Source organism: Martes martes, assembly GCF_963455335.1.
Source record: "Martes martes genome assembly, chromosome: 4".
Lineage (NCBI taxonomy): Eukaryota > Metazoa > Chordata > Mammalia > Carnivora > Mustelidae > Martes > Martes martes.
The window spans coordinates 34,495,828-34,567,916 of record NC_137891.1 but is presented as its reverse complement, the minus strand read 5'-3'; the positions used below and the strand labels follow the sequence as shown (position 1 = coordinate 34,567,916).

At 43.0% G+C, this 72,089-nt stretch overlaps 1 protein-coding gene across 4 annotated transcripts; it reads right to left on the bottom strand.

Annotated features, from left to right (window-relative positions):
* Nucleotides 1-27,663: 27,663 nt before the first annotated feature.
* AZIN1 (antizyme inhibitor 1) lies at nt 27,664-59,694 on the bottom strand. Of its 4 annotated transcripts, none has more exons than XM_080800643.1 (13): nt 59,342-59,694; nt 54,401-54,538; nt 47,107-47,273; nt 41,375-41,573; nt 38,919-39,092; nt 38,272-38,444; nt 36,243-36,377; nt 34,930-35,011; nt 34,398-34,472; nt 33,337-33,499; nt 30,742-30,857; nt 30,224-30,438; nt 27,664-30,008 (listed from the first exon to the last, which is right to left on the bottom strand). In XM_080800643.1, the coding sequence occupies exons 4-13, from the start codon at nt 41,474-41,476 to the stop codon at nt 29,897-29,899; spliced, it is 1,347 nt and encodes a 448-aa protein (XP_080656769.1). In that variant the 5' UTR covers nt 41,477-41,573; nt 47,107-47,273; nt 54,401-54,538; nt 59,342-59,694; the 3' UTR covers nt 27,664-29,896. The 4 variants fall into 4 exon arrangements, with proteins under 4 accessions (XP_080656769.1, XP_080656768.1, XP_080656770.1 ...); XM_080800642.1 differs by having other exon boundaries at nt 47,107-47,252; XM_080800644.1 differs by having other exon boundaries at nt 30,742-30,854; nt 47,107-47,252.
* Between the last annotated feature and the right edge of the window lie 12,395 nt (nt 59,695-72,089).

The following is a 72,089-nucleotide window of genomic DNA, read 5'->3' as shown; positions in this document are numbered from 1 at the left end:
CTGGGGACAATTCCCTGTGTGCTGTGACCACCACAGCCTAGCCCTGAGCACCCATTGGGCTCTGTGGGAGGACGGCCGAGAGCCCAGGAGATGGAGTTCCTGGTGTGTGCACAGAAGCACAGCTGTTTCCTTTTAGCATTATTTTCTAGTGCAAATTTCAATTACAGCCAAGTGTTGGAGGTCACAGGGCAGGCAGAAAGCTGCACGAGCAGAGTAACAGAGTTGCTGGTAGGTATTTCCTCCTGAGCTAGAATTTTCTTGGGCAGCAAAGTGGACTAGGATGGGCCCAGGTTTTAGAGCCAGAGTGGTCTGGGTAGGATTTCTGACCCCACCACTTATTAATTGTGTGACCTAGGGAAAGTTCCATAACCTTTCCTGGCCTGCTTCATCTTCTGTAAAAATGGGATTAGCACCCAGAACATCAGAGAGATGTTCTGCTCCTAGGCTGTCCTTCCTTCCTTTCTTGGCCCTCCAGTGAATGTTCTGGTCCAACATACAAACTGAAACTTCCCAGGGCAGGCCTGGCCCTGCTCCCTCCCTCTCCCGCCCTGTTCACTGGGAAAGGACACAAGAGCAGCTCCCACACAGCCCTGGGAGAAAGGCCCTGAGGAGGGCCTGCGCTTCATCCCAGCTAGCCTAGCAGGGGGGCTGGGAGGGGGTGGGCTGCGGCTCTCAGGCTGGAGAGCCCCACTGGCCTCCGGAAGAGACTTCTGGATTCTCACCCAGTGGTTTCTCCAGGGCCCTTAGGCACAGGTGCCCACACTTCCCCTTCCCAGGCTACCTTTGGGCAGTACACAAATAACTCACCCGGCTAATGCCCCGGATTGGCACTCCAACCTTGCAGGAAAGGCCTGGGGAGATTCAGTGACCTCAGCCCCAGAGAATGTGGGGGAATTCAGCATGAGGCAGGGCCGACACAGCCAGACCTGAAGGGGAGGTCCTGGCAGGCTAGGGAGTTTACAGGGTCAGCTGAGGCGTGGGGCCCTGTTTCTATACCCCTAGGAGTCAGGGTGACCCCTCAAGTCCATGGGAGACAAACCAGCCTGCTGCACTTACATGTTACCCATTGCCACCCTGAGCCCGTCTTCTCCTCCATTGGCAGCTGCCCAGAGAAGCCCGAATTGCTTTCAGGTTGACTTCAAGGCTTCCTTCTGCAGCTGCTGGGCCCTGCCTCTTCCCTCTAGGGACACAGAGCTCCGAGAAGAGGCCCAGAGTTTTTTCCCAGCACCCCCCTGCCCCCCGCCCACTGTGGCCGCCCTAGAGCCAGACGCCTGGCCTCCCCAGAGTCCCCATGACCTGGCCTAGTCTTACCAGCCTCCCTTCCAGAACTACCCCCCTCTCTCTTCCCCTTGGAGGCCTACCCAAGGTTGCCAGATGGAGCAAATAAAAATATACAATGAATAGTTAAATCTGAATTTCAGAGAAACAAGAATATTTATTGTAGTATAGATATGTACTATCCAATATTTGGAACATATCTCTCCTAACAAAATATTTGTTGTTGTAGCTGGCTTCTGATTTAATAGGTCATCTTGTATTTTATCTTGTAACCCTGGCCCTACCTCATTCTTTAAATTCTAAAAATGTCCTTTTTCTCTGTACTTTATCTTTGGGGAGACAACTGGACAGTAGGGTACGTGCAAGGCATTAGTGTTTTTCATGTTATTACAGATACTAATCTGTTCTTAAAACTCTGGAACTCTACTGATTTTTGCTAACACTTCTTAAACTGAACTTTTTATTAACTACATATTTTGTAGTCACTTAATAAAATAAAAATTTCCAGTGGATAATTTTTTCCTTTGTTTTTCTTATTTTTGTTACCCATATGTGTTTTGGAAATGCCCTGCTAGTACATAGGAAACCATATTATTCTTACCTTAATATCAATGCTTTTAAAGGAAAATACTATTTTACCTTTCTTCTGTTCTTTTATTTTTTTTTTTTAGATTTATTTATTTATTTGAGAGAGAGAGAGAAAGGGCAGGGGGATGTGCACAGAGGGAGAGGGAGAGAGAAACCCAAGCAGACTCTACACTGAGCACAGAGCCCGACGCAGAGGGCTCTATCTCATGAACCTGAGACCACAACCAGAGCCAAGACCAAAAGTCGGGCGCTTAACCCACTGTGCCAGCCAGGCACCCCTCTTCAGTTCTTTTTAAGAAAAGCCCAGCCACCATGTGCCCTGTTTCCCTTTGGAAGGGGAAGCTACCAGGTGGGTCCAGGCTTTCTCAAAGGGGTGCTCACTGGTGAATGGCAAACACTCCTGGTATATGCACATTCTTGAAATTGTGCTCTGGACTCGAAGTATGTTAGACCCAAGGCCCAATCCAAATGGCCAGGGCCACAGAGGAGTCTCCCGTTGGGCATGCTTGGGGATAGAAGAATGTCTCCCTTCTAGGTTTGCTGCCTTCTGCAAAAAGGTAACTGAAATAGCAATGTTCCAACGTCCAGGCTCACAGGAGTAGGGAGTGGCAAGGGCTCCTCCAGGACAGGCACAGAGCTCCATGGTCTCAGCCTCTGGGCACGTGGCGGCTACCTGAGCCACATTCACCACGTCTGAGGTGTTCTAGTGACACTCAGCTTGGAGGGTCTGACCTGGCAGCCACCATGCCCCTCCGAGGCCCAACTCTAGGTCACTGGGGAAGAATTCTTGGAAATACGCTGGCCCTCTCCGGGCAGTACCCTGGCAGGGGACCAGCTTGGTCCCTCCCTATCCTGGCAGGGGAGCCAGGCTTCCAGCTGCCCGGCCCCGCCGAGTCTAGAAGCTAGCAGGCAGCCCTGGGATGCAGGCCTTCCTAGCCACACCAGGCAGGGCCTCCGAGGTTGAACCCGCAGGGCTCCAGCTGCAGGTTCCCTCCTCCTCCCCCCCTCCCTCCCCTTCCCACGCCTCCCTCCCAGGATTCCCGAGGACTTTGTCAGTGTGCCTCACGCCAACATCACACCCACCCTGACTCAGAGCGCGTGAGACAATATACATGCCTCTCAGAGCTCACGGCACGTACCCGCCTTCCCGGAGCACTGGCTGGGGAGGCCTTTCTCCTACCTCTCATCTCCTTCCACCTGGTAGGAAGCACCATGGTTAAGCACTCAGTCACAGATTAAAATTGCTGGGTTCAAATCCTGGCTTTCCCACTTTCTAGGTTAGGTCACTTAACCTCTCTGTGCCTCAGTTTCCTCATCTGCGAAAGGTGGCTAATCATGATCCCTACCTCATAAAGCTGTCGTAAGGATTAAATGAGGCAATGCATAAAAAGAGCTTAGAGAAATGCCTGGCACGTCGTGAACGTTGGCTAAATATTACTTACTGGGCATTATCGAGACTTGGCAGGTGTCCTCCGTAGTCATCAGCATGGTGAGCGGCGAGCACACAACGCTAGGCCCTGAAGGGAAGGCATACGGAAGGAAAGCTGTGGTCTCCATTCTCGGCTCTGGTGTCCCCTTGGAGAAAACCTGAGAGCACCTGCCTGGTAGATTTCTGTCGTGCTTTGTGACCACCTTTATACAAATCCTTCGAATGTTCTACCTGTGTTTGGGGAAAATCCCACAGTTGAGGTCCATGCCCCTCTCAAGGCAGAAGCCAGAAACTCGATCTCCCAGCATCCCTTGCAGGGGAGAACAGGCTCCACCAATCAGATGCGTTCACGTGAGACCTTGCGGAAGCAGGAGACCTTGGGCCCCTCAAGGGCAGACAACTCTCCTCCATGCTTTCCTCTGCTTTTCTGTAGGGGTTGTTATAAACTGAATGGTGTCCACCGCCCAAAGATACGTTAGAATTCTAAACCCTCGGTACCTCAGAATGTGAGCTTTTTGGGAGATGGAATCTTTTCCGAGATAATCAAGTTAATGAGGTCATTAGGGTGAGCTCTAATCCAATATGACTGATGTCCTTATGAAAAGGGGGGAATTTGGACCCAGAATCATGCACGCAGGGAGAAGGCCGTAGGAAGCTGAACGCAGAGACGGGCTGCTGCCTCTCTAGGCCAAGGAAGGCCAAAGACGGCCAGCGGCCGTCCAGCAGCTGGGGAGAGGCATGGAGGCACGGAAGCCACCAGGAGGAACCACGCTGCCAAGACCTTGATCACAGATTTCTAGCTTCCAGAACTGTGGGGAGATACATTTCTGTTGTTTAAGCCTCCCAGTTTGTGATGATTTGGGATAGCAGCCCTAGAAAATGAATACAGAGGGGAAGTTCCAATGCTTCTGTGTCAGATGGAAACTCCTAAGAGCAGGCAATTTCATTTGTTTTACTTACTAGCACATAGAGGGCCCCGAAGAAATGCACGTTCAGTAAATGAGTGTCTTCTTCACCGTTCACAGCACAGGGCCTACAGGACAGAGAAAGGTCCGACAGTCACAGGGGGTGCTCTTATCTATTACCATCCAGCTCAGCTGTGGTCCGGGAGGGAACGTACCTGCCAGATGTCCGAAGAGCCCCCTGATGCAATGGGGTCTCCAGCCCTGTGTGGGCAGGTTCTGGTGGGCGGCCACAGGGCCTTGCAGCTTCACTGAAGAGACCTTAGAAATACTATTTGGGGGCGCCTGGGTGGCTCAGTGGGTTAAGGCCTCTGCCTTCGGCTCAGGTCATGATCTCAGGGTCCTGGGATCGAGCCCCGCATCGGTCAGCGGGGAGCCTGCTTCCTCCTCTCTCTCTCTCTCTCTCTGCCTGCCTCTTTGCCTGCTTGTGATCTGTCAAATAAATAAATAAAATCTTAAAAAAAAAAAAAGGAAATACTATTTGAACTCTCTCATTTTAAAACCCACAAGGCCCATGGAGGCTCTAAGTGACTTCCCGACCTATGTCTTTCCATGTCATGGCACCGCAACTCAGGTAATCCCCAAGGTCAGCCAGAATACACATCATCGTGGACCCTTTCAATCAATCTGTCTTCCATGCTATTTTGCTTTCCCTGAAGTTTCCTTCCTTCCTCCCTCCCTTCCTTCCTTTCTTCTTTCTTTGCTTTGTTTTTCTTTTTTTCATGCATAGCAGGGTCATAATGAGAAGGCACTTCGTGGCAGGGAGAGACTCTGAGTTCCGGAGGAAAATGATAATCTTGCCTGCGGCCAGTACAGTGCTTCCTGCTGCATATTTCCTAGTCTGATTTCTTCTGATTTCTCTGGACCTAAGCTAATACCTCTGTGGCAATGGCTTGAGGATGGGGGCAAAGATCTGCACAGCATAGCGGACTAGTCTCAGTATGACTGGAGACCTTCTCTCGTTTGGACTGAGTGTATGAGTGAGTGCATAGGAGTGTATCTGTATGAGAAAGAGTTGGGAGGGGGAGATGGGCCTAGGAAGGCCCTTTCCCAGAGGCTGTCCCATGTCCTGTGACGCCAAGCTGCCTGGCCAGGCCTCTCTCCATCTTCATTCGAGAACCAGATCATAATGAGGACTAAAGTCACCCAGATGGGTCACAGGGAGTCCACAGGGCCCTGCCCAGGAGGGTTCAGCCTCTGGGCCACACCCGGGCCTGTCTGGGAATGGGCCTCCCTGTGGTAAGAAACGTGAGCCTCCCCACTGTGACTGTGACTGCATAGGGGCTGGGCCTGTCCCTCACAGAGAGCCCTTTGTGCCTGAGAGAGGACTGGCAGACTTCCAGGCACTGCCCACCTGCAGGCACCGCGCCCCGCCCCGGAGCTCTCCACCTTTCCTCTCCAGCTAGGCCTCCCTTCCTCACAGAGTGCAGCCGCCACCTTACTGAGGGCAGAACACTGGGGAGGAGGCCTGGGCTTTTCCAGAAGCGTGACCCTGGGAGCCCCTGGCTGGAAGCCAGGGCGACTCCAAGGACTGCTGCCCTCATGCTGCAGCAGGCAGATGGAACAGGGGCTGATGACAGGCTCACCTGGGGATTCAGGGGCAAGAGAGCCAGCCATGGGGTGGAGGAGAGAGCTGAGGCAGAAAAGCCCTTCCTGCTCGTCCTGCCCGGATAAGGGTGAGATACAGCATCATCTGGTTTGCTGCTGGGGAGACACCATCACTGAAGGTCCATGATTACAATGGCAACTGTTCATGTTCCTTTAAAAAATTAAATAAAAAAAAAACCCACAAGAAATCTCATGGGCTTGTCAGAGCCTTCCTCCCCCGCTGTCGGCTCCCATTATGAATCCGCGGCATCTTCCACAGAGAGTTAATTACATGTTGTGTGAAAGATACAGGGCTTCCTTTTACATTTTTTTTTTCCTCCTTGATGGGTCCTAACCCTTTCAGCTGCCTGCCTCTGCCTCCTCCCTGTGCTGCAGGGAGGAAGGGCACGCAGGGAAGAGGAGGAGCAGGCATGCCATCCAGGAGGCCCAGCCGGGGTGCCCTCCTGCATCCCTTGGCGCCTGGCTCCCAGCCACAGATGGCTCAGGGACAGCCCTACCCATCTAGGTGTCATGCTCCTCGATAGGGAGATCCTGAGCGCCCTCGATCATGAGGGAGTGTAGATGGAAGGTGTTAATTTAGGGACCCAGCCCTGGGGGGTGGGCCTCCCCTCCGAGGTCTCTCTCCTTTTCCTCCCCTTCCCTCACCAACAGGGCGCAGGTGAGAACGGCATCCCGAAGTCTGAGGGAAGACATGGAAAGGGAACAGGACCCCTTCCAGGAGGCTTGATGCAGAGTTTCACAGCCGCTGTTCTTGGTTCCTTTTACTGATTGTTCCCACCTGTGGCCCGATAGTTCATTCCTGAGATGGCTCATCTTTTCTCTTAAGAGGCGATGACCAACTCCAGAAGCAACAAGTGTGGACTAATACCTTGAATTACTGCCTCTTTGAGGTGTTGAATTTCACCTCCTGATGAGAAGGCTCCCGGCACAGCTGTGGGGCCCTCTCCAGGCAAGCTACAGCTCCCCTGGGCTTGACAAGTCACAGCACCGAAGGGCCAGGGCCCTCTTAGCCAACCCCTGCCCCAAGCCAAGACACACCTTAAAGTGGAGAACCTTCTACCATCCTCCAATATCGCTCCAGTAAACCAGCAATAAAGGAAGCCTCAGGGTTGTGAGTTAAAAGTAATCAGGTCTATAATTACGATTCTCAACTAACTGCACACAGATTAACCGCTTTTTAATGGGGCAAACCTTTCATTGTAGGCCGCTGTTCTCCTGCAACTATACCCTTCCTAATTCCAAATCAGGGCAGAGTCTGGGAATGTTAATTCATTTTAATTATTAGCCTAGCCTACTTTAAGAAACACTCTGCTGCTCCTGGATTCCAAAATAAAATACAAATGCGAATTTTTCTATTCTTTTGGATATCGTGTTTTACAGTTGCCCATCTTAGGGACAACCAAGAGTGGACTCAAAATAAATAAATAAACAGATAAATAAATAAATAACTCCTCTGTGTATTCAGCTTGATTCTTCAAAGCACAGTGTAGGCCCAGAGGGCATAACTGACTGGTGTGACAAACCACACTGGATTACTGACGAGCCGGTTGTCCATGGCCTCTAAGGCAGTTGGGGGTGGGGGGGGGGTGCAGGGAATTCAGCTCAAATGTGAAGAGCCTGTGAGAACGCTAATTCCCAGGCCCTGCGCCCAGACATCCTGATTTAATAGGTCTGGGGTGGGGCCTAGAATTCTTCGTTTTTTTAAAGATTTATTTATTTGTTTGTTTATTTGACAAAGACACAGGAGAGGCAGGCAGAGAGACAGGCCCAACCCACTGAGCCACCCAGGCGCCCCTAGAATTCTGCATTTTTACCTAAGCATCATGAGTAATTCTGATGCAAGTAGCCCCCCAACTTCACGTTGAAAAATTCCAGAGGGGTTATAGCTGAGGCTTATAAGTGTAACAATCAGCCAGACAGCCGGCAGCTGCTGTTCCTCTCCCAGCCAGAACTTTCCCGGAACGTATATTCCAGGAAACTATTTATATATCTATTTTTTAAATAACATCGTTTTTTCACCTTGATTATAAAGGTATTGATTATAAAGGTATTGCAGAGGGGTGCCTGGGTGGCTCAGGAGGTTAGGGCTCTGCCTTCAGCTCAAGTCATGATCCCAAGGGTTCTGGGATCGAGCCCCACGTCCTGCTCCCTGCTCCTCAGGGAGTCTGCTTCTCCCTCCCCCTCCTGCTCATGCTCACTCTCTCTTTCTCAAATAAATAAATAAAATCTCAAATAAATAAAGCTATTGCAGAGAACTTATACATATAACAATATGTATACAATTGTCACTCATTGTCAAACAATAAGTCACTCATAATCCCTCCATAAGGGGTGGCACTATTAACATTATGTTGTGTTCTTCCCCTCTGTATATTTTTTATAAAGCTGACAACATACTGAATATATCATGTTATTTCACTCCCTGCATGTTACTATTTCTTTTCTGAATTATTATTTCTAAGGCTATATCATGTCCCCCTCATGTGGATGTGACTTATCTTAATATCCATCCTTAAGTGTTAGATGTTGAAGTTGTTCCCGGTAATTAATTATTATAAACAATATTGAGATGGATATCTCTATGCATAAAGTTTATCAAAAATTTGGCTGACTTCGGTAGCTGGATTCCTAGAAGTAGATCACTGGGTTAAAGGATAGGAACATTTTTTTTTCAAAGATTTTATTTACTTTTTTTTTTTTTAATTTACTTATTTGACAGAGAGAGATCACAAGTAGGCAGAGAGGCAGGCAGAGAGAGCGGGGCAGAGGGGAAAGCAGGCTCCCCGCCGAGCAGACAGACAGCTTGATGCGGGGCTCGATCCCAGGACCCCGGGACCATGACCTGAGCCAAAGGCAGAGGCTCCAACCCACTGAGCCACCCAGGTGCCCAAGGATAGGAACATTTTAATTGATAAAAAGACTACCAACTTGCCGTTCCAACTTGTCCCCTTGCCGGCATACAGAAGAATGCCCCTGGGCTGACCACCCGCTCAGCCTGAGCTACAATCTGATAGCAACACACTCTTACCGTATGTTATGGGTTGAATTATTTTCCCTAAAAAAGATATTGCAGAATCCTAACCCCCAGTACCTGTGACCTTATTGGGAAATGGTCTCTGCGGGTGTAATCAAGTTAAGAGGAGGTAATCAGGGTGGGCCTTTGTCTGATATGACGGATGTCCTTATTAAGAGGAGAGTGCCATGAGAAGACACAGACACACGGGGAGAATGACATGTGCCCATGAAGGCAGAGAATGGAGTGACGTGGCTGCATGCCAAGGAATGACACCTGAACTAGGAAGCAAAGAAAGGCTTCTACCTAGAGTCTCAGAGGGAGCATGACCCTGCTGACACCTTGATTTCAGACCTCTAGCATCCAGAACTCTGAGCTGATAAATTTCTGTGGTGCTTGGTTATGCATTCTTAGGAAATGAATATACATACGTTCTCCGGATTGGTGTCTGCTGAGCCAGAAATGGCTGAGGCGCGAAGGACAGTTCCTGCTCCCTTTCCAAAGGGTACCCTGTGCGGCCAGTTAATCTGTCCTTCCTGGGAGCATTTCCTGCTCCCATGCAGGGGAGCAAGTGTCCAGGGCCCAGCTGGGACTCTGGGGCCCATCAACCATCAGAGCATCTGTTGGCAGGTCTAGTTTACTGTTTTCCCTCAGTCACATCTTACATGGTAGAGGGGCAAAGAAAACAAACTTTTCATTTGTCTTCAAACTCTTGGATTTGACTGAATGGAGTAAGTTATTTATTAGGCTCTTTCAACACTTCCTGGATTAAAACCTTGTTCAGCAGCTCAGTCATGCCTAGTGTCTGGGCAAAGGTCATCTTTGTCCCTGATAGGCCTCAGACTGAGTTGTGATCAGGTTCCTCTCAACCCAGGATGGGTTGGTAGATTACACTGCTATTACATTCTTTACCTCTCCTAGAAATGTTGGTCTTTCCTCCAGTGGCTTCTGAAAAAGAGCTCATTTCTCCCTCAAGCAGACCTTCATGACCCTGGACAGAACCTGGACCTAAAGAATCCCCAATGGAGAAAATCATATACAGGAAGAAAATTATATCAGGAGGGTTTTACCCCTACAGTTAGAAAGTCTAAAACACTTGAAGCTGCTCCTTATTGAGCACCCTTTACTGAGTGTCTCTTCCTTCTTCTGGTCCTCACAAGGGCACTAAGGCGTGGATGCAATGATCTCTATTTTACGTGGAGGTAAAACCCAGGCTCAGGCAGATCAGCAGGTGGCCCAAGGTCGCAGAGCACAGCTGTGGCAAAGCCAGAGGTAGAGCCAAGATTTTCCTACAGCGTCCTGGGCTCTCTGCTCTATTACAAGCCCAAGGATGGCTTAGAGAAGATTCGCTTCTCAGCGGAGTGATAAATGCTATCATTTATCCGGGATGCCGGATGTTTTGAGGAGTTATGCCAAACTTTTGGAGGCAGATATTTCTAAGTTAGCTCAGTTTCATGTCCAAATTTTCTGGTATCTGCAGTAATAGAGAATTTTGTTACATGATCCCTGAAAATAGTCTAACCTCTGCTAATTCATCTCTTGATCTTATACCTACTTTCAATGTATCTTTTCCCCCAAAGTTGTGCAAAAAAAAAAAAAAAGTAACCCCTCTAAATGCATACGAGGAATCTTATATTTAATGGTCTTTGAAAAAGTTTTGTGAAGAAGCCTAGCCCCTCAGGGTGGTAAAAAAAGAGAGAGAGAGAGAGAGCCCCTAATATTTTTTGTATTTTGTATGAATGTATTTACACATGACATGTTTGCTTTAATGAAGTCCATCTGTCTTCTTGAGTGTGGATGTACACACAATGGGCTAGCTTTAGTGAGTTGCACTTAAATTCCATTGACCCTCTGCCCTCGCTCCAACTGCTAAGGGAAGGAGCAAAGACTTTCTGCTGAGTGGCCTCTGGAATCAGCGAGGAGGATGAATCTGGGGCCCAGGGGCTGGGCTAAACCATCAAGCAAGGAGCAGGCTGGGTCAATACCCGAGATGAGGCTCTCATGGAAGTAGAGACAGCAAGCAGGAAGCCCAGTCAGACACAAAGGAAGCCTATGAGGCCACGCATGGGGCAGAGGGGGGCAGAGGAGGGCAGAGATGACAGCTAATTCATTTCCTCAGGAGCTCCTCCAAGGGGGGAGCTGCAAAGATGAAACTCTGGGCCTCCCAGCAGGCCTCTGGGTGGAGAGAGAAGTTGAATTCAGCAAAACCTCTGAGGTCATACAAAGCAAAGTAAGAGTTACTTGGATGCATGGGCTGGGTGCACTCAGACGGTGGGGCAGGAGAAAGGAGCTTCCCAAAGAAGATGACAACTGAACTGGGCCCAAACCAGAAACATGAGATATCAGAATGTGAAATGCTGGAAGAGGTAACCCTTACCAAGGCAGTTCTCAGCCTGAAAAAAAAATGTGGAAGTTGGGGGTGGCAGCGTTTGTGGCTTAAATATCCGGTCACAGCCCTCCTCCTGCACCTGGCCTTGGCTCCAAAGATAATCTCCACTGGTCCAGCCCCCCAGCTTACCCAAAGGGCAATCACACAGGGCCCAGGACCTTCCACCACCGACACTTTCCATACCAATCCCTGGTCACTCTTTCTGCCCTCCGATGTCACAGGCCTCTGTATCCTGACCCATCTCAGCAAATTACACCCCTTGATTTCCCAAGAGGATCATTTTTAACTCTTTTCTACAGAGGCCTCTAGCACAGAGCTTCCCAGAAGTCTGGTTCAGTGCTATTTTGAGTTGGACTGGGTTGGCAGAGATGAGCCGCCCACCCGCACACTCGGGAAAAGGCTGCCCAAGGAGAAGGGGGCCAGGAGCTCCAGCTCTACATGAGCTGGAATGAGGGTCATATGGGGCGAGAAGCAGCTCACATGGTCCCTGTCGAGTCTGTGCTGACAAATAGCTCTGGACAGATCCGGGCGGGTTTTGTTCACCCAGCTGTTGTGCTACTTCTGCCTGCAAGATGAGACACGGACACCCCCCTCCCCGGGCTGGCATCACTTGTTGAGCCGTGGCTTTGGAAAGAACAGCGAGTTAAATCCCGGAAAGAGCCGGAGAATGAAATCCAGCTGGAGGCCCACCAAGGACAGTTGTGTCTTGCTCATCCTGGCGGGCCACAGCCCCCCTCCGGCACCTGGCCTTAGCTCCCAGGAAAACTGCCACTGATGCCTCCCACCAGCTTCTGGGAAGGACCACCACACAAGGCCCAGGATGGCGGGGTGAGGTGGGATGCGGTGGGAGTGGAAGAAACTGTCTGCTGCCCTTCTGTCCTGGCTCCTCTGCCTTCCTTCCTGTCAGCCACCGGGCGGGGAAGGTTATCAGGGCCAAAGCAGCTTCCGGGTGCCTCTTAGGCCACTGCAGGTGGGTGCTTTTTAAAGGGTGCTTTTGCCCTCCTTGAGCATCCTAGAACCACAGGATGCAGCCTCTCCAAGTGGTTACCGAACAGGGCCCAGACTCCTTCACGTGTCTCATTACTGCCTGCAAAAAGCCCATCTTCTGTCTTCAGGAGGCTTCCGCCTAAATTCTCAGGTCATAAGAAACACCTTTGCAAGGAGTCCAGTTCTGTGCTTCACCTGCTCTTAAACTACTTCTTTCCTCTTTTTATGCAGCTTCCTTCCATCTTCCTACCACCATCCCCTTCACTCAGCCGCCACCCACCCTCTACTTACTGAGGTTCTGGAAACCCTGGGACCTACATCCCCTGTGAAGAGTGCGGGGTGGGGAGGGGGGTGCCGGTGGTCTGCAGCCTCCACTCCATCCCACCGCGGTAAGGGGAGGAAATTAGGTTAAGGCAGTGCATTTCTTCAGGCTGGGCCAGAGCTGCCCCCATTGAAGGGAACTGGCCCTCCTACTTAAGATACACCGTGCCCCGGGGCCGAGGGTGTCCACCCGGGGTCCCCCCCACCCCCGCAAGTTGCCCGGCGGCCTTTCTCAGCAAGCCCCCCTTCCGGGAGCGGCTCGGGGCCGGCCCGCCACCCACCCAGCGCCGGCTTCAGCACGTGGCTCTGGGGCGGCAGGCTTCCTCCCCGCCCCAGCAGCACCGCAGGGTGGTTTTCACCCTCTTTCGCCCCTACCCCCACCCCCCGTGACTTCTTGTAAAGAGCTGCGCCCGTCCCCACCCACCTCCGCCCTCCCGCGGCTGCCAGACCGGGGCCGGCCCCCCCACCGCCTCCCCCGGAGGCAGCGCTTTCTCCGCCCCTGGCAGCGGGCTCCGCTTCGGAAACTGTTGACTCAGAGGGTGGCCGGGCGGCCAGCGTCTGATGTCAGCTTGGAGCCGGGCCAGGGGAGAGCGGGCCGGAGCGCGGGGAGGGGAGGCGCGGGGCAGCCGGCCCGGGGGCGCCCGGCCGCGGCGGGGGGCTGTGCAGCGCGCTTGGCGGCGGCGGCGGCGGCCCGGGCGCCCGTGAGTCACGGTGCGTCACCGGAGCAGATGCCCGGGGTGGCCGGAGGCTCCCGGGCTCCGGCTGACTCATCAGAAAGTCCTGCCGCGCGGCCCGGGAGGCGGGGGTGGTGGGGGAGGGGAGAGGCCCGGGCGGGCGGCGGCCGAGGTCGTCTGACGCTCGCGCAGCCGGAAAACCCCAAGAAGGCGGCCGCGGAGGGGGCGCTGGGGCCGGCTGGCAGCTGCCGGGGTCGCCTGAAGCGCGGGGCCGACGACAGGCGACTGGGGAGGGAACCAGTCCCCGCCCCCCGCAGCCGGCGCGCCGCGTCAGGGGCCTACCCGCCCCCCTTCCGCAGTCGTGCTGTGCCTCGCGGGGCCCAGCCGGGGTGAGGTGGGGGTGAGGGCCGCGGGAGCCTCCCCCTACACGGCCCCTGTCGCACACGCCCACGCGCCCAGCTATCGGGAGAGGACGGCCCCCAGACACCAGCCCCGGCCTCGTGGGGCTCTTCTCCCTCCCTTTAAGACTTGCGGTGTGTCTGGGAGGAGACCGCACCAGCTTCCAGTGCCAGGACGCCCGCAGTCCCGGTCTCACTCTTGGTACCCGTCCCCCTTCTCTAGCGGCCTCTGCCCTGGTACTGTAGCTCCCACGTGCTGGGTCAAGGCCTGGCCCCGGCGCTTTCCTGTCACTGCTGGCTAACCACAAGGCCCTGTGCTCTCAGAGATGCAACAGAGGGACAAGAGAGCTTCAGGAAGGCGCATGAGCAGAGAGAATTTCTCTGCGTGACTGTCCACCCTGTCCTGGAACAGGGACGAATTCTTTAGCATTCAAGAAATATGTGAGACTCTTCTATCCCAGGTGCTCCCCAACCCCAGTGACAGGTTGGGGAGGAGGAGGCCCAGAAGAGTCTATTGGTCCTCACGCTGCAGATACAAGCCCGCCAGGGAAGCAACCGCGGGCACACCTTGTGCAGAAGGCGGACAAGGGTAACAAGCACATACAGAGGTCCTGGTGGAGCTGGCATTAGGGTAGGGACCTTAAAGAGTAATGATTTGAACAGATGGGGAAAGGACATTCCAGACAGAAACAAATGCCTGGAACCAAAACCTAGAGGCGGGAAGAGCGAGGTGAGTTCTGGGAATGGCAAGCAATCTAGTTGGACCGGAAAAGCCAAGGCTCCCAAGAGCAGCAGTAACTTGGCCTAGCAGACAGATGTGGATCTCAGAAGCAGGCACAGCGGCCCGGAGGGACCTGGAGCCACAGGGTTCCGCCCTCTGCCCCAGGGCATGCCAGTTCCCAGACAGATGGATTCCTTCCAAGAATTCCGCAGTCCTGCTGTCACAGCTGCTGGAGCCTCCCTGCCTTGGATGGCTTTTATTAGTCGGTGTCTAATGCAAATCCTCTTTTGTTCAGATTTCAAGTACTTTCCTCCTCTGTCCTTTGTTCATTATCTATTTAGGTCTCCCTCAGGCTTTCTCAACCCAAGCAGCAGGGCAGAATTACCTGGGGGTGCTTTATAAAACAAAAATTTTGGTTCGTGGGCCCCCTCCCTGAAATCTAACTTCTTTGGCCTGGGGTGGAGCCCAGGCATCAGCATTCTTTCACTGGGCTGCCAGGGATGAGAAGGCCTGATGCAGATGTCACCACTGAGTGCATCCAGGTCAGGCCCACACTCAGAATGGGGCCTCCTGGCCTTCAGACTCTCTAACTCCAGCAAACCCTGAGCACGGCCTTGGCAGATCTCCAGGAGCAGTTGGACTCCCTGAGGCTGGAGCTGAAATGCGTTTCCCAGGCATCCACTCTGTAGCAGAGGCCAAAGTTTCCAACAGGAAGGGAGGGTGAGGCTTCTGTTTGCTTCCCAAGAGCCAACTGGCCTTTCAAGCCAGTGATAGCCACCATAAGCCCCACCAGCAGGAAAACAGGAGTCGGTGGGAACTACAGGCATTTCGCACGGACTGCACGTGCCTGGCAGGGGGCCTCGGTGGAGATGGCACCAGCTCCTGCATCCCTGGCCCTCAGAAGTGGAGGAGGGCTGCGCTAGGACAGATTGGGGACCTGGCCTCCAGGTCCTCTTTTACCTACAAAATGGAGGTGAGGATTCTGGCCTCCTCCTGTTTTGCTAGTAACTTTCACAAATTTAGGGGAAATCTCCAAATCTTTGCCTCACAACTCTCTCCCTGTCTATCCACCGCCACCTCCCTAATCCAGGGCTTTGGGGGAGGACCTTGAAGCCATATCTGAGGCCCTGCCTTAGGAAGGTCAGGCTGAAGAACTTGGCAGTGGCCTCCCTGCTGCAAGGGAAATGACGTGGATTAACAAGAGGGTAACCAGCCAACCTTCCCTGGTACTGACTAGGAAGCAGAATATGGCCTTGAGCCCAGGGAGGATTCAGAACTATAGGAAGAATTTCCTGACAAATGGCAGTGTTGACTAAAGGACTCATGAGAGGCTGTGAAAGGTGGAGATTTGTTCTGGGCACCTGATCCTGTCACCACCAGCAGCGTTGTTCCCGTTTGACAGATGAGAAAACTGAGGCTTAGAGACATTCAGTAACTTGATGAAGCGGTCACATCAAGGCAGGGCAGGGGATGGAATCTGAAAGACCAGCAGTTAAAAGCAGTGGGCAATCCCTCCCTGCCTTTTGACTCTAATATCCTAGGATTTTGTTTTTTATCTTAAGCCTTGCAACCAGAACCTTAGAGAAGCCACACTTAATCCTAGAGTTTGGACATTAAACCCAAGGGGAAAGTGTCCTTGAAATGCTGTGCACTCTTCTTCCTTCGAATCCCCATCATGTTAGAGGAAACTCTATGAAGGTAACCAGTGTTTCTTGCAAGGTCTTTCCTGGCCAAAATCAGGGCAAGCTAGAGACTGCCCAAGGTCTCAAGAAATACAGCAGAGGGAGAGGCGCCCCGAGATGGCCCTTTCTTGCCTTTAGGCATGGACAATTCTCCCTTGGGATTCTACCGGCACCTCTCCTTGGAGTGTCACCAGACTCCCGGTGTGAAAGCTACGTTTTACAGATTAGGAACTTGAGGCTGGACAGAAGTCTCACTCACTGGGAAACCACTGTCTGGATCGGACTCCCTAAGTTCCCTCCCTCGCCGCACTCCCAGGCCACCCCTCCCCCGGGTGCGGCGCGGCGGGGCACACAGGAGGCACCGTCTCGGTGCGCGCGCACACACGCCCGAGCCCAGCGCCTGGCCCCCGAGCGCCTGGGAGGAGCCCACTTCCCTTCCCCCTCCCCTGGGAAGCCGCCGCCGGGGGAGGGGGCGGCCGCTGCCCTCCCCACTCGGCGCGGCCGCCAGGTGCGCAGAAACCCGGCCTCCCCCTTCCGCCCCCGCGCCTGTTCCCGGCGCGGCCCGCGTCTCGCCGGTCACGTCTCCCCATTCGGATCCAAAGTGCGAGTCAGCCGCTGCCCGGTCGACCCCGCCGAGGCTGGGGCGGGAGGGACCGGGGGAGGGGAGAGGCCGGAGCGGGCGGGGCCCTGCGCGGCCCCTCCGCCTCCCGCCCGGCTCGGGGCGCGTCTGCAGGGGCCGGACTCCGCCCGCCGCGCCCCAGTCGGCCCCGGCCCACAGGGCGAGGCGCGGGCGAGGCGCGGGCGAGGCCGCAGCAGCGAGGCCGCCGCCCCAGCGGGCCGCTCAGCAGGCGGGGGTGGGGGCGGGGGCGGGGGCGGGGGCGGGGCGGGGCGGGGGAGGCCCCGCCGGGGAAGCCGCGAGGGCGCGCTTCTCGAGCTGCGCGCGGGCCGGTGTTGCTGGGGAGAAAAGCGCCGCCGCGGCCCCGCCCCGAGCCCCGCGGGCGCTGCTCCTCCTGCTGGTCCGGCCTCGTAACTGCACGCGGACCCCGTCTGCCCTTACAGCGACGAGCAGCCTCAGCAGGCTGAGGGCTGCTGGAGTCTGGTCAGTAGAAACCACTGGTAACTTAAAGATCATCATTCTTTTTCAAAGGGAAAAAAAAAAAAAATCAAAAGCGAGTCCTGGACATTGCAGGAAAATGTGGAAATGTGGAGGAAAAAAATCAGTGTGCCTGTATCTGGAAACGAACACTGTTAAGAGTTTTAGTGTCTACACTTCCAGTGCTTCGTGTCAACAAATTTGTGTGTGTGCATGCTTTATAGAATAAAAAATACAGGGGCGCCTGGGTGGCTCAGGTCATGATCCCAGGGTCGGGGATCCTGCTTCTCCCTCTCCCTCTACTGCTCCCCCTGCTTATGCTCTCTCACTCTGTCAAATAAATAAATAAAATCTTTAAAAAAAATTAAAAATACAATATTGTCAGCTTTGTGAATGCTGAGGCCTTATTTTATTCATTGCTCGCTCCTCAGTGTCTAGAACACTGGCAGTATTCTAGATAATCAGAAACACTTTGTTTCTGTCTCCATGGGATCATGACTGTTCTCAAGCTTAAATTTTCTCTTATGATCCGTTGACCCCAAAGATGTGAGTATGTAAGAGATATGGGTGGTAAAATGGTCCACTAGCTCCCTTAGCTAGAATCTGAAAGCAGGTGTGTTTGGGATTCAGAATTATTCACAGTACACCTATAAGCTACCCCCTCACACACACCCAGAGTCTGGACAGCACACTGTAATCGAACACACCAGATTCCTGCAGCAAAGCACGTGACTCTTCACACCAAGTAGGACAAACACCGTAAACAGCGGCAGGTCAGTGTAGTCAACTTTTGAGGTCAAAGTTTTCACCAAACTAAACTCGAAACTTGGGTTTCCAGAGAATTTTGAATTCTGAATTTGTAGGGACTGTGGACTTGCACTAACTTCTGGTCACCCCGAGTGAACCGTGTGACCCTCTGCTCTGAGCTCGTGCTCCCCTATTTGCCTGTCTCTTGCACACTTGGTATGCACAGTAACTCCAGTAACTGAGGTGCCAACTGATTCGATGTGATTGAATGTGGGGTGCGGGGTGGAAGGGGTAGGATTTCGTTGGGTTAGATCTTTGGATGTGGTCGTACCTCCTTCCCTACTCCCAGCTGCCACCTTCAAGCCAGTAGACTTGAGCACCTGGTGTTTGCATCTTCTTCCCAGACTCACTTCCTGGACCCAGCTTGTCCCCAGGGACCCCACTGGGGATTTTGAAAGAGAGGAGCCAAATGTCCCAGAAACACCTCCCCGACCCTCCCAGAGCACTAACTACCATGACAAAAGGGACACTACCTTAACTTCTCAAGAAGGGTATGGGAACCACGACATTCATATATGTAGTCTGTGCTGGGTCTCTCTCTGAGCTCCAGACTGAGTATCCAACCTCCTCCTGATATCCCCACTCGATTCCTACCCCAAATTCACCTCAAATGCAACATATCTGAGACGACACTCGCAAACCTCCCCTCAAAACCTAGTCCTCTTCTGTTGTGACCCATGTCAGTGATCAAGCCCGCCATCCACGTAGTTACAGGAGCTCAGAACTCAGGCACCTTCCACCTCCTCCTCCTCCGTCCTTATCCGACTCATCCCGTGTCTTGCCCACTTACCTCTGAAACAGCCTCCAACCCTTCCCTGCTCTCACCTCCACTGCCATCCATGCAAGAGCCTAACTGGCCTCCACTTCCAACTCGTGCTCTACTCAGGTCCTTTCTCCACAATGAAGTTGGACAAAGCCCTTTGAAACAGAGACTCAGTTATGCCACACAGACACACATCCCTGGGCTGCCAGGAGCAGCTGCCCAGGTTTATGACCTCACCTAGGATTCTGTGGTACGTGACCTGCAAAATCATTTGACAGCTCTAAACCACCTCCCCCCACCACACACTCTTAGCTGTAAAGATGGTAATTCTCCATTTCTCTGAGGATAAGAATGGAAATCCATGGTAAGGCCTACAGAGCTCTGCCTGGTGTGGCTCTGTCCTGCATGGTCCTTGCATTATGAGCCTCTGTGTTCCAGGGGACACTGGCCTTCTTCCTCAGTCCCTTGAGTTTCCATCCCAGGGCCTTTCTCTGTACATGTTGTGCCCCTTACGGGGACTATTCTCCCTCCATCTTTTCACCTATTTAACTCCCGCTGTCCAGTCACATCTCAGCGCAATTGTTCTTTCCCCAGGAAATCTTCCAGGTCAAGACAAATGCCCCATCCTAGGCCCTTCAGCACCATGTGCAGCTACTCCACAGCTGTGACTCTCATGTTTTGTTTTGTTTTAAGAATGTATTTATTCGAGGGGCGCCTGGATGGCTCAGTGGGTTAAGCCTCTGCCTTCAGCTCAGGTCATGATTCCAGGGTCCTGGGATTGAGCCCCACATTGGGCTCCCTGCTCAGCAGGGAGCCTGCTTCTCCCTCTCCCTCTGCCTGCCGCTCTGCCTACTTGTGCTCTCTATCTCTCTGTCAAATAAATAAATAAATCTTTTTAAAAAAAGAATTTATTTATTTGAGGGGTGCGTGCGTGGCTCAGTGGGTTAAAGCCTCTGCTTTTGGCTCAGGTCGTGATCCCAGGGTCCTGGAATTGAGCCCCGCACCGGGCTTCCTGCTCAGCGGGGAGCCTGCTTTCCCCCCTTCCCCCACCTACCTCTCTGCCTACTTGTGATCTCTGTTAAATAAATAAAATCTTTAAAAGAAAAAAAGAGAATGTATTTATTTGAGAGAGAGAGAGAGAATGAATGAGTGGGAGGTGGGGCAGAGAGAGAAGCCAACTCCCTGAGGAGCAGGGAGCCTGATGCGGGGCTCGATCCCAGGACTCTGGGATCATAACATGAGCCCAAGGCAGATGGTTGACCGACTGAGCCACCCAGGCGCCTGTGACTCTAGTAGTCTTAGCTGTATCTGCTGGTCTGACCCACGCCTGTCTCCCTCAGGATACTGTCGCATCTGGGTTGCCTACAGCGGTGTTGCCAGCCCCTGGCCCAGAGCCTGGAGAACGTGCTTCATCAACGTGCGAGTGAACGAATGTCTGCTTGCCTCGGTTCACCCATCTCAGGACAAGTCCAGGAAGTTAACCAGAAGCAGAGAAAGGAGGGGGTGTTTGCAAGTTCCAACAAAGAGCATCTGTTTCTTGCAGGGATCTGGGGACAGGAAAAGATGCAGCCCTGTCCTCAGGAGCTACCGAAACAAGGCAGCCCGAGAAACCAGTTCACTGACTGCTTAAATGTTTAAATTTTTTAATTTAAATGTTTAAATCACAAAACAAACCCATGCATCTAGCAAAGCTGCAACCAGTTCACTGACTGCTTAAATGTTTAAATTTTTTAATTTAAATGTTTAAATCACAAAAACAAACCCATGCATCTAGCAAAGCTGCAACCACACGGGACATTTCCCCTACAGGTAAAAGGTCCCATCTTGGAGTCTGAACCAAGCACCAAAAATCCCCTTTCTCTCAACCAACCAGACCTTATGGCTCCCTGCTTTGGGAGGGCCTCAACCACCTGACCCTTCGAAACCCCATCGAAACCCTCTCAGATGGAGAGGCTCTGCAGGCTCACGTGGTGTAGGAGTTCCTCAGATGCATCAGGCTAAGTAAACCTGGCTTTGTGTGGCCACAGGCATGTCCTTGGTGGGCCTGACAGTCCCAAAGGAGCTCATACCCCACCTGGAAAAAGCCACACTCCAAGTGTAACCACCACACATTCCTTGAATACCCAGGTTTTCTAGTCTTTCATGACTTCGTCTCACACCTGGAAACAGCGGTTCACATCGGGCTCAGGGTTCCAGAAGTTGTCACAGCATCTGGAAGCTGTGCCTTGTTTGGGATTTGTAGTGGCAAAAGGGGGCGCCGGGCAAGTGAGGCAGGAATACCCCCTCCCTCCCAGCTCCTCCCCACTTCAAAAGCCACTGTAGCCGTGCAAAGGACAGAGAGGCGAGGGCACTTGTGAGGTTCAGAAACATGAGAACCTAAGAATTTAATACTAAGTCAAATCAGCTTAAGCACCCCAGAAAAGATGGTTTGCGGTAACTTCCGAGGCACTAAGCATAAAGGTAATCCACCGGCGCCATCTAGTGGGAACATGTCACTGCCGCCCACACCCCGAGCTCTTCCTTAAACTGCCGCGCACAGCGTGAGCTACCCCAAGAGCAGGCCGCCTGTGTCCTCGTCCGAGAGAACTTTTTGAGCTTAATTACCCCTCGCGCGGTGCTCTGAGCTGTCAAAAGAAAGCCAAGAAACTGTCACTCATAACCTATAGATGTTTTGATTTTTGTGAAATTTTTTAAAAACTTGAATTCAACGTGTTTCCGTTTAACCTGGCCACTGAGCCTCAGTGCTAAAATGGGGGGTCAATATTTAACAGGAACTTATAATGATTTTTGTACTAACCTCACCTACGTTTTATATAATTTGTAAAGCGCCCCCTCCCGTTATTGCCATTCTAGTTTCTATCTTATATGAAACCTATTTTTCCAAATTTGAGGGAATGGTGGAGTCATCAGTTACTTCACATGGGGTCTCCATTAGCTTCCTAAATATCTTATCCAGGAGTCTTCAGGAGTGAGAGGGTTCAGAGCCTCAGGATGCAGCAAGCCAAACTCCAGTGAGCAGGAACCTGGGAGACATAATGTCTATCACGTGTTGAACCTTTCCTATATGCTGGACACTTTCTTTGCTCTAAATGTAAAATGCATTGCATTCTTACAATCCAAATTCTATACATGAGGAAATAAAGCTCAGAGGCTTGGGGCAATTTTCTATACAACAATAACTAATATGTACTTTTATGGAAGAGGTGACTGAGGCTCAGAAAGGTTAAGTGATTCATCCAAGGCCACACAGCTAGTAAGTGGTAGAAATGGAGTTAGGATGTCCCAAGTCCATGTTCTTAATCACTACTCTACTGAGTTTTCATGAGCTCTGAGTCTGGCATCAGCCAAAGCCAGAGTGGGAAAAGCAGGGCTCCAAGTTTCAGGGTCACAGGCTGGAAGAGGAAGTTGCCCACAGAAGAGTTGTGTGAATCACCTGCAGTTGCCTGTTACATGACTGGGGTTGTGGCGGACATGACAATTTACTCGTATGGAGCCCAGCATCCTGGATGAGCAATGTGAGCATGTACAGCCTCAGACCACTTCCTATGCCTGGTCTAAAGATCAAGGGGGAGCTGGCGTGTCTCTCAGACATTATCTGGAAGTCAGCCGAAAGGGTCTAGTTGGCTCCCTGGAATGAAGTGCCATGTGGGTGGAGATTTAGGGCTATTTTGTTTACTGTCCTACTGTTAAAATAGTGCATGGCCTCTAATATCAAAAGATACTTGGAGAGTGAACAATCCAATGAATGAATAAATGATAAAGTTGAGCCCACCCTTGGGCTTTGCTATGAAGGAACCGAGCTGTGTTGGGAGGTGCTGAGGAATCGCATGGGACGGGCAGCAAACCGGTGCCTGAGGCCAGCCAAGGCCTGTCTAGAAAGCAGACTCCAAACGGAACTGCAGAAAAACTGTAGATTCATCATTCAATCCGAACAGTTTCAGCAGCGCACTTTGCAGCCATAAGGATGGTGGCCTGAGGGTGGGGGTGGGGGGTTCCTGGTAGCAAAGAGACCAGTTAGAAACTATTGAAATAGTCCAGTTAAGAGACAGTAAGTCAAGGGCTCCTGGGTGACTCAGTCGGTTGAGCATCTGCCCTCAGCTTGGGTCATGATCCCGGGGTCCCAGTCACACATCGGGCTCCCTGTTCTGTGGGGAGCCTGCTTCTCCTTCTGTCTCCTTCTCTGTCTCTCATGAATAAATAAAATCTTTAAAAAGGGAGAACAGGAAGTCAAACTGGCAAGTCTCTATTTTTTTTTTTTTTTTTAAGAGGGGCAGGGAGGGGTAGAGAGAGAGACAGGGAATCCTAAGCAGGCTCCACACCCAGTGCAGAGCCCGACCCAGGGCTGGATCTCTCTAGCGTAAGATCATGACCTGGGCCAGAATCAAGAGTCGGACGCTCAACTGAGCCACCCAGGTGCCCCCAAACTGGCAAGTCTCTAGACCCAGGCATGACTTCTGGTATGCCCTTTGCCTGTGTCTAGGTAGGTTTGATGCTGTGTATACTCTTGGTCATGCGTGTGGCAGTTGGCAGGCTGAAGCTGGGAATGGTAAGGTACAAGGAAATGGGGGAGGGCCTTCTCAGCGGCTGGTCTGGGGCGTGAGTTATGGGGAGAGGAAGGGTTAACATGTTGAGAGTAAGAAGGAGCTGCTCAGATTGAGAAAACTAGTTCTTGGACATGCTCTCATGTCTTCAGTTGCCCTCTGGGATAGGCCATGGAGGTCTGAATCTGGGGCTTCACTCTCCCCTAGAGAACCATCTGGAGAGTTGCAAAGTAGTGACGCTCCTTTGGTACAATTTGAATCAACTGTTTCCAGACTCCTGAATCATCATGCAGTTGTACCTGGCGACTCACCTGAGGCGGGGCTGACTTCAGATGGTCTCCCTGGGTTTTCTGGAGTCACAGCCCACCTGTATTACTCAAAGGCAGTTCCTTGCTCTAGGTGAGAAAAAAATGGGAAGCGGCAGAAGTAAAATGCTGGCACTCATGTTAATGAAGTCAGACTTTTCCAGGTTGGAATGTTGGAATGAAAACTGAGGTGTCTAGAAGCCAGTGCTACAGAATATTAAAAGCCCCTGTGGAAAGTTTTCAGGTGATTTTTAAAAACTGCCTTCTTTGTAACTTTTCTGTGTTACTGGAAATTTTATAACAAAATAATTTCATAACAGGAAAAAACAAAGATCTCTCTGTGGGTAGAAAGGAAGAAAAAGAAGGAAAGCTGGATCATGTAATAAGCAAAGAAAGGGAGGGGGCAGAAAGGAGCAGCCACTGAGAGGGAAGGAATGGACAGGCAGGAACCACTGAGGTGGTCAAGCCAGGGGCCCAGGGTCAAGACCTTGCCCCATCTGAATGGCAGTGTACCTGTCGTTAGGGCTTTGTCCCACCCAAGTTCATACTGAAGTCCTAACTCTCAGTACCTCAGAATATGACCTTATTTTGAAATTAAAGCTAACATGAGGTCATTAGGGTGCAGCCTAATCCAATAGAACTGGTGTCCTTATAAAAGGGGGGATTTGGGCACAGACACATATACAGGGATATATATATATATATATATATATATATATGTGTATATATATATACACATATACCCATGCATCCATGAAAATGGCCATCTACAAGGCAAGGAGAGAAGGGAAAGATTCTGCCCTCACAGCCCTCACAAGTAACTAACCCTTATTAACACCTTATCTTGGATTTCTGGCTTCTGGAAGGAAGACCATAAACTGCTGAAGCTCTGGTCTGTGGTACTTTGCTGCTGCAGCCCTAGCAACTAACACACATTTTAGCAAAAACTGTGGCTCTGACCCGACATTCAACACGGTATAGCCTTAAAAATGAAAACATAGTAAACCCTTTTTCTTTCCAGGACTGGGCACTGGGGTACTCTTGCAAGGTTTCCTGCAGGGCTGAGCACATCCAACCAACATTCTGCATGCAGCAGCGTCCAGGAAACCCAAGCGAAGACAACGGACACAGGCTTATCCAGTGCTGCGCTCAAATCCCTGCTCTGACCTGTTCTAGTCATCAACTCTTGAGCAATTCCTTAACTTATCCGGTTGTTCATTTCATTGAATGCCAAACAAGGAAATTAGAGAAGAATCTCTGGGACACTTACACCTCATTTGAGAGTCATGGCAGTGACGTGAGGCTGGAGAAATGACGTGGCTTAAGGCTAGGCTTTATTTCCAATGTCTGTGTCCCGTTTAATTTGCTCAACTGCCACCAAATGGCTGTCACTGGAGAGTGGGGTTGCTGATAGTGAAGGCTTGAATGAAATTCTTTATTATTGGCACTTTTCAACCCTACTCCCTCCTGACAGAGGGACGTAAGCTCTACTATGTTCTGGAACCACTTTGTTCCAAGGTGATTGGTTTTATTTGACACCAATGTTAACATAACATGAACTTCGTGGTACTTAGTATTTATGTCTTCTAGAAACGCTAGTGAAAGCAGAATGTGACACCCAGTTGAATCAGGCTCAGGGTTATACAAAAATGCACATTCCTAAACATCTATCTAGCAGCCACCTCGGCTCACCAAGTGTTAGCAGCTACTAACACTTCAACTGGTGTTACAACTTACCAATTTCAGATAACCCTTCTTCCATTACTTCACAAGTTTGCAACCCTCCCACTCACACAAACCTTGGGTCTTTCTCCAAGTGCTAGTTTGTTCTACTTGTGTATTTAACTAACACGTAAAACTGTACTGAGATTTTAATTGGTCACTATCCATATTACAGTGTTGCACTGACAGTGCGGTGCTCTGAACCCAACATTTTCCCCAACAGCCTATGGCGCAATTTCAAAGTGTAACCGTTTTTAAGGAAGCAGGTCAAATTAGCAACAATTAGCAAAATAGCAACACTGTACATTAAAGGGAGGGGACAGAACATCATGTTACTTGGGGATATTTTCCTTCTCAATGTGAACTCCTCACGTTCTGCTCCAATGCCCGATCCCTTCAGCCTAACTCTAAACCCAGTTCTTATCCAGGCAACATGAAGGCAACATTCGTACATCTTTAAATGATTCTTTTCTTTGGGGAACCAAAAAAGTGCCCCTCCCTCTCCCGGCAAGTTGTTGTATCCTTGTAGAATTAGAAAAGGAGAAAAATCAAACTTGAAAAATACTCTTGCTTCATTTCTGTCGAAAAGCATAGGAAGAGTATCTTAAGAGGGTAGGTTTAAGTCATGAAGAATTAATGCTGAGGGACATTCTCAGAGATAAGACACTGCACCCTTAAGCTTGGCAATTGAGTTGCCACCAGTGAAAAACAGACTTGGAATACAGAGTGGAGAAACCCCCAGAAAGCAATTTAAAACAAAGGATAGATGGAAATCAATGAAATCCAGAGAAAATTCCTAACCTTTAGTCAAGTGTCCCCTCTTCTATACACTGCTACTAAAAACTGAGTGGTGGCAAAGTTGTAGGCACAGGCACACACCAGATAGTCTGGCACCACTATTTAGGAAAAACTTTAATTTCCCTGGGCCTAAATTTAATCTGAGTAATATCCTACTAGTTTACTGCAATTACTGCAAGATTTCCTTTTGCACTCTTGTACAACGTTGGGGGGAGGGGAGGCAACACATGATCATCTGTCAAGTGCAGATTCTTAACTTTTCAGCTTTCTATAATTGATCCAGTGGCAATCTCAAACTAGGCCATCAGCTGCACAGGGTTTTGATAGGCATAAGCAGTATTATGATAGAATCAGGATTTGAAAGACCACTCAACAATGGAATTGCTTTTGAAGCTGTAGTTAGGTCAAGGAATTCAGGAGCACAGAACGAGCACATTGGGTAAATTAAGCCTTCTAGTCATGGCCATTTTTAAGAAGTTTGCCCAGCCTGTTTTCAACAGATAAAACCCAAATCCTTCAACCATGTAACACTGGACAGAGTGTGCCTGGAGCTGATCTGTGTTCCCCTATCTATACTCCATTCTAGGTGAAGATCTCAACTATGATTAAGATACATGTAGTACCCACAAATTTCCCCAGTAATGTTTAAGGTCAGGCACTGCTACTTTTCAGGTTAACTTCAACTTGCTGAAATGGATGATCATACATTATCAGAATTTCTTTAAAACTAAAAATGCTTTCCTATTTCAATACTCTCTCCTGTCCTGAATTAGCAACAAAGAGCTAGGAGGAAAAAGTAAAAACAAAAAAATCAAATCCACACTATCCTTGATTCGAATTTGACTGCAGTCCCAGCAGAGTAAAAGGTTCCAGAAATCGTAACTTGTCATCAAAACACAGCCACCTTAGAGTTAGCGGCTTATTAAGTAGATATAGATTAGCCTCCAGCAGTGCGAGGAAAGACCAGAACTGGTTTTCATTTCTTATTCCTAGGTTAGGTTTACTGCCATTATGAAACCCTGAATCTGCAAATACACCACTCTCTTATTTTGCCTTCAGGATGGACGAGACAGGAATTGAAGTATTTGGAGGATTTATTCACAGCTTGAAGGCAGAAGACTACTAATTCTTTTCTGATCTTATACTCTAACGCCAATTAAGCAAGTATTTTTACTATATTGTTGGTCAAGTTGCTAATATCTACAGTGTGAAAATACAAAGTCCCCAACAAGGGACAAAAAAGATTTGACAGTGGCTTTTTAAACACAGTATTTGCATCAAATGTTACAGTGTCCACAATTTCTTGGAATACCTACCTTAACTTATATAAATCAATTTTATTTAGTCTTAAGTTTAAAATTTAAGAGGCTGGTAAATTGATGGGTCTAGAAAACATGGCCCTGGATATCATCTTCATGCTCACACGTACTGAACTTTATCAAAATCTTTCATATGTAATATCCAGCATTATTTTACCAGATTTGCTACTTTATAAAAGATTCCAAAAGAATGCTTTTAAGTTAAAATATATACAAAGTTGATATGCAGAATTAACTCTTTCACGATAGAAGCAAAAGTAAAACATAAGGAGGAATAAAAACATTTTATCTTGTGTATTCAGAATCACACACAAATTACCTTTACAGTTCGATTTACTATATAGAAATCATTCGGGTTTTATATTTTCAGTTAAATTCTGAACTGAGATTACAATATTATAAAAAAAGAAAAGGATTATTACATTAATTCAGTACTTTTTAGCATACCAAATTGAAATACATAAGTTCAAACTTCAGATTTATGTGAACAGTCGTCAAATACAATACAGACATTTCTTAAGGTTACCATCTCATTCACATGTGAAATTTGCAACTCTGAGCTATTATACATAGAACAACTCTCCTATGAATATGGCAGAGCTGACATGCCATGAAGCTCAAAGCTATATAGTCAAGCCAAGGACTCAAAGTCGTACCATCTTCTAAAAGGTCTGCCATGTCTGGACCACAAAACACAACATGTAAAGAAGGCTGGGAATAATTCCTCCTCTTTATTACGGTTAAAAAAAGTTCCATGTAGCTTGTAACTTTGCATAAAACCCCATATTATACCTTGGTAAAGTCCAAGGGTAATTATAGATGGCAATGGACTAGGGTCTTAAATTTAATTATTAGAACCCATGAAATTCAAATGGGCATCAACCAAATCAAAAAATATTAAGCACCTACTGGTTTAGATTGAAATTTATTAGAGATTCATGATCAATTACTTTCCACCTTGAAATCAAGGTGTAAAAACCAGCTATTAAGTGCATTCCAAACTTCTCCCTATGTAGCACAGGTAGAATTTTCTGTCCATTGGCACCAAAGTGAAGTCACATTTCCTCTTGGGAGACAGAAATTCCACATCTGAACATAGAGTAAGTTAGGAAAAAATGACCCCTGTTGTTTATTTTATTACTATTGTGATTCTGAGATCTAGGATTACTAATACACTAGCAGTGAACAACGCAAACTCCTGGCGACAACCGTCAGGTCAGTAACACTAACTCCCTTCCCCCAGTCACAAAATTTTAGTATGAAAAGAATTAAAATTACTAAGCTGAACAAATGGGAAACAAGAAACTAAGTGTAACTAAAACAAAACAAACCCCTACTAAAGTCTGAAATCACTGCAATTAAGAAATTGAGAACAGGTGTGCTTCACCCCACCCTTTACAACTCTGAATTTAAATAATATTCCGTGCAAAAGAGCATCAGGTTTCTGGATATAGATGTAGCCCTTCTTTATGTTTTAGTGCGCTGCAGAGTTTTCTGCGATTTTATTACCCTTCCCCCCACAAGTTTATTCAAAGTATTTAATAGAATCTTCCATTTCAGCCGAAAGATTTGTAATTCAAAGATTTACTAAGGTATTCATTCTATGCATTCTATCTATACAGAAACACCTATTAATTATTACAATTGATTTATGCAGAATTAACATTTTTGGTGTTAAAATTGTTAAACATCATGCTTACTGCACATCAACTCTCCATAATGAATCTGAACTTCACAATGATTTACCAAACATTTTACTTAAATTACTATTTAAATAACTGAAAAAAATGTACTGAGCCAAACTAAACTTAAATGGGCTATAAGGGGGGGGGGGGAAACCCTTCAAAACAGTCCATATACACATCTATTTCAAAACTACCTTTGCTAGCTAGCCCCTTTCCCAAAGTTTTAGCCTGAAAAAACAGTAAAATCTACACAAAATTTTATTGCAATCATACAAGGGTTACATTAGGTCAAATACAACAAATACTATGATGCAATTTTACATTTATTAAACTACAGTTCAAAGCACAAATTTACACATTCTAAATACACTAAACATATCTAATGAAGTCACACTGGTCTTCCACTGACATTTGATATATCTGGGTGAAAGACATTTAACTTTACAAGACTTTTTAACATGAATCCTTAGTATAAAAACTGTGTACTTGTATGTAAACGATTTAATGGGGAACCCAATTAATGGGCTTCCATCTCCACTAAGTCATCCATTTTGTTGCATATTTTATTTTAAACGCTTAAGGGGTAGGACAAACTGGTAAGTTTAAATCTGGATACATTATCTAAATCTCCCAATTACCCCCCAATGAATTATAGATGAGAGCTGATTTTGTCTGGTCCCAAACAGCTATTACTAATAGATTTTGTTTCCAAGAGAATTAACAGAGTAAGATTGTTTGAATTTGTTTCACACGGAATGTAGACCAGACAAGCTTAACCTGCAACTTCAGATCTAAAGAAGCATTAACGCCTGTTTAAGCTTCAGAAGAAAAGCTATCTTCTTGGCTCAGCTGAATGCAAGAAGGCACAAAGAAGAAGTTCTTCATCATTGTGTCTGAAGTAATTCCAGCATCTTGCATCTCATACCTTTCAAAAAACCAAACACAAAACCGTAATTCTAAGTTTAAGCACAAAGACCACACTAACACAAAACAAATGGACAAAGAAGTAAGATTATAAAATAACGAATCTTCCAATAACCCTTAACAGAGGAACATTTTGCTATTACTTTTAAATTAGGCATTTGTTACAGAATTATCAAATATCCAATCACCTTTTTAAAAATGAAAATAATACCTTACCAATCACTAAATGACATCATGTAGTAAATAGCTGGCCTCTGAAAATCATTAAAAGCAGATGGTTCATGAAAAGAATCTGCTCCCATGTTATCAAAGATAAGCCAATCTCCCACATTCAGCTCAGGAAGAAGACAGCTTTCCACAATTTGATCAAGCTCATCACAGGATGGACCCCAAAGGCTGCTTGTAAACAGAGGCTCATCTTCCTTGTATTTCTGTCAGGAGGAAAGAAACTTTTTAAATTTTTACTCATGTTCATGCAGGTATTGAATTTGAGGGTGGTTGAGAGCATTTTTCATTAGATCAGATTCAATATTCCTATGAAAGGCAGGCCTAGAGGCAAGGGCAATGATGCTCCTTCTGAACTCTATCTAAGGAAGGCAAACCCTCAGAAAAGGGCAATATTCCCTATCCTAAAGTATTCCTCCAAAAATTGGGATGTACCTTTAAAAAAAAAAAAAAAAGGTCAGTTAATAAACTGCCAAATAAGCAGTTCTGTTATTTGTAATACAACTTGCCTTGTGAACCTCTGGAATGGTATTTAAGTCCTCAGACAGTTTACTTGCAAAAGAACCATAAACACCATCATTCATAAAATACATGAAGGCTGGTTCATCACTTCCGGTTTTTTCTACTGAAATAAAGCAGGAAAAATGAAGATGAATTTACATTAAAATGTCTAATATAGTTAAAAACTATGCAAAGCATAGCAGACTGAAAATTTATAGAATAGACTTTGTTTTCCCATTTCCCAAAATATTTAAATTAACTTTAAAGAAACCTGATATATACTGATATACCTTAAAACTGTTAGCCTAAAAAAACTGAAAACATACTTCACAAAGGAAGATGACCAATGAACACATGAAAAAGGTGCTCTACAGAAGTCACCAGGTAAATGCAAATTAAAACTACAATGAGCTTCCACTACCATACACATACTGAATGGATAAAATTAAAAGGTGATAATACAAAAGAAAAAAAAAAACAGTAAAAGTGGGGGAACAATCAGAACTTGCACATATACACCACCACCAGTGCGAGGGTAAAATACCACTTTGTAATCTTTTAAAACATCCACTCTGTGACCCAGCAATTCTATTCTTGGTCATTTCTCCAATGCAATGAAAAATGTCCACAAGACTTACACAAAAATCTAAGTTTTATTTTTAATAGCCCACAACTGGAAACAACCAAATATTCATCAGCAAAGATAATAAATCATCTATTCAGTGGAATATATTAGCAATAAACATGAAACAAAGTAGTTTGATCAGGCATTATATTGAGCTATCCTAAAATACATGCTAGATGATTCCATTTATATGAAGTTTGAGGGCAGCCCAAAACTACTCAACGATGCAAAAACCAGCACAATAGTGACTGTCTGGCAAAGGAACAAACCTAGGAAGAGAAAACTTTGATATGACATTTGTTTCTATAGTGATGTCAGTATATGCTTTCTATTAATTTGTCCAATTATATACTTAAGTTTTTATATAGGGAGTATAATCTTTTATCAATAACCAACCCAAAATGGATAGTAAACCTCAGGTTCAGTGGTTTGGCTGTTTGCGGTGGTTATGAGTTAGCTATTCGGGAACACCTTCTGCGTCTGCCGTACTTCAGCAAATATGTGTATGTGTGGGATAACGGGAGCTAGTTTTTCACTGTTGGTTAAGGGAGTTGCAATATGTAAGGAGAAAAACAGAAAGCACCATGTAGTTTACTACATGCGCAGCTTCTGATGATATACACTTACGTCTGCTGTGTGTGTGTATATATATGCATGTACACACACACACACACACACACACACACCCATTTTCTGATTCTGTTCAGTGAGAAAGCCCAGATGAAATGATCCGTCAATAGTAGTGAATACAACCAATACTCACTCCTTTCTTGGTTTTTAAAATACCACTCTCCATTAAAATGAACTAGAGGCTCCTTGGAAAAATCACCAATTCTTGGACTGAGGCAGGTAAAGAACCTGGAACATCTGGATGTACCATGAAGTAAAAAGCACTCAGGGAACAATGAGGACATGTCAAAAGGACCCCAATTTTGGACAGCAAATAAAAATAATCGATTACATCATCTGCTGAATAAGTATCTAGGAGTCTAAACTACTGTAAATAAATAGAAGGGAAAACTCTTAGATTAAATAAGAGTCAGAAATTCACTGATGTTATTAAAACGAATTGGGGAAAGTACCAAAAGAAAAAGGTTATTTACAAACTATCTTTCCACTTCATAATGAAGATACCCGCGTGACACCACCTTAACTGGGTGATCAAAATGGGAAGTCCCTTCTATTCTTAGTGCAGCTCTTCAACTTTGAGATATTTAAAAAACTCAGAAGAAAAAAAAAAAAACTTATTCCTGCTAACTTAAGGGGAAAAAAAAACTATAGGAATAAATCTTCTTAATGTAGAAGTGTACTTTCTACATTTTTTAAAGTGGTATTTGTTACCAAGACCGACTGTCTACTGTCTCTGTTGGTTTGACTAGAGACAGATTTAGACTCTGCTGGCCCTTGTTATGTAAAAAAGTATAAAGCAGATCCTCCCTGTGACCCATCTGACTAAGAGGAACATAATGAAAGACATTATAATAAAACACTGGCTCTTAACAAGATAGGAGAATCAATCACCTGGGGGAAGTTTATCTACAACACGCCTAACTAGAGGCTTCTGGGTGGCTCTGTCAGTTAAGCCACTGACTCCAGATTTTGGCTTCGGTCATGATCTCAAGGTCAGGAGATTGAGCCAGGGCTCTGCACTGGGCAAGGAGTTCTTAAGATGTTCCCTCCACCCGGCCCACCCCACATGCATGTGGGGTGTCTAAAAAAAATAATAGTAAATAAAAATGCATAACTAAACATCAGAACCAAGAATTAGATTTCAGAAGTCTTATGGAGTGATAACTTCACTAGGGCATTTTAAAAAGCTCCCTAGCTGCCTACAACGGATTGAAGATCGCCCACAACCTCATGATCCATAAATGTCCATGTCCTACAGTATTTTATACTTGGCTAGTATAAAATAATTTCAATTAGTTTGAAGATGAATTTATCTAACAGAAACAAAATTATAAACTTTGTAACTTACCTCCAGAGGAAAATTTATCATTCTCAACAACTTTCTTTGCAATGATATTAACTGCAAGTGTAAATGCAGAAGACACATAGTAGCTTCCAGGTTCTGAGATTATCTTAATGCCAGATCCTTCAGGAAAGTAGACATCCAACAAAGGGCTGATAACATGATTAACCTATGAATTTTAAACCCATTATGATTTCAATACTGAATTAGATAATTCACATTAAGAGACTGACTGGCTTCCCAGACAACTTAAAACCAAAGTAGTTCCAATTACAGACCAGAAAGCTTAGCTATTTAGCAATTATCTTCAAGCAATTAGGCAGACTTTGAGACATCTAAGTTTACATTATCAGAATGGCATTAATTTTAAAAATTTTGTAATTCCCATGGCAAACAGCTACTGGTGATTGTTTAAAATCATGTTTCTATACTCCTTAACACTAGCAAGGAAGGAGCAAATCATCAAATCAGTTTCTAGATACTACAGAATGAGAGATGGAAGGGACAGCAGGAAGGTGAGTAGTAATGTACATCAGATAAAACAGCTTAAACCGTCCAAACTAAATTCATTTGTACCATCTAGTACTCCATTAGAACAGAAACAACTGAATAGAGACTTTTGTAAGTTATGCTATAGACTTCATTGAATTTTATTAAGCTTTTCAAAGTTAGCTAGGTCTTCTCACTGCCTCTTCATCTTCTTGGAATCAAATTTTAAACAGATGTTTCTTACAGGTTTATCTCCTGCCACTGTTAAACCCTTGTCTATGGGGTGCCTGGGTGGCTCAGTGGGTTAAGCCTCTGCCTCCGGCTCAGCCTCATGATCTCAGGGTCCTGGGATTGAGCCCCACATTGGGATCTCTGCTCAGGAGGCAGCCTGCTTCAGCCTCTCTCTCTGCCTGCCTCTCTGCCTATCTGTGATCTTTCCGTCAAATAAATAAATAAAATCTTTTAAAAAATTAAAAAATAAATAATAAATTAAAAAATACACTCTCTTCTACATCTACCAGTTAAGTAGCAAAGAAATGAGATTACTCCTGTATATCCATCCGCTGAATTAAATTTACCTCTTCCAACTGAAATTCAGTTCCTGTGAAGCCTCCGCCAATATCTAACATGTTCATCGTGAAGCCAAATTCTCCCTAGAGATGGAAAAAAATACTTTAAATGCTTATCCAAATTGTTATGGCTACAAGAACATTTCAAAAACCCCTTCCCAAGGAGGTAAATAATAACTGTTCTAATCCTTTATGGCAAAGGTTTTGGTCTCTACCAACAGAAACAGATTTATTCATTGTTGTGTATGTACATTGTTTATGTATATACTGTCTTCCTGATGATGTCTGTACTGTCATGCAGACATATGCAAGTAAATTACTATTTTCATCCCTTTACCTACTTAAAAAATAAGACCGTATGGAACTCTTGCTGCATGGAGTCTGCTTATCCACCCCCTTCCTCTCAGGCATGTGCATTTGCGCACACATGTTCTCTCTCTCAAATAAATGGATAAATCTTTGAAGAGAAAAAAGATGAAGAAAAAAGCAAAAATAAGATTCTGGCTAAAAATATAAAAATAATTTAAGGAAAAAAACTTACAGCCATGTCAAACACACATCGAGCATCAGACAGAGCATGTACATATACTTGAGATTCTTTGCAAGCACTTGAAACATGAAATCTGGAAGAAAGAGATTAATAAATTTAAAGCAACAGTCAATTTTAGAAGCCCTTCCTATCATTCTTTTCAGTTCTCATTCACCATACTGACACAGTATTCACAGTAATCTTATCAAATATTTAAAGAATTGGAGGCACAAGCCTCTAATTATCCAAGTTATAATATAGGATTTCAGAAAAGACAATGTTTGAGTTAATACTGTAACTTCTTAAAGAATTTAACGAGTTATCAAGCTTTATAACTATCATACAAGCACATGCTTTTATGTATACATAGTAAAGTAACAAACACCAACAATATAATTAGATCATAAAATCTTTAATTTGAATGTACAACTTCATCTGACAAAATAAAAATGTCTACTGTGAAATACAAATGAACATTAATTCAGCTGAGCATTACTAACACTTGTTAGTATTACTTAAGAGATACTTATCAGAGATTCAGAACAGAATACTTAAATTTAATTGAAATACAGTTCTGTATCCTGACTATGGCAGTTGTTAAATCTGTTAAATTTATATGAAGTATAAACCCAAAAAGTCAATTTTACTGTATATTAACTTTAAAAAGAGAAATATGAAAACTCTCAAATACTTGTCAGTATCTGTCACCTAAGACAGAATTAAACTATCAGGGGTGATTCTTTATCCATCTTTTTGAATAATTTAAAAAGCAAGACCTAGTACTGTAGTAAGATTAGCAGTGGATTGGCATCTCAAAAAATTTGGAGCTCTGTGTTCCAAATTTGACTCAGATCATAGTTCTGAGACTATGATCAAATCATTAAATCTCTCTGGGTATCCATTTCTGCACACGTAAAAATTAAGAAGGTAATAGAACGTCTTATTGTCATGCCCAGGGGATTAAAAAGAGAAGGAATAAAATTTAAAGATGGGGTTAAAAAAAAAAAAAGACAACTCAGATGAATGTCATTCTGGTTTTCATTAGAATTCTAGTACATCGTCTCCCTCCAATTTAAAAGGAGGGGTTTTATATTACTAACCCAACTGAATTTCTATTTACTATTTTACTTCTTAATTAGGGAAGAGAGAGGTATGTGTATAAAATTATACGAAGGATAAAACGTATTTGTCCTTCCTGGACTAAAAAAATATATATTAAACTGAAAGTTCAATCTATTAGACTTCATAAAAATGAAGTGTTAAAAGATCATCAGAAAAACAAAGACTTATCACCATAAAATGGAAGTTTCAAATGAAATACTCACTTAACACCAATAATTTGGACATCAAGTTCCTTAGCACATTCCAAGAGATGCCTACAGTTCTTCAGGGTAGTGCCAAACTTCATGTTACCCTCTTCGCCTCCAATATTATCTTCTGTTGCAATATGTAGTAAGACCCTAAGAGAAGGGGAAGATGATTGGGGCAGAGTTGGTTTACATCATCATCAGCACATGTGAAGCCTGAAGTTGTAGGAAGTATGTTGATTATGTTGCCAGTGCTCCCAAATCCAGCGACGGTTGAATCAAGTGAACCTAATGAAAAACAATCCTGTATAGAGAAAAAACTAGCCATTAGGGCCTAAAGCATGAAGCTTACAAGGACGGGAATTTGGAAAATGCAGGAAGTTAAGACTCTGTTGTAGCAGCAAGAGTCAGTGGGCTCTGTAATGAAAGACGACATTACTTTCAAATGAAGTCCATCAGTCCATAAAACCACCTAGAAAGACTAAATTGAATAGCAATGCCATCACTGTCTTTCAGTTAAGAGTTATCAGGGCTTTTACATGTTTCAAGTTTCCTAAACTGTTCCAGCTGGTTAACCTTCTACCACTTATTTTGAAAATTCCTATCAATCTCTTCCATCTTACAAAAAAATTGGCAAGCTTAGAGTTATTTAATGCGTCTGAACAGTAGCATTTTAGATACTGATTCAAATCTACTTGGTATTTTCTTCCAAATTATGACAACCAAGACAAAATGAGACTGTCTCAGGAGATACTCAATTACCAACCACTAAAACCCACAAATATGCAAACGCTGTTTGTAAAACTGTTTTCCCAAGGAAGTCCTGATGAATGACTGCTGATCAGAAGGGGTTAAGTCTCATAGAAGCAAATTATTCTTCCTCTGTGCAGAATCAGCTCTATTAAGAATGCACCATCCAGGGGCGCCTGGGTGGCTCAGTGGGTTAAAGCCGCTGCCTTCGGCTCAGGTCATGATCCCAGCGTCCTGGGATCGAGCCCCACATCAGGCTCTCTGCCCAGCAGGGAGCCTGCTTCCTCCCTTCTCTCTCTGCCTGCCTCTCTGCCTACTTGTGATCTGTCTGTCAAATAAATAAATAAAATCTTTAAAAAAAAAAGAATGCACCATCCACTTTACAGTTAATACAGTAACCCCAACTCCGGGCTTATCTTCAGAAGATCACAGAACAGTAAGATTTTTCTAGAGATAAGTGGTTCACTAAAATTTCCCCCCAAAGGCCTTATCCAAACAAAGGTTTTTAGGGTACTCAATCCTGTCAGGACACCTAACAATACCATCAAAGTTGGTAAGAAAATTATAAATGTACAAGGAAAATATGGATATGATACATATACACTTTCAGGACCACACATAATAACCCAATAAAAGCTAGCAATTTTGTACTAATACAATATAATTTTAGTAGAGCCTAAAATCTTGACATACCAGTTCATGACAACATTAAATCTGCCTTTTTGCTTTTAAAAAGTAAACTTTTTAATTAAAAAAAAAAATCTTCAGGTACATGCAGGTACGAGTTAAAAAATATATATTAAACTTCCTATTCAAAGAGAAGAGTGGGTCTTAAAAAAAGAAACACCTGCATCTACAGACTAGGCTCCTAAGACACTGTCACTAAGGACAAACATTTAGGAACTACAGCCAAAGGCAGATTAAACCCCCAGCCAACCAGGAAAAAAAGCTGACAATCCTGTTCCCAACATGACAAATTACTAGTAGGGTTGATGTGATTATGAAAATACATCTGTGGCCCTCATTTTATTATTCCAACAACCACATTTTCTTGCTTGAATTAAAGATTATAAATTCCTATTCCAAACTGTCCTTATCTTATCCCAGCTCTACAAGAAGGACCCAGAAGTGGGCACCAATAAAATACTAGTAGCATTTTCCATGTAAGAACTTTAAGTTAAAAAAATAATTAAAATACACAGCACTGCTCTACATAAATGTCCTTTTCCCAGGCCAAAGACAAACCCAAACCCTAGGCCATAAGGTACTATTTCCATGTACTTGGTTTTACACTTACTTGGCATTTGGGTGATTACGTGCGATTTTCTTCAACTCAACTTCATTGTCACATGTCATGATATTCACTCCAATCTTTGCTGCATACTTTATTTGAGACACTTGCTTGCAAGGACTTATATAAATGATGTTTTCTGGAGACACACCCAATTCTTGCACTAAAGCCATTTCAGTCTATAAAAACACATTTTAAAGTGTCATCTAAAAGGCAACATTTCTATTACTTTTCATTTAATTACTACTTTATACTATCTTTGTTAAAATCCTTCAAAAAGGTATAAGAGAAATAAGGTATAAGAGGTATAAGGTATAAGGTATAAATAAGGTATAAGAGAGAAATCTCATGGTTTAGAATAATTTTGCTTTCATCAGAAGTTAACAGTCTAGCTAGCTCCTGCCTAAGAATGAGGAACAAAAAGTTCTTGATTAAAGATTAAAAAAAAAAAAAAAGGCTTTTTAAAGTCTCATCTCACTGAAACTTTCCTTTCATTGGTACACCTGAAAAGTTTGTACATTTCCATTAGGCTGAGAATTTACACAAGAACTTAAAAACATCTGCAAGTGAAACTTCCCTGCAATTTTTCTAACTAAGTTAAAGTGAGTTCTAAAATGTTGCATTTCAGTGACAAAATAATGAAAAATACTTACTTTACTGGAGCAAGCAAATCCAGTTCCAAGAGCTGCCAAAATCTCAAGTACAGCTGGAGTGGAGTTGCACTTTACTGTGTAGAATGGCTTGATCTGAGCCACTATGTTCTGCCACTGACTGTGTTTCTTCACAATCTTTCCAAGATCTCCCACAAAAAATGCATTTTTCCCTGTCTGTTGTGATCGTGGGGAAAAAAAAAAAATCAAACAACTATTGAAAATAAAGTACCATAAGTAGTAAAGAACTCCCTTTTTCCTCCACAAATGAGCCAAGATACACACTTACATACACTTCCACATTTATGGCTTAAGAGCCATTAAGATAGATTCAGCAAACACAGGAAAATCCAAACAACTTTCTTTTTAAACTTGACTTTTTGCTATGCTAAGCTGGCACATAAAATATTCTTTACTTTGCTTTTTTTGAAAATGTTATCAATTATAGGGACTTTCTACTTTATAACTGCCTCCATTTAGGGGGACTAGAGGAGGAGGAGACCACCTGTTTCCTTCCATGCTTTGCTAAGCTGTTTAAAGTATTCACTTTGGTAGTTCAGGATCTAATTTCCTATTACAGTGAGTAGAATCAGGAACGTTAAACAAAATAAGCTGTATATCTCCATTATAAATTGCACCTAACGACAGGATGGTAAAACAACAAAGCAACACAACTTAAACAATGTTTAAGGAGACAAAGTTGGTAGAGAAGACAAAGAGAATGACAAAATTGTATTTAAAAAATACAGAAGCACCCTGAATGTCAAATAAACCTGAGTAAGGATATTCTTCCCTCAAAAATAAAAACAGATTTTTATTAGGGATCTGGGGAGATCAGTAATGATTTTAACAGGGTTACTCTAGGGGTCAAAGGATTGTAACGTGTCAGGCAAAGTGTAAATCACTCAATGCTGGATGGCAGACAATAATCTTATTTATAACACACAACACATAAATATTGTTTGAAAAGCCATGAAGACAGCATTACTGCTTTCAATTCTTTAATACACACTTGAAAATGTACACTACTGTAACATATTGACCAGGAAACAGGATTGGAAATTATGGTTTTTGCATGGCAGATATGGGACAGTTATACTCAAGTTACTCCATCCTTTCAAGATATGCCATTCCTAATATTTTAAAATTTTTTTTTTTTTAATTTATTTATTTGTTAGAGAGCGAGCGAGCACAGGCAGACAGAGTGGTAGGCAGAGGCAGAGGGAGAAGCAGGCTCCCCACGGAGCAAGGAGCCCGATGTGGGACTCGATCCCAGGACGCCGGGATCATGACCTGAGCTGAAGGCAGCTGCTTAACCAACTGAGCCACCCAGGCGTCCCATTCCTAATATTTTAGAAACAGAAAATTTATTTTCACTTTAATAAAAAAAAAAATGAAGATGAAGAAGAGGAGGAAGAGGCCATTATGGCTACCAGCAAGAGAACTGGGACTTAAAAACAACTCACAAGATGTTCAGTTGTAATCACTTTTGAGCCATTTAATTAGATAACAATGTTAGGAGAGATTTCAGACTAACCCTTACTAAATGCTACTGAATGTTGGATAATTCAAGATTGTGGGACAAGAATGAATGAAAGGAGTATTTCAAAGATCATTATCTGGCCCACAAAGAATGTTGCAAAAATTAGATAAGAGAGCTCAGCATTACTTCCACTAGGAGGTTCTCTAGTGACAGGAAAGAATTAACTACAGAATGGTTTGGTTATACAATAGACTGAACAGTATGGCAAGTGTCAATCCCCGCCCCCCCAAATTTTGATGGCAGTGGAAAGAGAAAGGGATTTTGCTGAGATGTGGGGAGATTTGAGCACATCTGTAAAGGTTAAGAAGTTTTTTGGTATTCTATTACTGAATACCAGTAACACGAAAACAATTCTTCAACAAGTTTGAGGAATATGGGAAATTAGCCCCAACAAAGAAACAAATTTTATCAGTAAGGCAATAAAGATAATTCTATCACTAAGTACAAAACAAAAATAATCTTAAGTAACAGTGAGTAGGAGTCTGTAGAAGCGGACACTTGGTGTAGTAGAGAGTAAGCATTCAGTTAAGTCATCAAATTCTCATCCAACATACAACCAAGATTATCTGAAATACAAATTATTATCTACTCCAGCATATAGTTGAGGAAAATAAGTAAGAAGCCAATTAGTGACTAGGAGGACAGCAACGTAACAAAAAAATAAAACATACAAGAGTTGGGTGCTAAAACGCAGAGCAGAGAAAGAACTATAAGGAAGCCTTTTTTTTAATGTGGGCTAGAAAGAAAACCTCATCACTACTCAAGGGAAGTGGGGGCATCAAATTAAGACAACTTGGGTAAGTTAACATCTGAAAAAAGTACTTTTATCAGACTAACATCTTGGAAATAGAGCAATGTTTTAGAATTCAGAAATTTATAAACACTGTATCTGAGAAATATGATATGGCGCACTTACCAGGGTATGTTCATAAACATAGTTATCAATAACATTTCCAAGGTTTGTTCCTTCATCCAACAGGCCAACGGAGTAGTTTGCATCGTCAAGAAATCCTTTCATCTCAGCCGTATTCCACAAAGCCGAAAGTCATAAACCAGGAAAAACAAGAAGACGGGCCACCAAGCCTTATGTCTGGGTCCTTAGAATATGCAACAAACTGTCAAAATAGAAGTTTTTTCAAAATCTGTATTATTTCACTAGTTAACCTTAGCGTAGTTGTCAATGCAAGTGTGCTAAATGCCCAATTAAGTGAGGAATCTGTGATCACTTAACACTTGCACACTGGATCATTTGAAATCTTGTAGTGCCCACTTTAAAGTGAATGTGTACTTTATACATTTAAAAAAACTGAGCTCAATATGACAATTTAAGATAATCCACACATGTGCAGTTTATTCCCAGTCAATATGGTCACCTTATTTACGCAGGGTTGTAGATCTAGTCTGTTATTATTCATCTTGCTTTTTTTCCTAACACATAAGAAATTTCAGGAAAAATTCATTCTAAGTAAATAAAACTAGTGAAATACCTATCTGCAGCCAAGAAATTAAAATACTGGGGCGCCTGGGTGGCTCAGTGGGTTAAAGCCTCTGCTTTCGGCTCAGGTCATCATGGTCTCAGGGTCCTGGGATCAAGCCCCGCATCAGGCTCTGCTCAGCAGGGAGCCTGCTTCCTCCTCTCTCTGCCTGCCTCTCTGCCTACTTGTGATCTCTGTCTGTCCAATAAAATCTTAAAAAAAATAAAATAAAATACTGGCCTAAGCTTCAATACACTGCCAGCCACATCCCATGGCATGCTAACAGGTAACTACAGATACAGGTCTTCTAAATTCTACAGCAGGTGAGAAAGTAAAGTAACAGCAATGGGTGGGAGTAGAGTGACTTTAGCAGACCATCGATAGCTTTGAAACAGACTGCATAGCTCTCACCTCCAGCTGAAAATGGTACCAGCTACACCAGGTTAGCAATGTTAAAGTTTCTTATGAAGTAAGCAGAAATCTTTATTGGACTAGAAGTCAGAAAGACTCACATGGTTGTGGCTCTATCATTTAATAATTACATGATCCTAGTTCAATTTCTCTAAATTTCAGTTAATTATATTAACTTTGTCAAAAGGCTGCTGTAAATATATTATATATGTATATATAGCACATATGAATAAAAAACACTTAAGTGTTGCTTCAGAACAGAGCTAAAATTAAATTGCCAATCGCCAGAAACACAAAAATGCCACCATAATTTAAAACTAGGTATAAGCTAGGCACTTGGTACATCCTAAACCATTTAGTAAGAACTCTAAAAAGGCAGACTAAATCTAACCCCTTTCCTATGAAGAAATCTTTCCCTTACCCCAGATCACCCATTCTCCTCTGAGTAGCATAGACTGTTCTATCTTCTTTGCTGAATTCACTGGTCCTTAAAGGCTGGTTTAGGCAAGAATTTCTTTTAACATAAATAAAAAGTCCATTACCAAAACAAGTCCTCCAGACATGATACTACTCACATCTGGTACTGATTTCTGGTTGCCACATTAATAATGCGCACAGGCCATCTTTTGGCCATCTATTTCAAAACTTGCACAGCCTTTCCTGTCATTCTTGATTCTCCCTTTCCCTCCCTCCAAGGCCGCTGTATGTGTTCACCTTTAGTGATGGCCCTCATCTGAAAGGTATACTCCATTTCAATAGTTTTCAAAGGGTCAGATTTTTTAATGCACCAAAACAAACTCCTCAATAAGCCATATTAATCAAATTCCATGACAACCAATACTTAGTTTTTAACTTTAAAACACTAACAACTTCATTTCCAAATAGTCAACTACATTCAGTTTAGCTCACAAAACCTCTTTCAAGCAACAGCAGAAACAGAAAAATTAAGGATATTTTACAAAAGGAGTTAACTTAGGCATATCTAAGTGAGACTTATTATTTATGAAGTAAAACTGTAGCCTGGACATTCTCTAAAGGTTGTTTTATCAGGAGTGATGTAAACCTGTGCCCAGAAAGCAGACATTTTAGGCCTGAGGATACATTATTTATTTTAAACAACCTTTAATAATTAAAGGGAATATCCAACTATGCACTAAGGGAAAAGAGAAAAGATAAAGGTTACTTATTTAAAAGAAAAAAAAAATCAATTCAAAGGTAGGTATGAGAAAGTACAGCAGGAACTTTCAGTTAAGTTTAGCATTACAAATCTTTATGGTCAAACACCTCTCATTTATATTATCAATAATAAAAAATACGTAAGACCTTCAGCCCAATATTTCAGCTACGTATTTAACTGGGAACCTCAGGTTATTAATCATGGACCTCCAAGGCAACTGCTGCCAAAAAGTCTAGTTTAAAGTCACAAAGATATGTACCTCAATTTCCGACAGCTGCAGTCCTTACAGAAAGGGTGATTCTCCTCTATCTTCAGGATTCTCAGTACTTAAAAACATCAGACCCCTTCCATCCAGTCTTACTTACCTGCTGAATGCCTACATTCTTAACAGCAAACATTTTTTAGGGCAACGTGCCACGCACTGTTTTAAGTACTTTATACTTATTAATTTTCTCAATCCTTAAAACCATAATAACGGTATTACCACCATTTTAGAGTGAAGACACTGAGGCACAGAACAATTAGCTCTAGAGATGCTGATGATCAAATTATGTGTAAAACGAAAAAAATCTGGGGTGCCTGGGTGGCTCAGTCATTAAGCATCTGCCTCTGGCTCGGGTCATGATCCCAGCATCCTAGATCAAGCCCCATGTCAGGCTCCCTGCTCAGCGAGGAGCCTGCTTCTCCCTCTCTAGCTCCCCTGTGCTTGTGTTCACTCTTCAAGCTATCTCTCTCAGTTATAAATAAATTTTAAAATCTTTAAAAAAAAAAAATAAAAGGAAAAAAATTTGTCTCCCAAGCACCCCCACCCTTAGAAAAGAGGTTTCCTTTTTTTAGAAACCCAACAGTAACTCTCAGTCTGATAGAGCTTTATCGTATTTCCATAATCAAGTAACCATTTCTCAGATATGCAAATTCCCAGTTCTAATAATAAATAAACTAAATTCACATACGGTATGAAAATATCCTGTTACACCTACCCATATCCTTTTAGCCTTTATAGTTATTTTCTAGATTTTTAACTTTGTTGTTCCTTCTGCATCTTTTGTCTAATTCTCAGGTAAACCCCAAAAGTGAAATTGTTTTTTCCAGGGACACCTGGGTGGCTCAGTCGGTTAAGCGTCTGCCTTTGGCTCAGATAATGAACCCAGGGTCCCCAGATCAAGTCCCACATTGGGCTCCTTGTTCAGCAGGGAGCCTGCTTTTCCTGCTTTGTGCTCTCTCTCTGACAAATAAATAAAATCTCTGAAATTACTTTTTCTTTTAACCCATTTTATCAACTGTCTATTTACATGAAACAACGTGCACCCATTTTAACAAATGTATACACCTACATAGCCACTTCTATGAACTTGAGTTCCCTTATGTTCCTTTTGCAGTGAATCCCCAATCTACTTTAGCTAACCACTGAGCTGTCACTATAGATCAAACTTTTGTAGAGGTGAAATAATTTTTAAAATATAACCCAGAACTAAAACAGGTGACAAATAATGAATGACATGAATAAAAATATTGGAAAGCGCACCCTGCTCTAAGTGAGGAATGGCTGTGAAATCGCTGTATTATCACTGAAATGCAACTCTCACTTCAAACGTAACCATAGTGTTAGTTCACAAATCCCTTCTTAACTCACAAAAGGACTCTGATGGAAAAATAAAATTCACTTACTATATTGGCAGTACTTAACAAAAAGAATGAAGGGACTAACACACCCAAACCACAAAAACAGATGTAGTATGTGTAACATTATTTGATTTCCTCAATTTTACTGAGCACTGCAATAAAATTGTTAAACCAGCACTAACAAAGCCTATACATAAAAGACAGTGGATGTGAGCTCTATCTCCCTTTACCTTGGATGGTCCCTGAGGGTTTTTTCATGCTCCAGTAATTCCCAGCTCAGTATAATTGCTCACAAACAGGTGGACAAAGGTGTCACAACTCTTAAGAATGGGGAGTTCTTAAGCTTGGGATTTGGCTTGTGACAGAGAACTCCTTCAAAGTATTGAAAAAGATGGTCCATTGTTCACATTTTTAAAAGGAGCCCCAATGGGGCGCCTGGATGGCTCAGTGGGTTAAAGCCTCTGCCTTCAGTTCAGGTCATGATCCCAGGGCCCTGGGATCGAGCCCCCCTTCGGGCTCTCTGCTCAGCAGGGAGCCTGCTTCCTCCTCTCTCTCTCTGCCTACTTGTGATTTCTGTCTGCCAGATAAATAAATAAAATCTTTAAAAAATAAATAAAATAAAATAAAAGGAGCCCCAAAACAGGATACAAAAGTGACTCACATATAAATGCAAAGCTCAACTGTCAGTTACTGTTAAAAACTAAAAGTCATCCCCAGGAAAAACTATTACCTCTAAAGCATATGCAAAACATAAAGACCTTCGGGTGAGAAACTGTCTAACACATTCTGAACTAACAAACCCTTTGTTCAAATGAAATGTCACTTGGAAGCCCAAGATTTCTAACAACTAAAAAGACTGAAAGTAAAAAAGACTGAAGTAGATGGTTAAGGGTAGGCTGGTTCTTTCTTTCCTACCCCCTGTATTTACCCCAATCTCACTGAAAGAAAGAGTCCTAAAAATAGTTCATAATTGTACCTCCATTAGCCTTTGCCTACCTTTCTTAACAGGTTAGCAAAAAATATTTTAAAGCTCCACTATCTCTAAAAGGTTTATGTTCTACATTTCTGCCTCAAAGCACTAAAGAAGTGTTTTGCTAGTTTTCCAAGAGGCATTTAAAGTTACTTGATGTTAAACCGAAAATCTAGGACATATACAGCATGTCCTACAGAACCAAAATGAAAATATAAGTGCATATGTGTTGTGGGTGAGCAGAGTTTATATTATATATCAGATCTGCCAAGTTAATCCACCTCAATTTTAAATCCCACAGGGAATTTCCAGACACCTCACCATTAAGGATGCCCTCAAACCCAGGTAATGCCAAACTTCACCCCAATCCCCCAGTCCTGAGTGTTCATTTCCAAAAGACACTGCACCATTTTTTATGGCTTATAAATCAGAAATGGGACTGATTTACTGGCTCCAACACATTAGGACATATTATGTGGTCAGCTGCTAGACACTGAACTGTTTAAACTTCAGAAATATCTACTCTACGTAAATCTTGGATTTCCAAATGGAGCAAATTCATTTTTCATAAAACCTATGAAGTTTATTTTTTATCAACAGACACTAGGAAGTATTCTCTACTTACAAGCCTTCAAGCCATGTTCACAACCAAACACCTTACCAATGTATGGTGAAAGCAAGCTCAGCTTCTTTCACGCTAATATAATTGCTGTAATCACAATACTACTTTTGTAAGTAATATCCTCTTAGATACTGTAGCTGGGGAGAAAAAAGTGTTTAACATTCCTTATTTACGCCTTCATACTGGTGCTTTCTGATAACACATTTTTTTTTTTTTTTTTAATGAAGAGCTGCCAAAGAAACAAAAGGCTTCAAAGAACTGCGCACTGCTCCCTGGAGCCTTCCATGAGGCCGCTGAGTCCTCATGTTCACTGAGAGTGTAGCTCCAAGAGTAGTGGCTGCAGCAGCTGGGCACTTGCCTTGTTACACACCTGCTACAAAGGCTTCTATAGTTGATTGTACTTCAGAAGAAACTGATACATCTCTCAAATAATCACAAGATAATTCTGGCAGCAACAGCCCACTTGACACCAAGCTGGATGAATATGAGTCTTGGATTTCTGAAGTGAAGACCTCCCTGGAAGTAGAACAGGGAGAGCTGAAAGGTTGAGAGTACTGTTTCAGATACATGTAAGCAGGAAACCCAACCTTAATATATCAACCACTTTTCTAAAAGGACGCTTACTCATTAAAGAATGAGAACTTGAGATATTTTGAAATTATAACCACTACTGTAAAGAAGACTAAAAGCATTTTTTTGTTGTTTTTTAATATATGATTTGAGGACTTAAAACTCAGCTCACAGCTTTAACAATAGATACAATGCTGTCAAAGTCACCTCTGCATTCTAACTCTGAGAGAGATGTTACTTACCATATAGAACGCCTTTGGGCAAAAGAACATTAGAAGAGGAGTCTCAAAGATGACTTTGGCATTATAGATGCGAGGCCTAGAAGGTTCAAACTACCAGAAACAGTGACAGGAAGCTACATAATGGAGATGGTACAAACTTCCAATAAATTGTGAGGACCGTTAAGATCATGTGGATTATTGCCATACTGGACTGAAAGTAAGTGATGGATAACAGCAATAACCTATACTGAGTACTCGGAGCCTGCTTCAATCAACAGTAAGTGGAAAGCCAGTAATGGCAATAAACATCCTTAAAGTTACTTTTCAGGTAATGAGGTAAAAAAAAAAAAAAAAAAGAAGAAGAAGAAAGAAAAAACAAAACAAAACCCTGACAACCCTAAAGGAAGATTATTAAAGGTTATTGCTGAAAAATTATTTTAAAAGAGCAAGAATAGGAGACACATTAAGGGTGGGGGAAAAAACCCCAAAAGAAACGAACCCAACAGGCTAAGTTTCAAGTGCCTAGGTAAAAGCTGACCCATGGCATATCTCAAGATTCTAAAAATACATCTTAATGAGAAAACAAAACACAGGATTTTAATACCCATATACTTTTACACATGGAATAGCAAGATTAAGCTCCCTTTAAAAAATGTGTCTTGACTATTTGATGTGAAGGCTAATTTTTTCTTGAGTAAGTGTTATGTACCTCACACAAGTAAAAATATTTAAATCCCTCTTGGTAATTAAGATGCAGTATCATTAAAGAAAACTACTGTAATACAACATGAACAGGAAATACATAGCTGTATTAATCTTGAGCTTTCTGAGCTTTATTGATGTAGTATAGGGAATAACTCTTTAAACAAATGCACTTAATTACTATTTTGATTACCTTATAGGGCAGATCTCACTGTCACTTCTCCAAGAAGATTATATATAAAACCCATGTGCAATATAATGACTACAGCAAATACAAGGTTAAGAAATAAAATACCTTACAATCCTATACATCTTTCCCAGGTGGCAGTGGTTGCATGTCCCCTAAGCATGTTCATACTTTTCTAATCATCATTTCCTTGTGCTTTAATAGTTTTATGTTCTATATGCCCCTAAAACATTGGCTTTACTGGTTCTAAACTATAAATAGCATCCCTGTTATTTTTCTACCACGACTGACTTCTTTTGTTTAACTTTATAGTGCAAACAGAAATGACCAGAGTCCATCAATTTTCACTGCTGTGTCGTATTTTGTGTAGATATACCATTTATTTACCTGAACTGGGTCTATGGGTTATTTCCCACATTACTTATAATATTATCTATGACATAATTTCTATTTTTTATGTACCTAAGAGACAGTGCTATTCAAACTATGGCCTTCAAACTAGATGATCCAGAAGTTAAGAACCAAGCAGTACACTACTTTACACTGTGGTACAAGAGACTAGCTTACTGAGTGGCAGCTTAGGTAGCAGTGGTCTAGAGCTACATAGAACTGCTAGGTTTTTAGTGAAAAAATGGTCTTCAACTCTTGCTCATTTTTCCTTTCTTAGGGCTTTTTTGTGCTTTTTACTTGTGGGAGCTCTTCATGAATTTAGGATAGCAGATATCTCATTTGGAGAATTATTTCGGCATTTTTTTTTTACAGTGTCCATGTTGAACATACTAAGACCCCTTCCTACTTTTGGTCATGCCCAAAAGAACACCATGTTGACCAGATGACCATGTTCAACCTAGATAAGAAGATACAACACTTATTTAGGAACTCTTTATAAACCGGCATCAGAGGATCCTTGCAGCAAAAAGCAAGAAATAGATGAAAAGCAGCAGCATGTATTCAACATAAACCTAATAATGTCTGCATAAGCAAATAAATCATAGTAGGGAATTCTATCCTAACAGCATGGTAAAGAATTCAACAAATTAGAAAAAAAAAATCAGCTAAAATATAAAACTGAAAAGCCATTACAAGTTAAAAGTTTTTTATTAAATATAAGAGAACATCTATTTCTTATGATTCTTACTAATTTATGTTTTAAGATTACAGGTACTCATGTTCACAGTAACACTACCTTAGAGAAACACTGTCAAGAATTTTCTATTGATAACTGAAATTTTATCATTACTCAAAACAATAGCATTAGCCACATATAGCTCCCCAGCACTCACAATGTGGCTCATGCAACTGAGAACTGAATTTTAAATTTTATTCAGTTTTAATTTTTAAAATTTAAATAGCCACCTGGCTAGTGGCTACTGTACTGAACAGAGCAGTGCTAGAGGATGCTATTTTCACAAGAAATTTTAAACTTTTAAGGATCAGGTCCACACACATCACAGATTAAAACCACCCCACCTCCAGATAACTTTGTTCATGGTAACAAAGATCAATTCACAAGTTTACAAAGTTAAACTGTAGGGGCACAAAAAGTAACAAACTCCACAGCAAGTTCAGAAGAGATTTAAAATGTGTTTACATAAGATAATGAAGAAAAGGCCAAAAGTTCAGAGAGGAGCATTCGAAAATAATTTGTTATCTTGGGTCCTTCTTCAAGTCAAGTAGTTACAGGCATTTAAGACCTTATGGTGGCTGAGTATGGCCCAGACAGGCTGAACATCAGTCTAATCCTTTTAACTCAGTATGCTGCACAAATATTTTCTATTCATGCCATAACGTTCCTCACATTACTCAGTGGAATAGAGGAAAGGATGGCTAAATCTTTGCTTCAGTTAGCTTGTGACAAATTGCTTAAGCGTGCAAGGATGACCCTGGAATGGAGGTGAAAGACAAAAAAATACTGGTTTCCCAAGCCTTACCAATGTGAGAGCACCTCCCCTGCAACAGCCTCCTTAGGGTTCTCTGAACAATGGCCAACGCAGAATAGCCTATTTACCTAGATTTTATGGTTTACAAGGTACAAATGCCTTATTCACTCCTAACTGGAATTAAGTGTCTCAAAATTTCAGGGGGAGAGGGGAAGTCTCAAAAACACTGAAATAAGACTATGTAAAGGGAGCATAATGGAACACAAAAATTGGTAGCCATTATTAATTCTCCTGGCTCAACTGTCTTTTGTAATAAACGCAAGAACCATTTTATCCCCTTTAAAAACTGATCTATACTGCCTTCCAGTCTTTTTGGCCCTCACAGAAAAGATCCTAAATTTGCCTAAAGAAAAAAAGCCACATTCCCCAAACACTTTTATTCACTAACATATCTTCACATTGTGCTTGTACAGAATACTTTCCTGCTAATTTACACCAGCAGTGAGGAACCATCAAGTACTATCTTATGTATGCCAGGGGATACACATACTTTAAAAATTGTGTATTTCAAGGATAGCAGTTTTTATTCCGGTGTTTTTTTTTTTTTTGTCAAAGAGCACCAACAACCATTAATGAATGTTCTGTTGAATTTGTTTGCATCACAGAATCTGTAAATTACCCAAACTAAATGTTCTCCATAGTAAATAAAAAACCTGACTTTACTGACAACAGCAAAACATGAGAAAACAATACTAATAAATTCATACAGAACATTTTTCCCTTAGTTAAAATAATTCCAATTTAGTTAGGGTAGATCTTATTAAGGCATATGTAAATATCACCAATCAGGAGACAAAAAAGGAGTATTTAAAATGCTGAGGATTCTTATGAAGTTTCTATTTGAACATGGTCAACTACTGAAAAGCAGGTAAAATATTTTAGACAAATTTTAAGAGCCCATTTATTTTTTTTTTAAAGATTTTATTTATTTATTTGTCAGAGAGAGTGAGCACAGGCAGACAGAGGCAGGCAGAGGCAGAGGGAGAAGCAGGCTCCCTGCTGAGCAAGGAGCCCGATGTGGGACTCGATCCCAGAACGCTGGGATCATGACCTGAACCGAAGGCAGCCGCTTAACCAACTGAGCCACCCAGGCGTCCCTTAAGAGCCCATTTAAACCACTCAATTAACTGAAACCTATTTCTAGATTTAGATACACCTTTTAAAAACTATGTGGTAATGATTAATTCAATCCAACTTTATTACCAGTTCTGCTAATAAAAGTAGTTGGTTAGAAGAGAATTTAGTTTTCTGGTATGCCTGAGTGGCTCAGTCAGTTAAGCGGCTGCCTTCAGCTCAAGTCATGATCCTAGAGTTCTAGGATTAAATCTTGCATTGGGCTTCTCCCTCTGCCTGCTCTGCCAGGTGTTCCTCCTGCTTGTGTGCACGCGCACACTCTCTCTCTCTGTTAAATAAATAAACTCTTAAAAAAAGAGAATTTAGTTTTCTGGAAAGGACTATTTAAAATCTTTCCATTAGGCTACTTAATTAATTATAAAACAGTGACAGCTAAAATAACTTGAGAATCACCCCACGGGGAAAAAACACACCAGCATAAAGCCCTGAAGAACTTTTTTAAAGGCATTAAACCTAACTTTGAAGGGAAATCCTAGAGCTTAGACCATTTGTATAGAACTAGTGGAGTATTACACTGTTCAAAGAGAGTTCACATAGCTGTATGCTTTACTATGCCAAGTTATTTTCCACAAAAGCAAGTGTGTTAAGCCCTTTTAATGACTTCTGGTTTTCCAACAGTACTATTGGTCCCCAGGATTTTAATGTCTAGTATAACTGCTATCTAAGGACATTTCTGGAATGTAGAACTTTCTCTTACCATTTCTACTAATTCCAGTCAAGAACCTTTGGAGTCACATCTTTTCTCAATTTAAAATTTCTCAGATTTTAGAATGATACTATAGTACACACGTACGTACACACACACACACACACACACACACACACAAACATTCTCCAGGAGGCCAAGATAACAACCTCTAATCACAGTATTTCTACAACAAAATTTAGGAATATCGGCACTAAATGGAATAAGATAAAAACAGCACCAGCTCCAATCAAGGTTTTGTTCCCAAATTAGTTTAGTTTGCGTCTAGAAAGCTATAAAAATTTTTTTCAAGTAACTTTTAGACTTCAGAATTATATACATGAAGGATTGTGGACCTGTAACTTTATAGCAAAGCTTCAAGTACAGTTTTGTTCAACAGAATAGTATACATTGTACCTGGACATAATAAATCAGTTACTCCAACTGCCAGAAACTGCAGAATAAATATCTTTAGTATATTCTGCCTGTGTTCATCCACCCCCAAAAGGAGTAAACTATGGACTTTCCATATAATTAATACTACATTATTATTATTTAGTATTTTAGTATAATTAATACTACATTAATTATTTTAAATAAAAACTACTTTCCTAGATTTGGCAGAATCATTTATTAACCTTGTATCAGTTCACAGATACAAGTTTAAGAGGAAACATCGCTAAAAGTATTAATACATTATATTTACATTAAAGAGACTTCAATTAAAAGCCTGCCTACTAGATGCCAACTAGACCCCACCCCAGAAAAGTTAAATCTCCAAGCCAATGTGCATGAAATATTAGATATTTTGGAAATAGAACAGATGACTAACAACAATTAAGAGATAACTGACTTGGTACTGAGATGGCAGTAACAGCGCTTCTCTCTACCATGCATGCAAGCCACCTGGTTAACACACAGCTTGAGTCAGGTTTGGGTAGGGTGGAGATTCTGCATTTGTTACAGATGATGCTATAATCCCCAAACCCACATTACATTAACAAGGGGTGCTTAATACACTCAAAAATGAAAAATAATTGTTACCAGTTTAGGGCTAAAGGAACTGTTCTAGTTTTAGCTATGATTTAAAAAATAAGCAGTTTGCTCAAAATCACATAGCTAGGAGAAAGCCAGTATGAGAAATCCTCCAGTCAGGTTTCTGTCAATAGAACTTTCAAGAAATCCTACTATTTAAACTGTTTATTTCCCCCTCTCTTTAGCTTTGCAAATGTGCTGAGAAGGTCTAATTTAACTTAATTTAATTAGATAGAACATTTTTATTTCATAGAATCTATTTAACATCAGACTACAGAAACACTAAATTGATACCCTGAAGCTTACTGAAAACTTCAATTATTTCCTCCAAGTTTCCGGACAACCTAGAAACAAACCTTAAAACCTAAATGTCAATAATAAGAAACCTATAATAAATTAACAGAACTATACAAATCTAGCAGCACAAATTAAAAGAATATTTTTCTGTAGTATTATATTTTGCACCAAGTTTTAAGTAGAGTCCAAATTTATCCAAGAAAATCTGTTCAGAAAGTGACATGCTGGGAGACATACATTTATCATCTCTCAGTAAGTCCTCTAAAAACAACCAATTTTTCCCCACAAGCTGAGTATTACATAAAGTCATTTTATAAAAACAATTATTAACTCAGGTAATTACATTATACCTGGCAAGATGCTCAAACTATTAAACAAGAATATTCACCTCTTATATCCCATGCTGTGGGGGCACATAGCTTCAGTGAGTGGTATGAAGAACAGAATCTTTCGCTCTATTTAAATATGTCTCTCTTTTCCAATTAAGCCCAAATACTTAAAAATTCACCAAGTTTAACAGGTGAATGATAGAACAAACCACTGCCTACACCTTAAATTAAAAACAAACAAGAATACAAAATCTCTCCAACTTATATTAAAACCTGGATTTCCTAAAACGTGGGCTTGTGGTATGTACTTAAGTATAGTAATACTTGTTAAGTACTCAAAATAAATTAAGTGATCCAATCACTGGTAAACAATGCATACAAAATTGAATCAGTATACCCTATAATTGTCAAGCCTTTATTTTTAGAACTTTTAAAAAAGATCTTTAAAAGTTACTTTACTTTAAGAGATAAGTACACTTTCAAGTATTGAAAAAAACTGAGCAACAAGAACTCTCCTTTACTTCAATCTTACAAGACCCCTAGCTTAGATGTGAAAATACTTACATGGACAAGTTAGGAGATGGAACCCCCCTATCATCAGCTAGGTTCCCAAGGTGGCTCAGCGTTGAAGTCGAACTGCTCTCTATACAGCACTTCTCCTAGGCCCTCTGGATAGTTGTATACTTGGTCAGAAAGTTCGCCCTAAAGAATGAAATAGAAGCAGTAGTAAATGGTCCTAATTAAAAAAGGAAAAGGTTGTGCTTCAATAGATTAAATTGACTTAAAAATTAACTGTAGGAATAAGTTTGTTTTAGAAGAGCGTTTCACTAATCACATTGCACAAATGTTTTCAAAGGGTTTAACAAAACACTTTCCCCTGTAGTAAAAATTTCCAAACTGCTATAGTACAAAATTCACAAAGCCAGATATCATGATCCACTTACTGACTTGGTATATCTACCTACTCAGTTTCCAGCCTTCATCTAATTTCATTTTCGCTTTTATTTATCCTCTAAAAACCCAAATTTCTAAGTGGCCTAAAATTGAAAATTTCCAAGTACCCTTATTAACCTGACATACAATGTGCTGGCATGATCTGTAATTTGGATCTACTCAGAACATTTCTTACTCTCCAAATTCCAAATTTTTTAAAGTGTAAAATCTTACTACATACCAAAAAGATCTATGACTTAGCTGGATACATCATGTATGTGAAATAACACTTGATACCTGCTTTGTACATTAGACAAGTAACTTGAAGTTTGCACCTCTCTTCCTTATACCTTAACCTATCTAGACTTAAGTCTACAATCACTAGAACAACATACGAATGTTTAAAGTGCTTAGCATGTTACAAAACGCTAAGTTTTAGCAATGGTTATTACCTATTACAGTTTCCTTAGATGGACTTTCTCACCTCTAAACTGCTATAGTCTGTACTTCTAATCATAATCAGGTGGCTGCTTTTTTTTTTTTTTTTTAATTTGACAGAGAGAGAGAGATCACAAGTAGGGAGAGGCAGGCAGAGAGAGAGAGAGAGGAGGAAGCAGGCTCCCCGCCGAGCAGAGAGCCTGATGCGGGACTCGATCTCAGGACCCTGAGATCATGACCCGAGCCAAACGCAGAGGCTTAACCCACTGAGCCACCCCGCCCCAGGTGGTTGCTACTTTAAAGCAATATATCCTGACAGCATTTGCTAAAAAGGGTGATAAGGAGGAAACCAGAAAATTAAACTAGAAATTAGCATGTTAAGGATCAGAGAAATTTCAGAAGTACTCTAGACATCTTTAAAACATCTCAAAAAAAAAATGTTTTAAAAATAAAGCATCTCTCATCTCCACCAGAATACATCATCCTGTGGTCTTTCAGCCTACTAAGAGAATCTGCTCACACACATAGATGAGTCAAGAACCCATACCAACATGTAATAGGGATTACAACCTTACATTAGATTCCAAATAATATGCTCCCAACAAAACAAAGATTTTTGATTCTTCGCACACCAAGATAACTTTAAAAATATATTAAAAGCTGACAAATGCTGGAGACAGAGACAGAGTTTATTCCAAGTATCCTAAGTAAGGAATAGTTTAAGTATCCTGGGTGAGACACTCTCATCTCCATCCCTCCCCCAAGTATCCACACAGCTATTTTGCTTAATGCAACCCAAGAGCAGTGACGTATGACGTTAAGGATATTAAACTTCAAACATTCAAAAATGTTCTTCAGCATGATCTCTAAAACATTCCCATCTAACAAAAAGATACTAAGGAAATGAAGGCCCTAAAATATCAAAGGCACATTTTAGTAAAATAAAAGGGGTACACAGGGTAAGAGGGCCATTTACATAGAGAATAAATAGACTATTTGTACAATTAAACCAAAAAGAAATTAAATGAAAATGTGGAGAAAAGGAGGTATAGGAAAAGATAATTATTCTCATTTAGAATGGAACGTGTAATCAGTTGTAGCATGAACAAGACTGCAATCTAGTTCTTTAACCGAAGAAAATGTCTCTTGTTACTTCTGGATGAGCAAGCACAGGGAGAACTAGTCTTGACTAGCCAGCAGTAGGTTACTAACCCCCTCCAACACACACAAAACCCAAAACCTTCCCAACACCTTTACAGTAATTACCCCAAAGCCTGGTGGCCCCAAATTATCAGTATTTCTCTGAATGACACACAGCAATTGCCTTTACCAATGACTTTTAAAGTTGCCATGTGGTATTTTTTCCAAACCCCCCAAATTCCAGTCTAATTATGAGAAAAATATTGGACAAGCCAAACAGGGGGGCATTCTACTGGATATCTGGCCAATACTTCTCTAGGCTGTCAAGCACAGGACAAAGTTAAGAAACGGTCATACAGATCAGAGAGAACTGGGGAAGACATGACAATTGAACATAATGTGGTACCATGGATTATCCTGGAACAGAAAAAGGACATTAAAAACTGATGAAATTCAAATAAAATCTGCAGTTTAGTTAATAGTAATTCATTAAAGTCTCTTTTAGTTTTCACAGATGTACCACAGTAAGATGCTAATTAATAATGTGAACTCGGTGAGAGAAGTACACAGCTCTGTACTACCTGTGCAACTTTTCTATAAATCTAATATTCCAAAATAGTTTATTTTATAAGATCAGGCAAAGTATTCACATAATGGACTACCACTGAGAAATAAAAGTAACAACCTACTGATTTATGTACCATGGATGAATAAAAAAAACCTGCTGAGGGGTGCCTGGGTGGCTCGGTGGGTTAAGCCTCTGCCTTCAGCTCAGGTCATGGTCTCAGAGTCCTGGGATCAAGCCCAGCATCCGGCTCTCTGCTCAGCGGGGAGCCTGCTTCCCCCTCTCTCTGCCTGCCTCTCTGCCTACTTGTGATCTCTCTGTGTCAAATAAATAAATAAAATCCTAAAAAAAAAAAAAAAACCTGCTGAGGGGTGCCTGGGTGGCTCAGTGGGTTAAAGCCTCTGCTTTGGGCTCAGGTCATGATCTCAGGGTCCTGGGATCGAGTCCCACATCTGGCTCTCTGCTCAGCAGGGAGCCTGCTTCCCCCTCTCTCTGCCTGCCTGTCTACTTGTGATCTCTGTCAAAAAAAATAAATAAATAAAATCTTAAAAAAAAAAACCCTGCTGAGTTAAAGCCTTTTACACAAATTAATGCTTAACAGTTTAATTCCATTTACATGGAAGTTCTAGAGCAGACAAAACTAATCTATGGTTTAAAAAAAAAAATCAGAATCCTGGTTGCCTCTGGAAAGGACGGTGTGTGGCATTTGAAGGCACAAAAGAAGTTTCTGGGGTGAGGGCAAAGCTCGGTATCTTGACAGGTTTGGATCACACAACTCTATTTTTTTGGGTCAAAACTCATAAAATGATTGACTTAAATCTGTGCATTTTACGGGTCACGTGAATTTTATCCGAAGCTTTTTTTAAAGGAATAAACGGTATTAAACTATGATATGTGCTTATGAACTGAAGTTAGAGGTGTGGCGTATTCTGGCATCTCCAACTTTGAAATACACGGAAAAATGAGATGAGTTGATAAAAAAGACTGCAGGATGGCAAATAAAATGCTGTTAAATGCATCTAGGAGAAGGTACAATTCTTAAGCCTTCTATGTTCGAAAGAAAACGTATAAATTAAACCTGAGTGGCAAAAAAGACGACACTGATTACTTGATTACTGCACCTATTATCTCATATTTAATCATTAGGAGCCTATCCTTCCTACTAAATGTAAACTCCTCAGGGCTTCTTTGCCTTCCATGACCAGCACCTACACTCGCATTTGTAAAAGAAATTAAAGATTAGGGCCTGCCCGACAATCACTGGCTATATTTCTGCCAGGTTCGTTCCATCAACTCCTCCCCATCACAGAGCACTTCTCTCTCCCATAAGAGTCCTCAGGTTCCCACCCAAGCTGGGGGCTTAAAGGTGGAAACACCACGGAACATAAAACATCTTAACTGATCCAAGGTGCCACTAAGAAACCCAGGTAATCTGAACATCATGGGTGTAAACTGTGTACCCGACCTCAGGTTTCCGAGCCAGCAGTGTAGCCCAAGAAACATACACGCTCAAGAAATATTTTGGGCCAGAGTTAAAACACGTCACCATCATTCCGGCTGGCAGTCAAAATAGTACTTGATAAGCCACCCAAGCCTACCGTTCTCCTTCTCACTGCCGGGGAATAGTGGCGCGGACGGGAAAACGAAGCCATGGTGACTAATCCTCAGGCTCCAGGAGGTGACTGAGGTGAGTGAAGGCGACTTGGCCCAATCAGGAGCGCCGCAGGGGGCGGAGCAGCAGCCGCGAGGCTTCCAGAAGGGGCCAAAGGCCTCTCCCTCGCTACCTGACACCGGGGCTTCCCTGCCTCCGGCCCCGAGTGGCGTCAACTTTCCTCCACCAGAGGGGGGCCGCACTCCCCGCAGCCCCCAAGAACCCGTCCTCCTCCGGCAGCTGTCACAGGAGGCCGCCGCCAGGCCCGCCCCACTCCATTCATAAGGCCCCAGCCGTAGCAGCCCTTCGCGCCGCCTGCGGGGATACCGGAGGCGACCGCGCGACCGGGCTCCGGGCCGGGGTTGCGGGACCAGGGCCCCTCAAGGCTGCGACCCGGCCCCCTCCCCGGAAACAGCAATGCACCACGGGAGAGGGGTGGGGGCCGCACGCCGCCAGGAGACGACGCCGACCCCCGGCGGAGACCCCCGCGAGCGCCCCCACACGCACACGCCCCCTCGCTTTAACCGCAGCGGCTCCAGCTCGGTCGAGCGGCAGGCGGCCGCCTGAGGGCCCCGAAGCGAGCCCGCCACCCCAGCCCGCCGCGCCGCCGCCGCGGAGGGACCGACCGCCGCCACACACACCGCCGTCCGCCATGTTCGAGGCAGCCGGCCGCGGGGCGCTGCGGGGCCGCCGGCCGGGCTGCGGGGCCCAGCCGGCAGGTACCCGGCAGCTCCCCGAGGCGGCTCCGCGCCCCCGCGCCCCTCGGGTCGGTACTCACGTGAGATAACGGCCCAAAGAGTCGGGTAAAGCGTCTTCTCTTTTTCGGCGGAATTTTTAAAGAGGGATGTGGTTACCTTGAGCAGAAATACCCAAGGCGGCCTGGGCCATAGGCTGCGGGGACGACGTGGGGGAAAAAGCGCGGCACCGACACCAGCTGTGCAGCAGTGGCGGCGGCGGCCGAAGGGAGAAATAGAACAACGCGGGTAAAAGAAGAATGGCGAGGACTGGGTGGGGAGAGAATTCGGCCTCGTCACACTGCAGAGCCGAAGAACGAGAAAGGATGAGAAGAGGCAGAGAAGGAGAGGAAAAAAAAAGGAAACACCGCAGCCGAGCTAAAAGCCGGAGTGTGGGAAGGCGGCGCCGGCGACGCCAGTATTTATAGTGAGGGGGCGGGGCCTGGTGACGTCACAGCCGGCCGGGCGGCCGCGCGAGCTGGGCGGAGCCGGACTGCGGCCCGGGGCGAAGGGAGGGAGCGGAAGAGAAAGGCATGAGACGAGGACGGGGCTTGGGAGGGGGCGATAGGGGGCGGGGCAGGACGGGCGACCCCGGGTGCAGGTGCCCACCGCCTGGTGGCTTCCCGCCCTCTCGCGGGCCGCGGTTCCTCCGCCCGCGGAGCTCCTGGCGCGCGGATGGGGGCGGTCGAGGGAAAAGAACGCGCCTGGGTCGGAGCGCAGCGTTGCCCCGCGCCTCCACCCCTTAGGCGCCTACGCTCACGCTTGTCGCTGGCCCCCGCGCACTGGGAGTTGGGCCCGGTTCTCTGGCGACCACGACGCGGGGGGTTATCCCGGGCCACGGGCGGCGGCACGCGTGCACTGCCTGAAGAGGCTGTAAGGGAGGCCTGTGAAGGCCTTCGCCGGAACTCCCCCCTCGAAAGCACTACGCTATTTGAGGGTTCCGCAGGCTATGCCTGGGGACTGCCCTCCCAGGGTGAGATTTCAGCACCGCTCTCCTTAATGGCTGGGATGGGTGGGCCCAGTGCTGGTGAGGTTACAGAGCCTTGTGCTCACGTGAAAATGTCCCAGTGCTTGTATGTTACAATATGGTGCTGTAGTTTTTTTTAAGGAGTGTGGCCTCTGTGCCCTCATTTAAAGGGTTGGTGCAGTCACACCCAGTCCTTATTAATGAAGGACCCGTGTTGGAGAGAGGATTACTGATGTTAGAAACGCACAATACTTTAATCCTCCACCTCGTTTCCGCATTTTACTACTTAATAACAGATTTTTTTTTTTAACTGGGGGACCTGGTACGACCTACATAACTTTTATTCTCATCTCTCAAGAATGCCTTCATATTAGCGATCAGAAACTTTGAGTCCTCTGATGCTAAATCCTTGGGACTCGGAGTCAATAACACAAATGAAATAATGTATTACACACCCTTCCCAAGTTAAGATCTATGAGATTAAGACCTTTATTTTTCTTTCGTTCTTCCCCAGCTTCAGTTTATTTTGTGAGCAGCACTGTAGTTTATTAATAAATCGTAAATTAGGAAGGAAGAGAGAGAGCTTTCCTGAGTGGAAAAGTAGCAAAGCTGAAATGTGGGCTTTTGGAGGAAAGTATTAGGTAAAACTCGGGAATTGTGGACTCTTCTTCACTAAGTTTTTCCATATTTCATTTTGCTGTATCTTGACTTTCCCTTTCATTCTTTAAAAATTCTTTTTGATTCAGAACATTTATAAATAGCACTTTACTAGACCTCCTGGTGGAAGGAGTAGGCTAGAGATGAACAGGCTACTTGAAATCTTGCTTACAAGCCAGCAGGAGAAGTAAGACAACTACACAAAATAACTGGATTGTTTACAGATAAATAAGTAATATGCTGCATAGAATCTAGTGGAGGGAGAAAATGATTGCAGCTAAGTGAGAGAAAGGCTGCTGGGGAAAGCTGGTGATAAATTTTGAGAGCAGATGTTCCAGACATTGGGAAAAAGTGATTTTGAGAGCAGATATTCTAGACAAGGGAACCAAGTAAGAGAAGGCACAGAAATGGCCCAGTTTAGAGTACTCTGAGTGGGCTTTCTGGCTGCTAGTGAGATTGAAAAGGTAGGTTAGGGCAAGATCAAGAAGTGATCAGAGCTTGGACTTTATTCTGGAACCATTTAAGCAGGGACACAATATACTCAAAGATGTTTTTAAAAGATAATTCTGACATCAGTTGTCTTGAAAATAGAAAGCTTGAAAGACACAGTAAAGGATACTCTTACAAAAGTTAAGAAACTAAGGGGTTCAGAATGGATGGGAGGGAAAAGGCATTGAAAGAAGAGAAGGTAATCTTGAATGTCAAGAGGGATACGAAGGTGTCAAATGATTTGGGTATATTAAGCTAATCAACAGGGAGAATTCTGGAATCATGAACACAGGTAGAAATAGAAGGACCCAGTTTGGTGGGTAGACTATGAGCCTGCTTTGAGCATAGATGAAGGTGTTAATATAATATCCATGTAAAAAGGGCCCAAAGGCCCCTGGAAATTGGGAGATCTGGAGCCCTTTCAGCTGTGAATTTGGGAACCTCTCCTATAGACATGATGATTAAGGAAATGTCGAGGTCTGTAGGAAAAGGGATGTAAGCAAAGGAACCTGGAAAATGCCAAAGAGAAGAGAAGGCGGCAGAGAAAACCAAGAGGACCAGCCAGAGAAGTAGAAGGAGACTTAATACTTAGTACTTAGACATACTACAATGTCAAGCCATGCAAGAAGGAAGGTGTTCTGAGATGGAACAAGTGATCAAGATGTCCCATCCCTCAAACAGGATGGGGAGAGGGTTCTGATTCTGGCAAATGGCAAATCATTGGTAAACTCTGAGCTCATGTTAGGTTTGGCTTTTTGTCCCAAAGTTTCAATCATGGGAGTGTTCTGAATTTTAGAAAAAGGAGAACATGAGGATGGGGAAAAGAAAGGCTATGAGCATATGGCAGAGAGAGAATAGTTGGAAAACTATTGTAGTGATCCATTGAGAATGATAAGGGCCTGAAAAGAAGTTATCTGTGACTTTTCACTGAGTAATTTCAGTGGAGTGGGAGGCACAGAAGTGAAATTTGAGGAGTAGCTGAAGTGAAGGCATTGGATGTTGACCACTCTTTCAAGTGGAAGGTACTGGACCTGAGCCTAATTCAACATCATTTACCATGAAGCTATTCAACAACCTATTATTCAAACTATGTGCCCTCATGATTAGTGCTTGTGCATTCAAAACTAAAGAATAATGCAGCTAGCACTATTGTATTTATTGTATTTGATGAATACAATAGAACCTTAAAAACCGTGCTTCAGTGGACTAGCCAACGTAATATGTAACTTTAACAGAACGATAGCTTCCTAATGAGAACAGCATATTTAATTGTGTTTGGGGTTTGAGGTTTTGTTTTTTTTGCCAAATCAGGTTACTCATATAGAAAAACACAGGTAGTGCCAGGGGAAGTATTATTATTATTAAACAGAGAGCCCTAAGATAAAGCGATACCATTCACACTTAGATCATCCTGGTCTATTGATTCAAACTCATTTGCTTTCATGCCAATAGATGTAAAAGTTGGAATGAATTAGATTACTGATAAAGACAACTGACTCAAAAACAATAGGTACACCTAAAAACACCAGCCTACAATAGAACTATCTTGTTATCACATGTATAAATGTGACAATTGTAAAGAGTCCAGTTGTAATTGAGAGTAAAAACACAATGGGAATGTTTAAAGACAGCTTAACAAGCAGCTTTATTGCTAAGGTACATTCTTAGAGTACTCTTTATTATATAGAAAACTAAAATACATACTTTGGGTGTTTTTTTGAGACTTTTAAAGTTTTAGTGTTGAGTTTCATCGGAAATGGTAATGCTCTTTGAAATTCAAGCATTTTAAAGAATACTTTGCAAAAATGACATTTTCCAACTGATACACAGTACAGGAAACATGACAGATTATTAATTTTTAGCCGTTTTAGCCGTATTTCCACAGTTCAAATTTTCACATAGGCAAAATATATATAGCTTTTGAATAGTTTAAACATTCACATTTTTTAAAAGGTTTAAGTAATCTCTACACCAAACATGAGGCTTGAACTCACAACCCCAAGATCAAGAGGCATATGCTGTTCCAAATGAGTCACCCAGGCACCCCAATCATTCACTTTTTTTTTTTTTTTTTTTTTGGTGGGCAGCAAAGCCAAGTTTATTGAGTAATAATAAAGTGATAGCACAAAGCTCCCAAAGAGGGAGGGGACCCCAGAGGGTTGCCCTAAACATTCACATTTTATTTATTTTTTTTAATTTATTTATTTGTTAGAGAGCGAGCAAGCACAGGCAGATAGAGTGGTAGGCAGAGGCAGAGGGAGAAGCAGGCTCCCCGCAGAGCAAGGAGCCCGATGTGGGACTCGATCCCAGGACGCTGGGATCATAACCTGAGCCGAAGGCAGCTGCTTAACCAACTGAGCCACCCAGGCGTCCCAACATTCACATTTTAAAACACGGTATTTCAGTTGTCTACCACATCTTTTGGTGAATTCATAATCTTCTAAAAAGCTAACCTGCTTCACAAGAACCTGGTGCTATGGCTTTTACGAACTAGTAAAAATGCGTAACAGTGTTTCCAAATTACTTTGCAGGGTTCAGAATACAGATTATATACCATTCTTTCCTTGAACGAGATAGATCTAAGGTGCTGTCCTTTATTTGTTAAATATCTGTTAAAAATCTTTTAGAGCTGTAATTCCTTTACCTAGGTTGATTTTCACCTCAGATGGGAAATCTCTTAATTTGAAAAGAGATTTTTATTATCATATTCAGTTTTTTTCTCACAAAATTTAGGTTCCAGAGCAGTAGAGTTCTGTGACCCTGTATCCCAGCACTGACTTGAAGTTGTTCATGTCCATTACCCATCTTTGTCCACAGAAGGGTATGCCTGGCAAGCAAAGGGTGGCAGAGCCCAGATTCAAACCTTGGTGTAAGGAAGTTTTTTTTTCTATTTTCATTTCAGTAGCTGTGTATGTCATTAAATATGGGTCAGCATTTTACCTCTCTCAAGTGACTTGGATGCTTTCTGTGATAAGCAGATCATAGGTAATACACTGATGTCTCATATTACAAATAAAAGAAGTAACAAGTTACTGTGAATTTAAGAGGACTGCTTCAGAAACCTATGTACGTAGCCAAAACAATAATCCAGTTTTACGAATCATATGTAACATGCATGTCTAGAATAATCAGTGGACATGATCCATAAGTTTGCTCTCTTATATCTTCATTTAATCCCTGGAAGTGAGGAAATCCCTGGAAAGTTAATTTCATGGTCACTTTGCTTCAAGGCATTGTCTGATAACAAGTGTTTTATTGGTTGGGTAATATATAGTAAGGCTTGTATTTCTCTGTCTCAAAACAGCTGCTTGGCAGATATTCCTAAACTTTTTGGTTATAGGCATAGAACATAGGAGCTCTGAAATCTATTCTTGTCCAGTTTCATTTATGGTTTGCTTTATTGTCTTTAACAAAGAACCTAGCCAAGGTACTGTCACATGAGCACCTGCATGATTGTTAATAACAGTAACTATAGGCTACATTGTATTTAACAAGAATCTTTAAATTACTTTGTCATTTAACCTGAAGTTTTACAAATCCTTTTGTAAACATTTATATCATTCTGAATTTGCTTTATCTAATTTTAACTGGAAGGAGAGGAGTCCATGCAAAAAATACGAGGAAAGATTAGTTCTTTACCAAAATAGGGAGAAGAAATATAAATGACTTGCTTTCACAAAAACAATGAATCTTTCTGTGCCATTCAATCATCTATTATATAACAATTTAAAAACCTTCATTTGGTCTTGGCTCTACTCGGCTAAGTCACTTAATTCTAAGTCACCTCCATTTCTTTAAAAAATGTATTTCTTACTCCTTTGGAAGAACTTCTCCCCTGCCATACCTTAAGATCTTCTGGTAACTGCCATCTTCTTCACCCTGGCCTCTTAAGCTAACAGAACTGGTCCAAGAATTAACAGCTTCTCATCCTATCTTGGGGGCAAGGAAAGCTTAATAATCATTGGTACATGTTGGATTCTGACCATTCTTTCCTTGGTTAGAGGAACGAGGACAGGACAAGGGAATCATATTTTCTATGGCTCAAGTTATGACCATATGACCCAGGAGTTGCCAGTATCCATGGTCCCAGAAGAAATCTATGTGAGAAGATTAAGCCAAGTCACATCATGAAGAAGGGAGAGTCAGCATTCCAGTTGTCACATTCTTCTTGCTCTTCAGTTATACCAAACAGAGAAATTCCATCTTTCTTGTCTAATATAATAGCTTAACTTTTTGTCACTTACAACCAAGAATCCAGGCTGACCCAAGATAAAAAGAAAAGATCTTCATTTAGTTCAAAAAATGAATTGCACCAGTACAAGACAAGAGAGGCCTCTAAGTGGCACCTAGAGAGGGTAGTCACCCACAAGCTTGCCATGAATCAAGAAAGACATGGAACTGCTAGAAACAAAACCAAAAAATCTAAACACAATAATTTGGGTCTGCATTAACAAATGTATAGGTCAGAAGGGAAGTAGCAGCTTAGTTTACTATTTTGCTTAAACCCCAACTGTAGCTTTTCTGTTTTGAGATTTGTAAACTACAACTTACAAACAGTTTTGGTGTTGTAAAGTTCTAGGTAGTACATTGTACAGGACAGTGAAAACCACATAGCTTGGGGGTTGATAACCATAAACGTGAGAAGTCTAGAAAATAATATATTACTAGGAATGATAAAAATGTTAGAGGTTGGCAGAAAAAGAAAATGAAGAAAAGTACAAACAAAAGCTACCATTTTTTTTTTAACACACCAAGTGCCAGGCACTATGCTAAAGCCCTCTGCATTAACCATTTAATCTTTCAATAATCCTGTCAATAAACCAGGCAGGTCTTTCAATAAGACCTGCCATGGTCCAGAGGAGAAAAGAGAATTACGGTGAGGTTAAGCAGCTTGTTTAAGGTCACCCAGATGAAAAGAGAAGGTCCAGATTCATATTCAGAGATGTCTAATGCCCAAGATCCAGCTTCAAGCCCCTCAGCCATATTGCCTCTTTGAACACATCTATAGAATATGTCAGGCTCTGTGGATGGATGGGAGAAACTATGGTGTTAGTCCAGATGGCAGAGCTAAGACCAGTGGGTTCCCTTGCCTAGATGTGTATCTTATCCCTGGATCTGAGTTTCCACAAGGTTTGGTGTGGGCCTTTCTATGCCTCTTTTACTTCTTTGTCTTATGTTACTATTGTCTGAACTTTGTGAACACAATATTAAGCTTCTTTAGGGCAAGGATTTTAATTCTTTTTTAAAATCTCAGAATGCTCAGCACAGTGCCTTACACATAGACCTCCAGTTACTTCCCAACAATGTAATAACGAATAAAGTCATGGGATGTCTCACAGAGCAGAAAGCTATCTTGCCACTGGGTTTGCTCAGAGGTACAGGAAGGTACAGGCCCTGGGAGAATGTTGGACCAGAGGGACCTCTTAAACACTTTCCCTCCTTACCCATACTGTAGAGGTGAAACATACTCATTGCTATTCATTATATACTATTTTTTTAAAAACAGAATTTGACATTACTAACCTTAAATATAATGATTGTATGTTAACATACAAAGAAGTTTTCTTTATAATTCTTTACTTGCTTATACTGAAGTCAGGATGTTTTTATCTGCAATTGGCCATTTTCTCAAGTCCTCCTCTTCCCACGGAAATCAGTACCCTACAATAGAAAAAAAAGAGAGAAAAGAAAAGAAAATGTGTCTAATTTGAGAGGGAGAATAGTATTTTTCAAATAAAATTTAAATTGGAGTCGTGAAGATGGGAATGAACTGTCAAACAAAAACTGGGATGTTTCATATTATATTTGTGTACCTAGTTACCAACAAAAGAGTGTTTGCTATTCAAAGAAAGTGAATGAATAGAAAATGAGGGACACTATACTAGTACAACATCAAGAATGCTTTTTTAAAAAAAGCCAGTCATTGTTCTTTGTACACAAAAACAATGGTTCTTAACAGCGAATTGACTCCTAAATCAAATATCCAGCTGCCAGCAGCAGCCCTGGAGTGGGAGTTGATTTAATGCAGAGGGTGTGTGTTGTGGCATGCCTCCTGCTTCCCAGGCACCGTACCCTCTGGCGGCAGAGTTACACGACTTTCGAGCACTAGGATCCAACACGGTCTTGCTAACCCCACAGTAAAATGATGAACTAAACCTTTTCGTTGTTAGAGAACAATGCCAGAAAAGCAAAATCAGTATTCTTGCAAAATCATGAGCTGGCATTGCTTACAGCCTCCTACCAATGCTTCATCTGCCCTCTGGTTGCTTGGATCCCGGGGAGACAGATCAGATTGGGCCAAAGCCTGGGTGATCAGACAGCCCCAGAGACTAATGCAGACTTGCAGGGAAAAACACAGGGCAACTGATTCTATAGTGGGAGCCTTAGTTCTGAGGAGAGAAGCCCTTGGAAAACCCACTTCATGTTCTGCCGTGTGTGCCACTTTGGGAAATTGCCAAATGAGCTTATTTCAAAATTCAGCCATACTCTTAAACTAGCATCCAGAATCTGTAGGTGAAGAAAGCAAGAAAGTTCTAGAATCTGGGTCAAGTATGGAGGCATACAAAGCTCACAGAATTAATCAAATTAACAATGAAAAACAAAACTAGAATATCAGCTTTATCATAATAGAGTGATAGCCTTGAAACAGGAGAACAGCCTTTATGTTTTTCCTAGGTACACCTGAATTGTAATCTTAAATTTCTGAACAATTTCATCCAAGTTTTTAGTTAGTGTACTCATAAAAATATTTTTAGAAAAGAGATGGAACTTACGACCACTGATTTATTTATTTATTTTTTTAAGATTTTATTTATTTATTTGACAGAGATCACAGGTAGGCAGAGAAGCAGGCAGGAAGCAGGCTCCCCGCTGAGCAGAGAGCCGGATGCGGGGCTCTATCCTGGAATCATGACCCGAGCCGAAGGCAGAGGCTTTAACCCACTGAGCCACCCAGGCACCCCAGAGCACTGATTTATTAAAATGGCTATCAAGATCCGGTAGACAAAGTTAAACTATTAGGATTTCTGAAGATATATTTGAAATCTTGATAAAGTTCTAGGAATCAATATTTCATATTTTAATAAGGTTGGAGATTTTCCAAATTATGAAATATTTTCTTCATGCTTGGCATATTTCCAGCTTCAAAGTTAGTACATAAGAACTCCATAGTCCAGGAGCACCTGGGCGGTTCAACTGGTTGAGCATCTGACTTGATTTTAGCTTGGGTTGTGATATCAGAGTTGTGGGATCAAGCCCCTCGGCAGGCTCCAGGCTCAGCAGGGAGTCTTGCTTAAGATTCTCTCTCTCTGCCCCTCCCCCCACTCATATGCATTCTCTCTCCCTCTCCCTCTCTCTCTGAAATAAACAAATCTTTAAAAAAAACAAAAAACAAAAAACTCCACAGTCCAAATTATAATCATAAAGCTTTTTTTTTTTTTTGAAGGTTTATTATTTGAGAGAGAGAGAGGAGAGAACAAACAAGCTCCTGGCAGGGAAGGGGAGTAGGGAGTGGTCCTAGGGGCAGGGAGGGCGGTTGGGGAGAGGGACAAAGAGAGAGGGAGAGAAACAGACATCCCCCTGAGTGGGGAGCCCAATATAGGGTTTGATTCCCAGGACCCTGTGATCATGACCTGAGCCAAAATCAAGAGTTGGACACTTAACCAACTGAGCCACCCAGGTGCCCTTAATCATTAATCTTTTAACTTGGCCATTTTGTCTCCTGATAAATTACTGTTTATTCTTTAATTAGGAATCAATGCCAGCATAATTTTCCTCTCTGGAAATTTCTATGACTTCTCCCTCTGAGTAAAATTGGTTTTTACCTTCTTTGTGCCCCAACTGTGTCTGTACCCAGCTCAGTGGATGCAATATTTATTAACTTGCCCAATTTAGGTAAAGTAGCTGCAAAAATAAATGAGCATGAGCATCTGTGAATGTAAGTGTTACCTGCTAAAATGGCCCCCAGTAACCCTGTCTTCTGTTGTTCATACCCTTGTGTAATCCTTTCCCTTCAAAAGTGGGCTATACTTTTTGACTTGTTTCTTTTTTTTATTATTTAAGATTTTATTTATCTGAGAGAGAGACAGAGAAAGTGAGCATGAGCAGGGGGAGGGGCAGAGGGAGAAGAAAAAACAGACCCCCTGCTGAAGAGAGAACCCAATGTGGGACTCCATCCCAGGACCCCGAGTTCGTGACCTGAGCAGATGCTTAACCAACTGAGCCACCCAGGCGCCCCATATTGACTCATTTCTAATGAATGGAGTTTGGCAAAAGAGAAATACTACTTCTGAGATCAGGTTATAAGAAGACTGGGGCATCATCTTAAGCGCCTTCTTTCCCTCACTCACTTGCCCAGAGAGAAGCCATCTGCCATGTTGTGAGTGCCCTTATGGAGAGGCCCACACAGTAACATACTGATGACTCCAGCCAACAGCCAGTAGAGATCAGAGGCCACAGAGTGAGCTTGGAAGCAGACCTTCCCTGATACCCACCAAGCCTTGATAAGACTGCAGCCTGAGACCCAGAGGAAGTTAGTAAATTGTCAAATTCCTAGAGCTATCCAATAGCAAAGTCCAAATTCCTGTCTCTTTTCTACTTCTTGATTCAATACTCTGCTATCTTCTCTGTCCTCTGTCTTCTCCCCTTGCTCTATATTTTTTTCCCTCGGATAATTCCTTCATTCTTACAGAATTGTTTGACAAGACTATTCATGACTCAAAAATTGATATCACTAGTTTTGTTCTGTCACTAAAATGCAGCTATAAATGGCCAGCTGCCTTTAGGATATCTTTTTTCTTTTTCTTTTTTTTTTTTTTTAAGTTTTACTTAAGTTATCTCTACACCCAATGTGGGGCTCGAACTTATGACCCTAAGATCAAAAATCGCATGCTGTACCAACTGAGCCAGCCAGAAGCCCCTTGGACACCTTCTCTAGGATGTCCTGTGTCATCTCAAACTCAAGATTTCTTTGTCTATAAAATGTGATCGTTGTTCCACATGGCCAGGTGTAAAAGTCTCATTTATCTGTAAGATTCAAACAAATCTAGGTCCCAAACTAAATCCATCACTGTCTACTCCTTCCCCATCAACTGATCCTATTCCTTTTTTCTCTCAATCAGCCAGGTTCAAAGTATTGAAAAATTTTAATCCTGTCTTTCCATCACCTTATCCATATATAAAACAAGGGCTACTTGTTTGTTGTTGTTTTTTTTTTTAATTATCTTCGCCTTCCTAGCCTAATCCTATACCGCATTGTGCTTAGAAAAGAATGTAGCAAGTCCAATTTTTCCAGCCCCTATTCACTTTGCATGGATATTTCTCGCACTAATCTTCCTTAAATGCTGCTTTCATCTGCCCTCCATGGGCAAAAACCTATAATGAACCTCTGTTTTTTATAAATCATGTCTCAACTCCTCTGCTGACTTATAAATCTCTCCAGAACCCAGCCCCACCCTTGGGAGATAGCCTTCTAATCCCAACCTAAACCTTCAGCTTTAGTCTGGTTTGCTCAAGGGCCCTCAAGCGATCTGCTACCGTCTGCTTCTGTTGAGTTTGTACTGTTATTTTATTGCATACCCAGATTCTACCATCCAGTGTCCCAGCTCAAGTCAAACATCTTGTTCAGATCCCAGGAGGCCTGTTGCCCTGTTACTAAACTTGACCTCACAGGTCTCTCTGGGCCCTTCAGGCTGCTATTTCTCACCGAACCACCCTATTTGCATACTGTATAAGTGCCTAAAATGTAAATGTCTCCAACCATCCATCTAATCCTATACACTGGATCCCAGACTTCCCTGTGCCTTCACATTCATTCCCCTGCTGCTCCTTTCTTTCTCATGCCCTTCTGCGCTTCCTCTGGACCCCCATTTCACAGTGGACAAGCCCTTCCACATCCCAAGACTGTCTCCCATTGCTTGTCTTAACAGAAACCTGGTTATTTTATAAAAACAAAAAACAAAAAACATAGCTTCCCCTGCCTCAGTTTTGAATTGAGGGGTGTTTGCTCTACCAAACCTCATATACTTCAGGGTCAGGAAGCACAGTTGGCCTTTTCCCAGCTCCTCGGTCCTATTGCCAGACCATTACTCTGAAAATAAATAACAGATTAAGCCAGCTGGCATGCCCACTCCCCACCAATGCCTGTTTCATGTAACACGTTCCTGCCACTCCCATGATAATTTAAAAAAAAAAAAAGGCATCTGGTTCATTATCTTCTTTTTCCTATATTACAGCTTTAAGACAATCTTCATTATTCTTTCTCTTTAAGACGATACAGTAGTAGTAAAATTCCCCTATAATCCCATCTATCTCCACTGCATTCCAGTGATGACCACCCTTCTGCTTCACTTGTATCATTCTGAAACTGCAGTCTTGAATCTCCTTGTAAAAAAATACCTCCGGAGCACCTTGGGCTCCCAGCATTTTTACTGCTCAACTCCAGAGACCTTCACCTACCCTCACGTATTCTGCATTAGAGTCCTTTAACCCCTTCCAGCCACCTCTTGCCACCCCCATACCTGCTTTTCAGGTATAATTGCCCAATCTTTTTTTTTTTTAATGGACCTGAAATTCACATAACATACAATTAACTATTTTAAAGTATATAGTTCAGTGGCATTTCATGTATTCAAAATGTTATTTAAATACTACCCAAAGTAATTTACAGATTCACGTGTAAT

What these genes read in the sequence shown, in the direction of transcription:
- AZIN1 (XM_080800643.1), bottom strand. Translation starts at nt 41,476, where the DNA reads ATGAAAGGATTTCTTGACGATGCAAACTACTCCGTTGGCCTGTTGGAT. An exon ending in ATGTTTATGAACATACCCTG is followed by an intron (nt 39,093 to 41,374) that starts GTAAGTGCGCCA and finishes CGATCACAACAG; the next exon opens with ACAGGGAAAAATGCATTTTT. An exon ending in CGTAATCACCCAAATGCCAA is followed by an intron (nt 36,378 to 38,271) that starts GTAAGTGTAAAA and finishes CCCTTCTCTTAG; the next exon opens with GGTCTTACTACATATTGCAA.